Source organism: Medicago sativa, chromosome 8 (genome assembly GCF_051527215.1).
Source record: "Medicago sativa cultivar Bolivia chromosome 8, Bolivia_mono, whole genome shotgun sequence".
NCBI classification, from domain to species: Eukaryota; Viridiplantae; Streptophyta; class Magnoliopsida; order Fabales; family Fabaceae; genus Medicago; species Medicago sativa.
In genome coordinates, this window is record NC_140756.1 from 61,101,039 (window position 1) to 61,172,747 (window position 71,709).

The 71,709-nt window shown below is 35.6% G+C and overlaps 6 protein-coding genes, 1 long non-coding RNA gene and 2 pseudogenes across 11 annotated transcripts in view; 2 read left to right on the forward strand and 7 right to left on the reverse strand.

Annotated features, from left to right (window-relative positions):
• Window positions 1-1,599: 1,599 nt before the first annotated feature.
• Window positions 1,600-2,756, reverse strand: LOC146900177 (uncharacterized). The gene is made up of 2 exons (XM_085735507.1): window positions 2,627-2,756; window positions 1,600-2,207 (listed from the first exon to the last, which is right to left on the reverse strand). Exon 2 carries the CDS (start codon window positions 2,203-2,205, stop codon window positions 1,615-1,617), a length of 591 nt encoding a protein of 196 aa, XP_085591633.1. The 5' UTR covers window positions 2,206-2,207; window positions 2,627-2,756; the 3' UTR covers window positions 1,600-1,614.
• A 4,797-nt stretch (window positions 2,757-7,553) lies between these two features.
• Window positions 7,554-12,314, forward strand: LOC146900178 (1-deoxy-D-xylulose-5-phosphate synthase 2, chloroplastic-like). The gene is made up of 9 exons (XM_085738329.1): window positions 7,554-7,678; window positions 7,825-7,980; window positions 8,278-8,442; window positions 9,124-9,274; window positions 9,579-9,850; window positions 9,930-10,203; window positions 10,402-10,991; window positions 11,283-11,567; window positions 11,955-12,314. Exons 1-9 carry the CDS (start codon window positions 7,583-7,585, stop codon window positions 12,099-12,101), a joined length of 2,136 nt encoding a protein of 711 aa, XP_085594455.1. The 5' UTR covers window positions 7,554-7,582; the 3' UTR covers window positions 12,102-12,314.
• Window positions 12,315-14,967: 2,653 nt separating this feature from the next.
• LOC146900179 (uncharacterized) lies at window positions 14,968-17,567 on the reverse strand. Of its 2 annotated transcripts, none has more exons than XR_015022710.1 (2): window positions 15,370-17,567; window positions 14,968-15,259 (listed from the first exon to the last, which is right to left on the reverse strand). It is a non-coding gene; the product is annotated as an uncharacterized LOC146900179 (long non-coding RNA). The 2 variants fall into 2 exon arrangements; XR_015022709.1 differs by having other exon boundaries at window positions 15,358-17,567.
• Window positions 17,568-21,920: 4,353 nt separating this feature from the next.
• LOC146900180 (uncharacterized) lies at window positions 21,921-23,059 on the reverse strand. The gene is made up of 2 exons (XM_085736917.1): window positions 22,778-23,059; window positions 21,921-22,664 (listed from the first exon to the last, which is right to left on the reverse strand). The coding sequence occupies exons 1-2, from the start codon at window positions 23,057-23,059 to the stop codon at window positions 21,921-21,923; spliced, it is 1,026 nt and encodes a 341-aa protein (XP_085593043.1).
• Window positions 23,060-25,800: 2,741 nt separating this feature from the next.
• LOC146900181 (Transducin/WD40 repeat-like superfamily protein) lies at window positions 25,801-32,452 on the forward strand. 2 transcript variants are annotated; one of them, XM_085738330.1, is made up of 11 exons: window positions 25,801-25,898; window positions 25,991-26,082; window positions 26,200-26,300; window positions 28,211-28,311; window positions 28,402-28,468; window positions 28,564-28,663; window positions 28,770-28,883; window positions 28,991-29,128; window positions 29,240-29,324; window positions 29,578-29,627; window positions 32,122-32,452. In XM_085738330.1, exons 1-11 carry the CDS (start codon window positions 25,892-25,894, stop codon window positions 32,269-32,271), a joined length of 1,005 nt encoding a protein of 334 aa, XP_085594456.1. In that variant the 5' UTR covers window positions 25,801-25,891; the 3' UTR covers window positions 32,272-32,452. The 2 variants fall into 2 exon arrangements, with proteins under 2 accessions (XP_085594456.1, XP_085594457.1); XM_085738331.1 differs by having other exon boundaries at window positions 25,801-25,895.
• Window positions 32,453-32,922: 470 nt separating this feature from the next.
• Window positions 32,923-34,654, reverse strand: LOC146900182 (UDP-glycosyltransferase 91A1 pseudogene; annotated as a pseudogene). The gene has a single exon (XR_015023790.1). The product of XR_015023790.1 is annotated as a UDP-glycosyltransferase 91A1 pseudogene (transcript).
• Window positions 34,655-36,455: 1,801 nt separating this feature from the next.
• On the reverse strand, window positions 36,456-38,128 carry LOC146900183 (UDP-glycosyltransferase 91A1 pseudogene; annotated as a pseudogene). Its single transcript, XR_015022428.1, has one exon. The product of XR_015022428.1 is annotated as a UDP-glycosyltransferase 91A1 pseudogene (transcript).
• A 25,087-nt stretch (window positions 38,129-63,215) lies between these two features.
• LOC146900184 (UDP-glycosyltransferase 91A1-like) lies at window positions 63,216-64,779 on the reverse strand. Its single transcript, XM_085734629.1, has one exon. It carries the CDS (start codon window positions 64,686-64,688, stop codon window positions 63,279-63,281), a length of 1,410 nt encoding a protein of 469 aa, XP_085590755.1. The 5' UTR covers window positions 64,689-64,779; the 3' UTR covers window positions 63,216-63,278.
• A 6,451-nt stretch (window positions 64,780-71,230) lies between these two features.
• Window positions 71,231-71,709, reverse strand: part of LOC146900185 (uncharacterized) — a 1,545-nt gene continuing 1,066 nt past the window's right edge. The window contains exons 3-4 of the mRNA XM_085736919.1: window positions 71,571-71,709; window positions 71,231-71,423 (exon numbers count right to left, since the gene is read on the reverse strand). The exon at window positions 71,571-71,709 is cut by the window's right edge and continues 161 nt beyond it. Coding sequence (XP_085593045.1) covers window positions 71,231-71,423; window positions 71,571-71,709 — 332 coding nt within the window. The remainder of the gene's footprint in view (window positions 71,424-71,570) is intronic.

The window sequence follows — 71,709 nt, forward strand, 5'->3', positions numbered from 1 at the left end:
TACTAAATCTTAAACAAACAGGCTTCTATATGTCACTGATATAATTGCCTCAAAATCTAAAACGCCGTTAATTATCCCGCTTAACTTAATCATATTTAATTGTTGATGCACACTTATTACCAGGGGTGGTTCTAAGTCCCAGCGAGCCTCGGCAGTTGTCCGGGTTCCAGCCCAATTTTTTTGCAATTTCTTATGTAAAACTCTCAGTTTCTTATATAAACCCTTATAAATTGGGCAATTTCTTTAGATTTTTTTTATTATTTTCTTGCAATTTATTATGTAAACCCTTATAAATGTGTTGCAATTTTTTTTGTCCAGACTTTGTAATAATCCTGGCTCCGCCAGTGCTTATTACTCAATGCATTCAGACAGCACGGTCGGACATCAATGTCTAGATTAAAACTTAGTAAATTTTAATTTTCTTTCTCTGAATCGCCTAATCCGATTGACGACATATATCGTTTTGACTAAGTGCGGGTTTCAATTGAAATCCTGCAACCATATTAGTTTTGTTGGAACACTAGCAACAATAGTGGAAAGTTGGATAGAATAAACACTTTGGTAAGTGTTAGTGTTAGTATGACTTAAAAATGTCCCACATTGGAGAAACATACCATCTAGAAAGTGTTTAGATAAGTGGAAGGTGATCTCCAAGAGTGTGCCCTTAGGATACGCACTTGTTTTGAAGGATCAAAAACTATTTTTAGTACTTAATCACCATGATTTCTGTTAAAAAGTATTTTTCCTTCAACAAAGCCATTTTTTCTTCCGCATTAAAGTAGTATAATACCAAATTTAATGAACAATTATATAAAAACAAACATCATCTGCCTGTTGTTTTTAAACATCTTCTCTGAATATATATGAGACATTCTCTCTAAGCTTAAATACCAGAAGTCGAGAACAACCACATAGGTGGCTCTGGTTCTTATCTAGATGGTTGTCGTTATGCATATTCATAAAAACAATATTATTGATAAACGGGAAATTTTTTAAATAAATAGAAATAATTTTTCTCCAAATGTTTTCATAGCCCAAAAAAGAAGAAGATTTTTTTTTTAAAGATATTACTTTTTATATGAAAGAGGTTTCATGAATGACCAAACTAGGAGGATCTGTGATTTTTTCTATTAGAAAAATATCAATTATTTTTTCTTTTTATAAGTCAAAATAGGATTAAGTTAAACACTTACCATTCTAGCACAAGACGTGATAGGAATATAGCAAAGAAAAAGTCAAACACAAGAACGACAAAGGCAAACCGGATGAACGGACCAAAGAAAACACTAAGTATAGTAGGCATCCCAAGACAAAAGAAGGGATTTAGCTACCAGACGTGCAAATCAAAAGATAAATGACAAAACTTAGATTTGGGCAACCAAAAAGACTTTACTTCCACCTTATAAAAAACATGATGAATTGAACCCTCAAAATTACAGAAACACATAAGCGTTTCTATCCTTCCAATTACTGCATCACACAAACAGTGGCGGAGCCAGGAATTTCATAGAGCCTGGGCGAAAAATATATGCAAAAAAATTTAAAAGAGAGGTTAGTCTTTTTTTAAACAAAATTACAATTTGAATTAAGAGAGATGGAATATTACCTGCCAAGCTAGATAAAATTAGGAGGTATCTTATACAACTCTTCTGATTCCCTAGTTGCTCTAGCAATCTTACTTGTCACACTTTGTCTTTGATTCTTATAATCATCATAGTGCTTGATACATTTGTTGTGCATACTATTATGACCACCAACATGCTCTTTCAATCCTTGAGATGCATGCTTCCAATCTTTAAATCCGTCTTTGTTGAAGACTTCATAACCAAAGTGTTCAGCCCTCCCGGGTTGCTTAAAGAGAAAGCAATAAAAACAATAAGCTGCATCCTTCGACTCACTATATTCAATCCATGTATACTTGTTATACCATGATCTAGAAAATGATCTTGTATCCCTCCCAAATTGAGTACGAGGAAAACTTTCCAAATTTGGTTGCGTTGGACCCTTCAATATATATGCCCTCCTCACTTGGTCTTGAATATCCGGAGCATACTCCCAAATTTGTTTCCTAAGACCTGGATCACGCACAATCTCATTTGGATTAAACTCATTGGTCACATTAGGCGGTGGTTCTTCTACTTCGGCTTCCGGTTGCACAACATTTACATTCTCAATCCTTGTTCTATGTACCAAAAACTTCCTCATCTCTGAAATTTAATGATTCAAAGTGAATATTCATTTCACATAACAAGTTTAAAAAATAACAGTTATCACTTATCAGTTCCTTAACAACTAGCTTTTCCATTTGTAAAAAAAAAAAAAAAATCAAGGACAATTCCTTACCAACTATTAATCAATTTTTCAATTCACATAACAACTACTAATCTCAATTCACATAACAAATACTACTAATCGTTTACTGTAGTAGTCATTTCCCATTCAAACTTCATTCAAACTTCAAATAATCATTCTTCTAAGTTTCTAACTTCAAAATCAAATAATCATTCCCCTTTGTTTCCGTTTAAATTTGTCCTTCAAATGATCAATTTTTCAATTGCACAACCAATTTTACAATTTTTCTAAAACCCTAAAACAAGGAAAGAAAGGAAGGAGAAGAAGATATTACCTTTAGAGAATTAGAGTGAATGAGAAGAGTTGAGATTAGCAACCGACATAAAGAGATGAGAGAAGTGATATAGCCCGCGGGAGAGAGAGAGGACTGATGAGAGAGAGAGAGAGAGAGAGAGAGAGAGAGAGAGAAGAACTGAGTCCGCCGTAGTAGTAGTGAGTACCGAGACCAAGAGAGAGAGAGCGAGAGTAGAGTTTGTGACTTTGTGTTGGCACGCGTGTGAATGTGTGATGTATTTACCCAATTTTTTTTTTTGAAGTGTGTAAATGGGCCTATAGGTTGGGCCTAATGTGAGGAAATTACGGATCGAGCCCGGGCGACCGCCCGGGGTTGCCGGGCGGTGAATGTTCTTGAATTGTACCTCGAAATCTCATGTGAAAGTGTAAAATCTTCATAAGTTACCTTATGATTGTTGTGTGATGCGTAGATGTTGAAGGTTTGCATGATGTTCTACTTTTGTCTTCTGCACGATGCACAAGATGCTGCGAAAGCCCATGCCCGCGTCCAAATCTATAAAAGGAACAACTCAGATATAATGTTAAAAAGTGTGGAAAATGCGAATCTTGGAGAACTAACAGTGGGAGCACTTGGAAAATGGTTTGTGCCTTTTGGGGATGGATTCATGGGGTGGAAATACATGGGAAACACACAAGAGGTGAAAGTGAGGAAAACTAGGATTTATGGTTGTTGCGTGATGCACAAATGTTGAATGTTTGTTTGTAAGATATCCTACTTTTGCCTCATACACGATGCCCATGGAAGGGTGTGTGACGCGCAAGATGTTGCCAAAGCCCATACTCACGTCCAAATCTATAAAAGGAGCAACTTAGGTTTTCAGTTGAACAATGTGAAAAATGTGAATCTTGAAGAACCAAAAGACATGGCTCTTGGAAAAGGGGTAATTCCTTTTAGGGAGGGATTCGTGCGGTGGGAAAACATGGGAAACACACAAGAGGTGAGAGTGAGGAAACCTATGGTTTACCAAAAGAGGAGATCCTTAGGAAATCAAAGCCTAATATTCGGTTCCTTTTGGGATATATTCTAGGGTTTGGAAACAACTGTAAACACCTTGGATACAAAAATCATTAAGTCTCTTGGTCGAGGGAAGAGATTCGGGAAAATGGTAGAAATTAGGGTTTGCTCTAGGAAAGCTAGTTGAAAGCTAATTTCTTGTAACTATTTGTATCTCTATGTAAAGAAACTCTTTGATAATAAATTGGAGAGATCAATCTTCTCCATACGTACGTAAAATATGGATCGAATTGAATGAGAAAATTCTTGGTGTGTTGTTCTCGATTCTCTATTACTCTTTTATCTTGTTATTCTTCTGTTTGATAGTGGTTTTGCTTTAAATTGTTGTTGTTGTTATTGCTTGCAATTGTTTTGGTTATTGGTTGTCACTTACCATTGCTTCACACATCTAATCTTATTGGTGTGAGTTTTGAGTCCAAGTTCACAACGAAACCCCCTAATTAAATGGCTGATCAGAAGCAGAAAAAGCAAGAACGTCATAAATGTTGATCGAATTTAGAACGAGGATCCAAATTTTATCAAACCAATCACATTGAAAAAAATAAACGATCAACATATTTGTTAGACTTGCAACCTCTCAAAAAAAGATTAGAGCTATCATGCAAAATTCCACTACGCAACAAATTATCTTTAGTTAGAATTCAATTGTTCAAAAGTTGCCACTCAAACATAAATACTTACAATTGAGCTGTCTTATTCCACATTCCACATAATATATATTTGAGTTGTCAATTTTCACTATCCATAATTAATCATCAATTTTCACTATCCATAATTAATCACCACGGTAAATAAATAATTAACCACCACTATGATTTTTTAGAGAATAGAATGGGCTAACATAATTACATATAAATCAATTGAGAAGTAAAAGCTATTGTTAAATTAGCGTGATTATTCATCTTTTAATGAAGCTCATTGACATGATTATCTGTCTTTTAATGAAAATCTTGGTAAATGTATAGAGGATAATGAACATGTTTTTTTTTTTTTTTTAAAACAATAATATTCTTTTTATCCCCTTACAAATCTCTTCATGACACGCAACTTTATGATTAAATTTTTTTTGAAATAATTTAAATAAAAGATTCGTCGTTATGACATTTACAATAATTTTTCAGGCCGGTATACAAGACATGTGGTTATGGCATTTACATCTGTCTAAAAAGTATAATGTCAGTAACGCTTATAATTATCTGTCATCAATGGAAAACAACATTACTTATGATAATTTTGATATTATTTGGCATTAGGTGGTTTCTTTGAAAGTAAACCTCTTTGTTAGGCGATTGCTTCAGAATCGTATTCCAACGACAGATAATTTAATCAAGCGGGGTGTGCCTCAAAATAATGTTCAACTTTGCGTGGGAGGTTGTGGTAGCTACGAGAATGTGAACCATATGTTTTTTAGATGTGATTTTTTCGGTACGATTTGGTATTTGAATGTGCAATAGTTTGGGATTGACACAGTTTATTCAGAGCGCCCTCCAGATCATTTTCTCCAATTTGGTCATTTTCATGGATTATCAAAGAATTATAAAACAGATGTGTATCTTTTATGGATCTATTGTGTATGGATCACTTGGAAAGAAAGAACTAGTCGTCTCTTTTTCAACAAAAGGAGCAAAATCAATAACGTTTACTTGATAACATTAAACTTCAATCTTTTTTATGGATGAAATCAAAATATGCTACGTTCATTTTTGACTATCATCCTTGGGGCTTAATCAACTGATGTGTTTAAGAGCAATTGCTTAGTATGCTTTTCTTGTTTCTTTTTGCTTTCTTGATTTTGTTTATCATTGTAATTATTTATACTTTTTGTGCCGGAAGGAATTAGCGTCGTTGGTAAATACTCCTTCCGGTTCTATTTATAAGAAAAAGTTGACTTTTTAGCGTCCTCCGGAAGTAATATTATTTTAGCTTCTTAAAAGAAAATTGTCATGCAAATAATTTTTGTTTAAAATATTATGAAATTTGTGTAATTTAAAGAAATATTTTTGGATAAGATAGATTTTCACAACTCATGCAAGAAGCCAAGAAGATTGAGAAACACGTTCCCGTAAACACAAAAAAGATGGTACACAAAAATACTGTATATTGAGAAACACGTTTTTTTAATAGATAAAATGATGTTTCAATGATTAACCAACAACAATTTGTACTTTTCTTGGAAAGGGACTTCAATTTTTTTAACCAACAACTTCAATTTTGTTTTTTTTTTTTTTCCGAGGAACTTCAATTTTGTTGAAAATCTTTTTTCTCTTCGTAGCCATTTTACGTCTGCAATAAATTAATGGAAATGTTTCCTAACTAATTTTGTTACTGTTGAATAAAAAGGGAAACTTTTTTTTTCCCTAAAAAAATAAAAGGAAACTTTTTTGACCGACTATTGAATATAAAAATTTTCCAATACTAAAAATTTAAAGTAATATTGTACCAAAAAAAGTTTTAAGGTAATAATAATAAGAAAATAATAATATTAATAATGACGGTGCATGCAGGGGAAGACTAATTTTTTGAGTCAAAGAAAGAAGGAGAAGACCAGACCAAAGTAATTAATGCGCAATAATTAATTGACAAAAAAATTCAGCATTCTTTCAAAAAAAAAAAAAATTCTGTATCGGATTGTTTTCTCAATAAATCTTCGATTTACTTGTTAAACCATCGCTCTCTTAAAAAAAATAATTGTTTTTTTTTTTTAGGATTTCTTTAATACGAGTAATATTATTCAAGGCACGTCAAAATTAAACGCAGGCGTTTTTTACGGTCGAAATTCCAACTTTGGTTAACCACATTTTGGGAATATAGTCTATTTCACCGGACACGACTCCTGTTGATCATCGATTCTTCAATTTATTTCTAAACTATATAAATACGATAAGTAATTTTAAAGTATACTAAATCCGTCAATTTAGTCTTTTTTGATAAAACGTCAATTAGTCTCTATCATCTTTTTTCTTTAACGAATTAGTCTATATCATCTTAGTAAAAATTAGTATTATTTGTAAAAATAAGTTGTTGAATTAGCTAATAGATACAAAATGACATAAAAATATATTTTCAATTAATATATTTTTAATTAAGATTACAAGAATAAAATTAGCGCCTCTAAAAAAAGAGTAAAATTAACATGAAAAATGATAAGATATACGATTTTTTTTTGTTTATACGATATATAACACATAAATCTATAAAAAAAAAACTCCGTGAATAAAAATATAAGATATAAGCTATAAGCTACTTGAGCTATAAACTAGTAAAAAAAAACTATATGTTCGTGAATTTTTTTTTTTAAATATATCAAAGCTTATAAGCTACTACATAAAGTATAAGCTATAAACTTAAAAAAAAAAAAAATGTGTTGATTTTTCAATTCTTAGGTAAAAGAGACTTTGGTAATCTTAAGTTTGGTTGAAAGGTAAGTCTGGTTAAAAATTATTACTATTAACCACTTTAAACTCAAAATTCATTTGGGGTTGGTTTAGTGGTTGACTTGAGATCTTAGAGTTTGCTCCTCTCAAGATCTCAGGTTCGATTCCCCGGTCTTGCTCTGACTTTAAATGACCCCCCCACAAGTGAGCGGTGGGATTGGTCCCTTCGAACTAATTGATTTTTGGATTGGAAACCGAGTTTTTTTTTTTTAAAATAAAATCCTTTAAACTCAAAAATTGGTTTTGCCAAACAGAGTGCAAATGATTGATTTATTTGTTGTTTTCCTTAGGGCTTAGGCATCTTCACTCTATTATAAATATATGTATAGGAGAAGTTCTCTATTAAATTTTAAATACAAGAAACCAACACAAACAAAAGAGCTACCTCTCTGTCTCTTGTGTTGTCTCTTGATATCATTCATCACCCTTTATAACTTACAAACACCTTTCACAATTTCATTCATTCTCAGCTTCTCAAGAAAAAAACATGTCTCTCTCTAGTTGCATCCTTAAACCAAACCATTCTCTTCTTCAATGCCACCAATTCAAAGCTCCAAATCCAAACCATGGTTTCAGAAACCAGGTTGGTTTTATCATCACATGCACATGAAATATTAATATCATTAGCCAATGTTTTTTTTTGTTTTTGTATATGATGATTATTATTTTTGTATATATGATAATCAAGATTTTTATTGATGTTTATGTGTGATTTGTTTTTGTGATCAGTTCTGTGTGATGGCTTCATCAAACAGTGATGGAGAGAGGACTGTTATAAGGAAAGAACAAGATGAATGGAAGATCAATTTCTCTGCTGAAAAACCAGCAACACCATTGTTGGATACTGTTAATTATCCAGCTCATATGAAGAATCTGACCACACAGGTTTGAATCCTTTATTAAAAACTAGGATTTATATTTCATAGGTTATGGAATAAACATGGTACATTTTATTGACTGTGACTAGTATAAAAGTTGTTTTTTTTTGTCCATGATGTGCTTGATTTGACTGTTTGACTTATAACCTAAAGGGACGGAGTTTAAATCTCCTCGTAGATAGTTGTAAAATGATATTTACCGCGTTATTTTAATTAATAATAATTTTTCATACCCTTTTAAAAAAAGTTGTTTTTCTATGATTTTTGATGGTTTTGTGTGTATGATCATGTGTGTATTTTTTAGGATCTGGAACAATTGGCTGCAGAATTGAGGGCTGACATTGTGCACAGTGTGTCAGACACCGGTGGTCATCTTAGCTCAAGCTTGGGAGTGGTGGAGTTATCAGTTGCTCTCCATCATGTTTTCGACACTCCGGATGACAAGATCATATGGGATGTTGGCCATCAGGTTGAACTTTTTTTCTCTCTTATATCTGACCTTGTAATTTCAATAGAGATTTTTGTAGGGAAAATTGAATCTTCTTGTATGTAGAAAAAAAAATTGTTTTGTAACAAAATTTTAGTTTTTTGAATGTTATGTATTCACGTAGTCACTCGATCTGATCTTAATATGATGGTTTGTATTTGAAGTTTGTAAATTATGTCCAAAATATGAAGTTAGAATATGGAAAGTCCGATCGAGTTCTAGTCCGTAAACGTGTGAGTACACGAATTAATGCAAGGCAAACTTCCGATCAAGTTCTAGTCCGTTAACGTGTGAGTACACGAATTAATGCAAGGCAAACTATTTCCTAATATACGATCAGTTACGCATTGTTTTAAATTGTGGTCCCCAACCGCAACTTTTGGCGCGTCTGCTGTGTTTTTCCACATTTTTTCGCATTTTTCCATATTGGCTGTGTTTCGTAACCGCAACCTCAATTTAAAACCATTCCGTCACCTACTTGCTAGCACATGTGACAATAAACTGTATCAGCAAATCCTATCCATTAATTCTTTTGTACACAAGACTTCTCTTACACTAGACATAGCCTTACATTCAAAAAAGACAGCCTTAAAATCTGGACCATTATAATCAAATGTTTTTGTCATGAATAAGAGGGACTAATATTTAATATCCAAATTGCAGGCATATCCCCACAAGATTCTCACAGGTAGAAGGTCAAAGATGCATACCATTAGGAAGACATCAGGACTGGCAGGATTTCCCAAAAGGGATGAGAGTGTTTATGATGCTTTTGGGGTAGGCCACAGTTCCACAAGTATATCAGCTGGTCTTGGTAAGATTTTTCGATCTTAAAACCAATACATATATTGTAACACTAATGTTGATTGTTACGGATTTTTTTTTTTTTTAACGAAAAGCAATAAATACGCTGCTATTAAGTTGCAATTACTTTTTTATCCCGCCATCGATTTTATATTACCACTTGACCTGTGTATGGTAAGTTTAATTCAATTTCGTCAAATTTCGTGTCGAATGTGTTCGTAATGTATAGCATAACTCATTTTTTAATCAAATCAATGTGTAAATCCATGTATGAATAACTTTTCATTTGTTTCAAATAAAAAAAATATTAATAGGTATGGCAGTTGCAAGGGATCTGTTGGGAAAGAAGAACAGTGTGATTTCAGTGATTGGAGATGGGGCAATGACTGCCGGCCAAGCTTATGAGGCCTTGAACAATGCAGGATACATTGATTCTAACTTGATAGTTATTCTGAATGACAACAAGCAAGTTTCTTTGCCGACTGCAACACTTGACGGCCCTGCAACACCAGTTGGAGCTCTCAGTAGCACTTTAAGCAAAATTCAAGCAAGCAGAAAATTTCGCAAACTTAGAGAAGCCACGAAAGTAAGTCCCTTTAGACCCCCTATATTACTCGAAAACTTCAATACCGTTTTGGAATCTGACTCTAATTTATCTTCTACAGAACATCACAAAGCAAATGGGAGGACAAACACACCTAGTTGCATCAAAAGTTGATAAGTATGCAAGAGATTTCATTAGTGGTTCTGGTTCTTCACTCTTTGAGGAGCTTGGTATGTACTACATTGGTCCTATGGATGGTCATAACATTGAAGATTTAGTCAACATACTTGAGAAAGTGAAAGCAATGCCAGCTCCAGGTCCAGTTTTGATTCATATTGTTACAGAGAAAGGAAAGGGATACCCTCCAGCTGTAGCAGCAGCTGATAGAATGCATGGTGAGAATGTGCTATTTTTTTATTGCTTCAAATGTTAACATATACTTCCCCTGGACTTAAACATAAGCAAAAAAATCCATGGATCTAGTTCATATTTGGACCATATATATGCATGTACTTTTTTGCTTATAGTTTAGTCCGAAGTAGTAATTATAATGAACAATTCATAAGGGTGCTTATACTTTCACACATTTTCAGGTGTTGTCAAATTTGATCCAAAAACAGGCCACCAGTTCAAGCCAAAACCCTCTACACTTGCATACACACAGTACTTTGCTGACTCATTGATAAAGGAAGCTGAAACTGACAGTAAGATAGTAGCAATTCATGCAGCAATGGGTGGTGGAACTGGCCTAAATTACTTCCAGAAAAGGTTTCCAGACCGATGTTTCGATGTCGGCATAGCTGAACAACATGCTGTTACATTTGCAGCAGGGTTAGCTGCTGAAGGTCTCAAGCCATTTTGTGCTATTTATTCATCGTTCCTACAACGTGGATATGATCAGGTAGTCCATGATGTTGATCTTCAAAAACTACCTGTTCGATTTGCGATGGATAGAGCTGGTTTAGTTGGTGCAGATGGACCAACTCATTGTGGAGCTTTTGATATCACTTTCATGGCTTGCTTGCCCAACATGATTGTCATGGCTCCATCTGATGAAGCTGAACTGATGAACATGGTTGCAACTGCAGCAGCTATAGATGATAGACCAAGTTGCTTTAGATTTCCAAGAGGAAATGGAATTGGAGCTGATCTTCCTCTCAATAACAAAGGAACCCTGCTTGAGGTAATTAGCATACTATTACTATGTACTATGTAGCACTGATATCTCGATTGAAGTTGTGCTCGGTGTCCAACACCTGTCGGTCTTCGACATTGGCACATACAGTTACATTCAATCACTTCTATTTTTTTAAATTATTACAAGTGTCTACGTGTCTAAGTGTCAGTATCATATCTGTTATATGTGTCTGTTTTAGGGCTTCATAGTAAGCATATATAACTATTAAACATTTTTAAAAACAGAATGCTGAATAGTTAGTCAACTAAATTGAAATATTTATGTTTTGTTATACAGATTGGAAAAGGCAGAATTCTGCTTGAAGGAAGCAGAGTTGCGATTTTGGGATATGGCTCTATGGTTCAGCAATGCATGAAAGCAGCAGAAATGCTTAGAGCAGTAGGGGTTTATGTGACAGTTGCTGATGCTAGGTTTTGCAAACCTTTGGATACTGATCTCATTAGGCTACTGGCCAGAGAGCATGAAATACTGATCACAGTGGAGGAGGGTTCCATTGGAGGTTTTGGATCACATGTTTCACAATTCTTATGCTTAGCTGGTCTCCTTGATGGACCACTTAAGGTAAACACACCTTCCTCTATGAATTAGTCACTCCCCTTTCAATGATTTAACTATGAAGCCATGATAATCTAAAATGTTAGTGCTATCTGTGTCAAATATGTATCAGATACTGATACTCCTAGGATACTCTGAATATATCCTAGAAGTATATCTGATTGTTTTTTTCTTGTTTTTAAAAAATATATTGTCGGATACATTTGAGATTCTTTGTAAATACATCTTCGTTGAGGGTGTGATACATATAAGTTTATGTATTTGTGTCGGAACACTTGTATATGTAGTACGTATCGAGGCTACATATTTATTTCAATTTTTTTGTATGAATTTTGCTCTTGAATGTTCATTTGTGAAGTTCTAATCCCTCTTCTGAACTTTACCTACATGCAGTTGAGATCAATGATGCTTCCTGATAGGTACATTGACCATGGAGCACCCAATGATCAGATTGATGAAGCAGGTCTTTCATCAAAGCATATTCTTGCTACAGTCCTCTCTCTTTTGGATATGCCAAAAGAAGCTCTTTTGTTTAAATGAAATTACAAGCATTGAATTTAGAAGACTCAAGTTAGCATAATGGGTGAAAGGAAACTGTACATAACTATAGTAGCATTGTTGTTGTAGACTATAGTTATATGATATGGGTCCTATTTTCTTGGTGTTAGGAGCAAGAATCACATGTGACTCAAATAGATCGAATTTTTTCTTGCAAGTTGCAACATATACTTTAATAATGTTTCAAGACGGTCATACAAATAATGTTTTGTGACATGTGTCAGACACTCGAACACATTGGACACAGTTTCAACTTGAAGTATGGTTCTTACAAATGTTATCGTTATGCTTAAAGGTTTCTTTTTCATACTTACCATTTTATTTCAGATTAGAAAATCATCATTCATAAGATGAAAAATAATGTCATCCCAACACACACAGAGTGAACTCCTTTGATCGCATTGTATCAAAGGAGGCGGCCACATGTGTAGGGATGACAATGAGTAGGGTCTGGATAGGGTACTATATTACTTGTTCATATACCTGTGGTTTGAAAAAATACCAGTATCTGAACCCTATTACAATGACATGGCATGTAAAGTGCTAGTTGAATCTCTCAACTATGCTAATTTTTTTCAGCATCAATGCTAATTTTTTTCAGCATCAACTCATAACTTGTGTCATATACTTGTGTCATATACTTGTGTCATGATCTAATTCATAACAATGCTAATTTTTTTCAACTCATAACTTGTGTCATATACTTGTGTCATGATCTAATTCATAACAATGCTAATTTTTTTCAGCATCAACTCATAACTTTTATTTTTTTAACCTTCCGATTCTCATAAAAAATTGGCCATAATAATTCAGAATTATTATTTATTACGGGATGTAAATCATAATATAAGTAAATATCAAACCAGCTTCTTAAAAAAAAGAAAAAAAGTGTCAGACCACCATAGTTGATCACCCCAATCAAGATAATAGTATTTAAAGAAAACATTACGATCACTCTACAACCAATCAAGTCCTGACGACCTGAGCCACCATGTTAAATAAACGAGTCAAAGTATAAGTATATTTGTTGTTAAATAAAAGATGAAATAAGATTAGTATGAAGATAATTTTTATTTAAATTTAAGTCTAGATGAAATATCGTTTACCTAACGTCAATCCTCTAAACTCAAGTAGTAAGCTGCTATATTGTAAGAAAAGGTTCTAATGATTTGTTTAACTAACATCTTCTTGTAATTAGGCAGGGACTCTAACTCCATTTTTTATTAATACACACTTTGTCCTAAAATATAACAAGAATACTTCACTTGCCATTGGATTTATATTATTGTAATATAATAGTAAACTTTTGGAAGAAAAAGATGTGACTACAATGGGGTATATGCTCTATATATAGTGACAAAACATGATATGAAGTTGCTAATAAAGATGTCAAAAGTTGGAGGTATTGGATAGAATCATCTATAATTGGAAAGATTGGTCCAAGCAACTTTTAATTAACTTTGTTACAAAAAGACAAAAGGATGAAATAACATTTACTCATAGAATCTAAGGTTTATTGATGCTCTTTGTGGGAGACAAGCTTGAAGTTCCCGTCCTGCGTCGATGTCGTTTAGTGTCATTTCTTTCTTTGGTTAAATAGTCTATCTTTGTTAACTTAAAAAAATAAATCATTAAATTAATCTCTAATTTTGTAAGGTGCTTTTAAATAGATAATTGACTATATGAATATTTTAAAATGATTTTGTCTCTGACTAATTTTCCTAATATTTGGTGGATTTCAATGACAACAACATTTATATGAAAAAGAGATATTGTGATTTGTTTTACAAAAATATCCTTAATAAATGATATAAGAAAGACAAATTAAGGAATTTTTTTTAAGAAAAATTAAGGAATTGAAAGTAGGGAGAATAATAAATAATGAAGAGTATAATAGAAAAAATAACATTAATGTTTCATTGAAATTGTAAAACAACTTATAATTAGGGTCAACTTTTTTTGAAAACAACTTATAATTTGAACGGAGGGAGTAGTATTTCTTTAGTGCAATGTGAGATTCATTTGTAGTAAAATTTTATTCCAAATTAAATGATAATTTCAGTTTTTAATACAACCTTAATTACTTTTTATGATTGTACACTAATATTTTGTAAAAAAAAATGATTGTACACTAATACTTGCATTATTCTCAAGTCAATAAATTATACTATGTACTAGACGGCCGACCCGTGCGATGCACAGGTCTTTTAGTAGTTTGAATATATTGATCGGGTTTAAACATGGAATCTCACAATTATGTGTAAGTTTTAAGTGGTGTTTGCATTTTTCGTCTATATATCTAACAAAAATGTTTAAAAATTCAAAAAAGAATAAATTTGCAATGATTATCATAAGTACAAATGTCTTCCTCCTGGACTTGTACAATGCACTATATATTTTTTAGTGAAAATAAGACATTAAAAAATAATTGGATAGGAATATTAAGAAAATTGGAAAAAATATATATCTCAAACTTCAAATAAAAGCATGCCCGATTTTACCCATTAGAGAACTACAAATCTCTAACTTCGATTCATAATTCATTCTCCGTTGATTTTAGAGATACTATATTTCATGTCTATTTCTAAAAGCTTGTTGGATTGAAGGTAAAAATAGAAATGTGAATAAAGTGCGACCGTTGAGGACAACCTTGAATTTAAGCAAGCTATCTTTAATGTTGCAACAAACTAATTATGATTTTTTTTTTCCATAAAAAGGTGTAATAAGCCTCCTATGCAGAAACCCAAACATCCTCTACATGAATATCAAAATCCTTGACAGAGAAATTTATATCATGATTTTTTTTTGTTTGAACGAATAGGAACATGTTTTTAGCACAATAAGGAAATAATTATTCACATCAGTATGTTTTTCATAAATTTGCAACACATTGATTAAACAATCAAAACTATTAAATTTCAACACGGAACAATACATCATATCTCAAGCAATATTTGCCAAAACGAAGTTGGCTATAGGAAAAAGGGTATACAAAGTTTTGAAGTAAATAATTTTATCATACAATTAATCCTCTTTGTTCTCAGCAGTGTTGAAGTACCTAAGGTCATAGATATCTTAATCTTTGTCCGACGCAATTAGTCGGAGCCAGTCTCTTATGTAGTGTTTCATCAAGTACTTACCTGGCAAACATTTCAAATATCGTTTGGAAAAGTTAGCGTCACATGTAACAATGATCTTGGATATTTCTCAGTCACACAAAATCACGAAGAGCACCCACCTTACCACATACCTTAATCATCTCCTGAAGAAACTTCTCAACAGAAATAATGTTACCATCAAATTGTATGGAATTGGAAATATAGTTTGTGAGATCTTGTAACCATAAAAAGTTTTGGATTTGTCACTGGTTTCACCTTCCATGGATATGATTTATCAAACAAATGATCTTTTCGAATGAAACTTTACTAACCAGCTATACACAAAGTTTTTCTTTATTTTTGATTCACAAAGACAGATAAAAGAAACCATTAGCCATATGTATGGAGTGAATAAATTTTTAACTCTATCAGAATACAACACCAAATAATACATCTTTGTATAGTCAGATAATTTTTGTTTTTAAATTATTCAAATCAGTATACTACAACCTATAGGTTTACTCAACAACACTTGATTTTTTCTCATGATTGCTCCCTCATATTACGGCCTCTATACTTGCATGACAGCTCCAATTATTTGTTTCCCTTGGCTCATGCACAACAGTTCCTTCAAATTATTTATTTGTCATGACTTATTCATAATCGTTCCTTCAATTTATAGCCTCATACTTACCATAACAACTCCCTCATTCTTACCTTGCAAAGCATATGTACAGCTATAAAACCATGTGCTCTTGATTCCAAAAGAAAAATAATATACATAAGCCTTTGTTTTCTATACAACCTAAAGAATATTATAATTTCTCCACTATAAGAAATAAACTAACCAAATGCAGTAAATACAAATCTGAACATATAATAGCTTCAAAATTAAAAAAGATAAATTGTTACCTAAACATGATAAAATGAAATATTGAAGCATTTCATGAAGCACATTTATTGCATCAACCTCTAACGTAGCTTTCATAATTTAAATCCTAAAAAATACAAATCAAAATGAAGTACCAAATCTTCAAAATTATGCCCCCATTTTTCATCCTGCTAAACCAAATCTTAAGCCTGGTGGGTTCAAATAAATCTGAACAAAGACAATCAGTTTGAAGACAAAGTCATATATTTAATTAATGATATTGCTTGTTTATCTGAACTTTAGTTATTACCTCAAAGACCTTCACTTATCTGAACTTCCGCTGCTGCATAATTTGTAGCCTTTTGTTTAATCCAGAGATTAGGATATAGTGCGGAAAAAAGAACGTAAAAGAACTGGCTACAATCTTTTTTGTTGTTATGCCACATCTTGTTTGTAATTTTACGGTAGTATCAGGAAAACATGAACCTTATAGCATTTGTCCAAGGAGGAAGGGGTGTGTCTAATAACAAAATCTGCTATTAATCAAACTCAAATAAGGGGGATCAACAATAAAATAAATCTGCAAACAACAGGGGATAGACAATAGAGAAATCCACAATAATTTTCTTCATCAACGTGAACAACAACAAAATTGCAATGAATGAGAAGGCATTAATATCAAACTCAAACTCAAAATAAGTGATATTTGAGAAGTAATCCACATACACAATCTCTGAGACGCAAATCAACAACATTCATATTTTGTATCAACGAAAATGAACATGTAATCAGAGTCACAAATTAAATTCAGTGAAAGTAAGAAACAATTAGAAAATTGAAATTTGAGAATTAAACCAACTTAGATAAAGAACGACAAAGAAAGAACTAAACCCAAAATTAAATTAAAAAATATTGGAAACAAATTGTAAGTTGTTGCTGTAAATCAACTTCTCCGGCGGATAGCACCTTCTTGCATGCCGTCTCTCGTTATGTCGTCGTGTCTCTCTCGTTCAAAAAGGCCCCAAAATGAACTGCTAGAACTTTCCTTTTAGTTTTCATTTAATACATGAATGGTTGAATGTTTCTCTGGATGCCTCACCTTGGTCCTTGAGCAGTGTGTAACAAACAAATTTTTAGTTACTTGTGATTTGGTTATTACCGAGATAGCATTGTAATTGGATGGTTTATTTTTTATTTTTTTTCGATGAGTGTTTTTTGGTAGATAGGTATTGAAAAAAAAAAGGTATTGAGATTGCATTGGTAAACCGCAAGATAATTAATGACTCATCTTTACAAACCAATTTTTCATATATATGGTATTAGGCGTAATTAGCATGCAAAGGGTGTACCTAGGTGGTTGGAAAACATAACGAAATAAATTATGAGTGAGAAGGCTAATAGTTTTGCCATTCCAAGGTACCGTTCAAAAAATAGAGGAGGGAAATTTCCATTTGAATTAAGAAAATTTTTTGGAGCCAAATTTTAGGATTAGGGTTTAGCAATTAGGGTAAGCATGTTTGTTAGGATTAGATATAAAGGATAATGAAAATGTAAATACATTAATATTTGATAGATAGACGAAATGACAACCACCATTGAATACTCGCACACACATACAAGTTGAAAAGTTGGGATTCGAACCCAGTCAGATCGTCCAGCCTAACAATTTCGGTATTTTTTTGCCCGTTAAATTAGGACATGTGGACTCTTTCATTTATATATTATTGCAATGATGTATTTTACTTTTAGCTGGAAGAATCTAAACTAATATGAAGTTTTTTTTTTTTGTTGAAATGAAATTGTATTTTTAGTATTACAATATGTTAGTTTTCGATTTAAAAATATACCGAACGAAATTACTGGGTGAGTCACGACCAGGTCGCTTTCTTTAAGACGTTTCGCGGCACTACCCTAGTTTGTGCAAGGTAGACTAACAACCATGCCGTCTCCAGGATAAAACTGCCCAGATCACTGTTACGAGTACATACTGCACAGTATATAGTCGCTCGAGAATTACACCTCAAAGTATGGTTCAATCGTTTGATCGAAGCCACTCGATACGGTACGTAACCGCTCTATTCGAAACCGACGGGACAGAAAGGAGTAGAAGATGAAGAATGATTCGTTAACACAAATCGGAGGGAGAAGAGAGAAACCGCACAGGAAGCATCGACTGTGAGATTTGGTGTGTAGAATGAATGGGGCGAGCTCTCCTTTTATAGGGAGAGTTTGTAACAAAAAACGAGTGACTTGGGGATTAAGTCTGCTTAATCCTTAAGCAAACGCGTTTTGTTTCTTAATTGGATATATCCGGAAGTTTCTGGATATGCGTATGCGTTTTGGATCGGGTCGAATCATAACAAATTTATTTGTTACGCGTAGCGCTTACGGATAATGATTAAATTAATTAATTAATTAATTTAACATTTTCAAGTGACAAAAAATATATATATCATTTTTTTTAATCCACGACCCACGACCCAAGCCCGGCCGGTCGGACGGAAGGCGTCGTCGTCGACTCGCGCTTGATATATATATTTTGTAAGCGTTCATCCGTTCACAAAATTGGGTACCCCAAGGGCACACCCTTGGAGGCCACTTTGCCCATATATAAACACTTACTAGTTGGGGTGACCCTCCAATGTGGGACATTTTAAAGTCACACCCACACACTAGTTCTTTCATAGTGTTTTTCTTTCCAATTTTCTTCACTAGAATGACTAGTGTTCCAACAATCCCCCACTTGACTTCAAAATGGTTTCGAAAAAACGTTTCCATAAGATTTGCTAATATACAAAGGTGTCGCCAACAACTTGAACCTTTGCATAGTGGAAGGTATTCTGATTTAACAAGAGTTGCTTACAGCATTGAACTCTATCTCAGACATAGAATCCACACACAAACCTTTTCGTAGGTGTATTCTAAAAGCCCGTGCGTTTTAAGGCCCTGCACGTGTATCCCGGTTTTAACGAATGCTCTAGGAATTCTGCCTCAAAATTCCATAGGACTGGCCTAAGTTCCACATTCGTATAGGCGAGTCTATCAAAGGTACTCCTGTACTGTGTACCCCACTCAACATAGAGTATAGATCTCATTAAGAGTTACTATTACCTCATCCTTCTTTCGCTGCAGGATCATGCTTTCTATAGTCTTTCTCTCATAGCATGTTCTACCACTTCATGACTTGTTTTTACCCATTGAACCTAAATCTTGGGATCTCTAGTCATATAGGTCGGGTTACCATCATTCAGTGGGCTATAGACATTAGTCCCATCCTACTGGATGTTTCTCAGACTTTCTCTCTATAGTCCTTTCGTCAAAGGATCAGCTAAGTTTTCATTCGTACGTACAAAATCAACTCTAAGCGCTCCATTAGAGATACACTCTCTAATTGTGCTGTGTTTTCGCCTTATCTGTCGTCTCTTACCATTGTAATAACGATTCTTAATCTTTGCAATAGCCGCGATACTATCACAATGAATTAACACAGCAGGTAACGGTTTTTCCCATAGAGGAATCTCAGCTAGCAAGGATCTTAGCCAACTTGCTTCTTCACTAGCAGTAGCTAGTGCTATCATCTCAGATTCCATTGTGGACTGAGCCAGAACGGTCTGCTTCTTAGACTTCCAAGAAACAGCTCCTCCAGCTATGCTAAATATATAGCCGCTGGTCGCTTTGGAATCATTCGACAAGGTGTTCCAATCTGCATCACTGTACCCTTCAAGTACAGCAGGATATTTTTGATAATGCAGTCCTAATGTCATAGTCCCTTTTAGGTATCTCATGACTCTCTCAATAGCATGCCAATGCTCCTTGCTTGGCCTACTTGTAAATCTGCATAAGAGTCCCACGACATAGGCAATGTCGGGTCTAGTACAATCAGTGGCATATCTAAGACTGCCAATGATGCTCGCATATTCAGTTTGTCTAACACCATCTCCAGTGTTCTTAAAAGGTTTTACACTTGGATCATAGGGTGTGCATGCAGGTTTATAATCAATGTAGTTGTATTTCCTTAATATCTTCTCAACGTAATGAGACTGATCCAAGGAAATTCCTTTATCTGATCTAGTAATCTTGATGCCAAGAATTACGTCAGCTTCTCCTAGGTCCTTCATATCAAAGTTGTTATTCAACAGTGATTTCACAAAATTTATGGCAGGAATGTTTGACCCAAATATGAGTAGGTCGTCTACATATAGACATATGATAGTGCAAATGTTTTTATCATACTTGTAGTAGATACATTTGTCACTTTCATTCACTTTGAACTTAATCGTAATCATTAAGTTGTCAAACTTTTCATGCCATTGCTTAGGGGCTTGTTTTAGACCATACAGAGATTTGTCTAACTTACAGACTTTGCTTTCATGTCCATGGACTACAAAACCTTCAGGTTGTTCCATATAGATTTCTTCTTCCAACTCACCATTCAAAAAAGCAGTTTTCACATCCATTTGGTGTACAATCAAATTATAAGCAGCAGCCAAGGAAATTAGTACCCTTATGGATGTGATTCGAGTAACTGGTGATTAGGTATCGAAAAAATCTATATTTTTTCTTTGTCTGAAACCTTTGGCTACAAGGCGTACCTTGTATTTATCAACAGTTCCATCAGGTTTCAGTTTCTTTTTCAAGATCCATTTACAACCTATTGGTTTGCAGCCTGGAAGCAGTTCAGTCAAGTGCCATAAACAGTAGAGAATCCATTTCATCATTTATGGCTTCTTGCCATAAGTCAGCATCCAAGGAAGACAAAGCTTCTTTGAGATTTGATGGATCCTCTTCTAATGTATTGACCACATATTCAGGTCCATAATCTTTAGCAGTTCTTGCTCTCTTACTTCTTCGAAGTTCTGTTACATCAATTATGATGTTCTTATCACTATCCCTAATCACTGGATTATGATCAAGTGTAGAGTTCATATTTGCGCCCCCACTATTACCCCCACTATCTCTTGATAGAAAGGGAAATTTTGTTTCATAGAAATCGACGTCATTTGATTCTATGATCACTTTAGCCTTTAGGTCATAAAACCTATATGCTTTACTGTTCAAGGCATACCCAATGAATAAACATTCATAGGCTCTACTGGCTAGTTTGACTCTCTTGGGATTGGGAATTCTAACATAGGCTAAACAGCCCCATGTTCGGAAATAAGACAAGTTTGGTTGTCTTTTCTTCAAAATTTCATAAGGAGAAATTTTGTTCTTAGTTTTAGGTACTATGTTTAGCACATAGCTAACAGTCAGTAAAATTTCTCCCCACCAATGAGGCGCTGCACCAGAATTAAGCATGATAACAACTACTAATTCGGTAAAGGTTCGATTTTTTCCTTTCCGCTTTACCGTTCATCTCAGGAGAGTAAGGTGCAGTTGTTTCATGAATTATTTCGTGCTCTTTATAATACTCATTGGATGTGTGTGATAAATATTCGGTGCCTCTGTCACTACGATAACGCTTGATTCTTTTATTGAATTGATTTTCAATTTCTTTAACAAATATTTTAAACATATCAAGCGCTTCACTTTTGTTTTTTTTTTCATTAAATACACATAAGTGTAATCAGAGCAATCATCAATAAAAGTTATAAAGTATCTTTGCCCGTTTCTAGTTAAGTTACCATCAAGTTCGCATATATCAGAATGTACTAATTCAAATGGTTCGGTTTCTCTTATTACAGATTTATGCGATCCTTTGTTATTTTTGCTTGACTACAAAACTGACATTTTCCAAATTCATTCAAAGATAAAACTGACATTTTTTCAAATTCATTCAAAGATAACTTAGGAATTAAACCGATATTGCTCATATTAGAAATGATTCGTTTATTAACGTGACAGAGTCGTGCATGCCAAATAAGAACCAACCATCAGGTCCACCCACCATGTTGATCCACTAGATCCACCCACCATGTTGATTTCAGTTGTCATTGCAGAATACGGCTGCTCCTCATTTATTGTCAAGTGAGCCTGAGCTAGAGCCGCTCTAGTGGATGAGTTTCTACACTTTCGTGCCATATGACCTGGTTGTCCGCAATTGTAGCAATTAATCGGTTGAGCAGGGTCATTCTTTGATGGTTGAGCTCTTGGGACTTTTTGTGGGTTCCCATTCTTATTCCGATTGGAATTCTTATTTGCAGGGTGGTTCTGATTCTTAAATTGTTTGCCCGTAGGCTTTAGAACATCACCCACATATTTCTTTTTAGTGTTGTTGTTCGAGACAGGAAACACCTCTTCATTCAGTTCTTGTTTTCTTGCCTCTTCTTCAATACGAAGTTGAGTAATCAGACTTTCAAGAGAAAACTCCTTAGTCTTATGCCTAAGGGCATTCTTGAAGTCCTTCCAAACAGGGGGCAGTTTATCAATTATCACAGCAATCTGAAACTGCTCAGGTAATTGAATCCCTCCAACAAAAATCTCATGAGCTATATTCTGAAGCTCCTGAGATTGTTTTTCGACAAATTTCTCGTCGTTTATCTTATAGTTTAGGTACCGGCTCACATCAAATTTCTTTGAGCCAGCCTCTTCAATGTTATACTTATTCTGAAGAGCATCCCAACCATCCTTAGCTGTCTTATGAATAAAATGCAGATCATATAGATGATCCGCAAGACAGTTCAAATATAATTCTTGCACATGCAATCATCATCTTGCCAGAGGAGTATATCCTTTTCAGCCTGTTTCACCTTTTCAGCATGTTCGGCAGTAAGCCTTTCCAACTCAGCATTTGTCGCAGATACAGAAGCATCTGTTGCCACTGCTGTCTTACCGTTACTAGTCGTTTCCATAGGAACCGACATCGATGGTATCACAGGTACGTTGTTCTTCAAGACGTGGGCAACCTTTTTAGTAGTTAGAAAAAACATCATCTTTGTTTGCCAACGCTTGAAGTTACTACCGTGAAACTTAAACAGTTTGTTGAAATCGACAACTGTTCCAAATACAGTAATTTCGTTGTTGGTACTCATGGTTTCAGAAACGTCTTAAAATTGTTAGTTTTCGATTTAAAAATATACCGAACGAAATTACTGGGTGAGTCAAGACCAGGTCGCTTTCTTTAAGACGTTTCGCGGCACTACCCTAGTTTGTGCAAGGTAGACTAACAACCACGCCGTCTCCAGGATAAAACAGCCCAGATCACTGTTACGAGTACATACTGCACAGTATATAGTCGCTCGAGAATTACACCTCAAAGTATGGTTCAATCGTTTGATCGAAGCCACTCGATACGGTACGTAACCGCTCTATTCGAAACCGACGGGACAAAAAGGAGTAGAAGATGAAGAATGATTTGTTAACACAAATCGGAGGGAGAAGAGAGAAACCGCATAGGAAGCATCGACTGTGAGATTTGGTGTGTAGAATGAATAGGGCGAGCTCTCCTTTTATAGGGAGAGTTTGTAACAAAAAACAAGTGACTTGGGGATTAAGTCTGCTTAATCCTTAAACAAACGCGTTTTGTTTCTTAATTGGATATATCCGGAAGTTTCTGGATATGCGTTTTGGATCGGGTCGAATCGTAACAAATTTATTTGTTACGCGTAGCGCATACGGATAATGATTAAATTAATTAATTTAACATTTTCAAGTGACAAAAAATATATATATCATTTTTTTTTAACCCACGACCGGCCCGGCCCGACCCGGCCGGTCGGCGGCGCGCGTGATATATATATTTTGTAAGCGTTCACCCGTTCACAAAATTGGGTACCCCAAGGGCACACCCTTGGAGGCCACTTTGCCCATATATAAACACTTACTAGTTGGGGTGACCCTCCAATGTGGGACATTTTTAAGTCTCACCCACACACTAGTTCTTTCATAGTGTTTTTCTTTCCAATTTTCTTCACTAGAATGACTAGTGTTCCAACACAATATATGAATATTGCCCACCAATCTAAAATTTCTAGCTCCGCCACTGAGGCACGGGCAAGATATTTTGATTGAGCTACAACATTTAAAACAATTTCATCAAATATAAAAAGATTTAGGAACTAGGAATGACATAAAAAGATTTAGGAACTAGGAATGACATAGTGAATATTTTGTTAATCGGGTATCATTTGCATACAACAATAAAGACTAATGATTTGAACTTGGTAGAACCACAATTGATGAAAAATCTCTCCTTCAAGAGATTTAACATTGTAGTATTTATATGATTTAATTTGAATATGAACCTTTGGTTAAGCTGAAAGGTATCACTTACCATCTCATCCAAGTGATCTTATATAATTAGTCGACATTTTTATTAGTTATATTCAAGACCAAAAGAAATGATATTTTGACAATATAATAGGTGGTTTTTCTAAGATTATATTTTCTTTTTTCTTTGTTGTTTCATGGAATTAGTGCGACGCATGGTTTTGTTAGCCATTTTGGTGCGACATTATTTGTCGCATTCATATTGACATATTAGTTTTGATCCACTGTAAATTAAAAAAATAATTTGATGTCTACAAACGTAATAGATCTGAAGGCATGAATATTTCAGACATTTTTTTTTTGTGTTAACCCTCTGGTTTTCAAAGGAAGAGGCTCTGGTAATCTGGAGTTCAATCGTGAGGTAAGTATAGCTTCTCCAAGAATTGTTCCATCCAGGAATCGAAGGTAGGTTCTCCCGAACAATTTGTCTTTTGATGAAGTTCAATAACCATTTGAGTCAAATCACTTTGTTCTATTTCAGGCACTTTTATTTCATCATATTTATAGGTTTTGTCATATTTGTAGAAGTTTTTTTTCATTATATGCTATTAATCTAGATGCTTTGAACTTGCTCGCAAAATCATTCTTTTTTGTTTATGTCAAATTTTACCTATATTTGGTGGATTTCAATGACAAAAGAAACATTTATTTGTGGACATCAATTTATATATAAATTTCCTTTATAAATAATAGTATATAAACTAATTTAATTATAAAATTAATTATAAATAAATTTGATATAAATATGAAATTAACATTTCCCTTGTAAATATATGTAGATTAATATGGAAGTTGGTACAAGAGGTAATTAACCCTTCTTAAATCTTCCTTAAAAAAAAAAAAAAACCCTTCTTAAATCTAAGTCGTTGAATATTTAAATTATATATCAATGGTAGGATTGTAAATTCTCATTATGGGAAAATCATTCTCCCTTCCAAGCATAAACACACCACTTTTTGTTATACTGTTAGTCCCTAAATTTTTTTTCAATCACTATTTTTTGTACTTACTTTTTAGTCTAATCATGTCTAACCATCATATTTTTGAATGATTTTTTTCAAAAATGAGTAGAATATTATGACAATCTTTCTAAAAGATTTTTTTTTTTTAACAAAACATGACTTTTTAAACACCAACAACATAAATAATTCATATTTTATTAAAAAATTATTTTATTTTAGGAAGATTACCATAATATTCTAATCATTTTTTATTAAAATAAATTCATTAAAAAAATGAAGAAATACTAAACATGAGTTGACTAAAAAATAAGAATTAAAAATGATGATAAAAAATCTTTAGAGGAACTTGACCAAAAAAAAATCTTTTAAGGACTAAAATATCTATTTTTTTTTAAAAACACTAAAATAATTTTTTTTTTGAGAAAATTAAAATAAAAAGTTGATATATTTACTAGGATAAAAAAACATATTTAACTTTTTATTTTAACGAGAAGTAAATGAATAACTTTTTATCTTCAAAATAAAAACTCGACTGCTTCTTCAAGCTGTGGATTGAGGTTTCTTCACACTCACTCAAATTCCACAAAATCTCCATCAACATTTCATACACCAACGCGAAATTCATCTCCAACAATGGGTGGTACATCATAATTATCACTACTGATTTTACACGCTCGTTCCTTTTCTTTTCTACTTCGTTTTTCTCTCACATTTTCGTGTTTTTCTTCTCAGGAACACCAGCGGAAAAAGAAGAGAAAGTTTCTTTGGATCTCAGTGAAGAAATTCTTCTCAGTATGGAAGTTGGAATGTCCTTCAAAGATTACGTAACCAATTTCTATTATTTTCTTTTTTGATTTCTTTTTTTGTTGATTCATCAAATTCAACATTTTAGGGTTTTTCATTTTATAATTGGGTTTTTAATTTTTTTGTTTTGTGCACAGAATGGTAGAATTAGTTCAATGGATTTTCATAGGGCATCAAGTTATCTTGTTACTGCTAGCGATGACGAATCCATTCGATTATACGATGTTGCTGCTGGAACGTAAGCCCTAATTTTATTTATTTATTGTTTTAATTATGTGAACAATTCATGTAGAATCAGCTTATTAACTTCGTTGAAATTACTGCATTCAAAATTCTTATAATGAGTGAACCACCAAATTTTTCCCCGACTTTGTAGGATACTCTCAATTAGGTCCCTGAGATTATGAATATTTCAAAAAGGTCTCTGACTCTGTCAAATTTGACTTATATTAGTACTTCTGAGAGATGTTAGGTAATACATTGATAGTAAGTAGTTCAATATTGAGACCAGCTTAATAGCAAGTTGTTAAAATGGGGAATTAGTCACTTTAGTCCCTGAATCGGAAGGGATTCGTCACTTTAGTCCCTGAATGCAGATAAATTGCAAAATAGTCCCTGAATGTAGACTTTGTTAGTCAATTTAGTCCCTTAATGCAAACTTCGTTAGTCAATTTAGTCCCTGAATGTAGACTCCGTTAGTCACTTTAGTCCCTGAAATTGACCATGCGGGGACTGTTTTGCAATTTCTCTTCATTCAGGGACTAAAGTGACGAATCCTCTCCCATTCAGGGACTAAAGTGACTAATTCCCCTTGTTAAAATATAGGGAGCTAATTGGTAAGTGGTTAAATATAGGAACCAACTCGACAGTTTAATAATATAGTCAGAGACCTTTTTGAAATATTCATACTTTCAGGGGCTTATTTGAATGCGCCCTACAAAGTCAGGGACGAATTTGGTGGTGTACTCATCTTATAATTGTGTTTTCTTTTCTTTTATCGTTACTTTTATTTCAGCAAGGCTTATGATGCCTCTAAGTGCAATTTTATCGCTAGTTGCTTTTCGATAGCTTAAAGATAAGCAGCACTGCTTATTTCATTCTTATCTTTGTAGTAAGTCAGAAAAAATCAGTTGCTAATTAGTAAAAATTGGTTGCTTATTAATTAATAAGAAAATAACTTCGATGCCTTGATAGCAACCAAACAATCGTTTTCAGAAGAAGTGGAAAAAAGGGAAAAGATGAATTGATATCAAATGGTTTAATAGGAAATGAAACAGATGCAAAACTAGAAAAATAGAGGAAAGAAAACCCAAAACTATTTACAATGGAGGTGAGGCACGTTTTATGAAGGATGTTGGAGCAGGAGGCTCGCTCGCTTGCGAGATCAACAACGGTGATAGCAGAAGCCAAAAATGACAGAAGACGGAGGCTAGGCATTGTAGCCCACTTTCTCGTCCTTTTTTTCAATGGGTTCTGCTTTGGTTGATTTGCTGTCCTCCCTTTCCAATGGAGATGGTGGAAGAGACTGAGAACAAGGGAGATAGGACCAGGAGACGGGGATATTGGAAGAACAGGGAGGATCAGATGAGAGTGGATTGGAAGAAAAATTTGGAGTTGAGATAATGGGAGCTGGGAGAAACATTGTCTTCTCAAAGAGGAAAGGGAGAGAGAGAGTTGAGGAAAAATGTTTTTTTTTTTTTTTTTTTTGTTCAAGTCAAATTAAGGTGACAATAGATGAAGACTCTGTGACGTAGGAGTGAAACTTCAATAGTTTTGTTAAAACTGACCTAGCAAAAATGGGCCTCCCAAAATTGGGTAAAGCTGCAAAATTCTAATTTAGGGTTGCATATGCTCTAATATTATTTACAACATTATACCATGAGTAGATGCGATGGATTCTTGTACCAGATTGGGATTCTTAAAATTTATGAGATGACCTGGATACTATATTCGTAAATAGTCACAATGAAGAAATTTATTATGTCATTAGCAATGATGTTGAGTTTTTGAAATTACATATTTTTTCAGTATTATATATTAATGTCCTGTGTTGTGTCATCCATACGAGTCTAGGCATTTTTTTTCTCTACTAATTGATCTATATTTGTTCATCAACATGAAATTTTGAGATTTCCTAATTGTTACCAGATCTTTGAAGACAATTAACAGTAAGAAATATGGGGTTGATTTGGTTTGCTTCACATCTCATCCTACAACTGTCATTTACTCTTCTAAGAATGGTTGGGATGGTATGTGTTATATACCTATTTCCATCTTCATTGATCTCTGTAATCCGTAAATTTTTGTACATTCATTACTAATATGATCAATTAATCCAGAATCTTTGCGGCTTCTATCATTGCATGATAACAAGTACTTGAGATATTTCAAAGGTCATCATGACAGGTTTGTTATATACATTCCAATCTCAAATTGTATGTAGTGTTCACGTACGTTCCCATTTTGTCATATAACAAGATACATATTTGTTCTTTTTCTAGGGTTGTCTCACTTAGCTTGTGCCCTCGGAAAGATTGCTTTATATCTGGATCGTTAGATCGAACTGTCTTACTATGGGATCAAAGGGCTGAGAAGTGCCAGGTAGTAGAATTTGAACACTACTGCTTGCATATTTCTTAATCCTTTTGTATCTAATACATCATATAACTTTTTTAGGGGCTTCTTACTTTCTTTAAAAACTAAATAGGGACTGCTACATGTAAAAGGAAGGCCTGCTATATCATATGATGATCAAGGGCTTGTCTTTGCAATAGCCTTTGGAGGATACATAAGAATGTTTGATGCAAGGATGTATGAAAAGGTTTGCAAATTTCACATGAAAATAAATATTATTGTTTTGATTTGTAAATTTGTAATGTTAATTGTTATATAAAATAATAATCTATTATTGTGCAATTCACTCTACAGGGTCCCTTTGAGCTATTTTCTGTTGGGGGAGATGTTTCTGATGCGAATGTTGTGAAGTTTAGTAATGATGGGAGACTCATGCTTGTAACAACTACAGATGGACATATCCATGTTCTTGACTCATTCCGTGGTACACTTGTTCGTATCGTCCCTACTTTCCTCAGCTCAAATACTTCTTTCAGTTGTTTTATATTTGCTTTGAAAGGCTTTCTATGTATGTGATTGCTTTTCTTTATCATATGTACACAGTTATTCACATATAATGTCACGCCTGTCTCATGCAACTCCACATTAGAAGCTTCTTTCAGCCCTGATGGAATGTTTGTAATATCAAGTAAGAGTTTTTGGATTGCCCAACACTTTTTTAGTCATTATGGACTTATTAACTCATTGATGTCATCCACAATTTTTTGCGTAAACCTTGTATTCTGTACATGGAATGTGGAACTTTATGTCCCCTGTATTCCATACCTTAAACTATGTTTTGGAAGAAAGCTTTACAATCAATCAATGTATGTAATCCTGTTGGCTTCTGTTTGTTTCTTGCTAGGTTTGTTATGCTAAAATTTTAAGCCTAAATTTTGCAGGTTCTGGGGACGGTAGCATCTATGCATGGAGTGTTCGGAGTGGTATAGAGGTATGTTAAGCTATATTCTTTCTCTTTCCCGCATTTCACAACTGTTCTTTTTTATTCGTAACTTTTACTTAATTTGTACCTTTATGATAGTCTTAGATTTTATATCTATAAGCAATGTGGGACTAAATCCACCCCTTTAAACCCAACACAATGAAGGTGTTTAAGGCTGCAATGAAGGCAACTCAAATGCCGCAATTAGGCGGCCAGGGGTGGACGACAATAAAGGCGGAATTTCCAACAGATAGTAATTCTCCACTAAGAATAATATGCTTAAGTTGGGCCACTTTTACATGTTCAGCTTTCCATGCTTGTGCGAGGCATGCCTTCATTGCAGCCTACTAAGTTAGATGAGTTTTGGTCTGAAAAATGTTTTTAAGTGCGAGGTATCCCTCACCTTAAGAGGTTAAGTTAGACACAACCCAAATTCTATTAGTATGTTATTAATTAATTATTATAGCAGCTTTTGAAAATTTATTACTTGTAGTTATATCCCATAAAGGATATGTTCAATCTTGTGTGCCATCATGGTACACATTCTGGCATCACATTTGATGGGATGGAAGCCACTAGTGATCATTGTTTTTCTAAAAATAGTTTGCATTTTGTATATCTTTTTTTTTCTTTGTTGTTTGATTACCTGGAGAATAGCAGAAAAAATAATGTTATGAAGCATGTGAAGTTGTATGTGAAATTTTATTATTTTTTGTATGTTGAGAGGTTTGAAGATTGGTACCCCACATCATATTTTTATTGACAAATGTATAAGAACATGGGGAACCTCCTTTAAATGCTAGCTATCAAGAGGAAATAATCAAACCACTAAATATTCAACCAAACATCTCATACTACTTGATGTAGGAGTTAGACATCCCATAATATTCAAGTCCCTATCATAGCACTGCCCTTGAGAGATGACGTTCCAGCAGCTGTACTCTTCAACAGTGTACTCGACCTTTCTGGTCAGCCTCTTCTTAGGTATCCCTTTATGAGCCTGGACAACCAGGTTCTGATACCAATTGATAGGTATTTATACATTTGGAAAATCCTCCCTTGAAGGCTAAGGGAGAAGAATCAAACCATTTAAATACTCCACCGAGCATCCTGTACTACTTTTTTTTTTAACAGCTAATTTTTTTATTAAAACAAAACCGTAGCAGCACAAGAGCCTCTACGGTAGCAGGCTACACAAAACCCCCAAGATACAAGCACAACAACAAAGCCGCCGTCCTGTGTTGCACAACACAGCAGGAACAACACAGCACAAAACCAAAAAAAACAGAAAACTAAACACAGCCGAAACAAACAACAAAGCCTAGACAGCAGCAGCACTGCCAGAGACACACCAGCAACAACAAAACCACCAAACTAACCCACCCTAAGCTATGCTACCTCAATAAACAATCCCTAGGATTCCAACACCACTCGTAATACAAACACGAGGCAATTTTCAACCTACTAAGACTCCAATGCCACGAAAAGACTTTTATCTTGTCCACCAAGTCATCAACCTCCTTGATCGAAGTATTAAAAATACAATCATTCCTCTCCTTCGAAATCACCCAGATTGCGTCGTGCCAAATTAATCAAAAACCCCGTCTAAGCTTCCTAGACCTCGCCTCATTAGTCCAACATTGAAAGTGCACGAACAGATTCGGAGGAGTAACCAAATTGACTTGAAGCCAACTCAAAACACACAATTAACCGCTGCATCCGCATTCAACACTCGTCTGATCACAAGGTTAACACGAGCTGGAATACGGTCCAACAGCAGCATCGAAGAGAAGGCAACCACTTTAGCCGGAGCTGGGGTGTTCCATAGGTACCTATACACAACTTTTTCCAATTGTCACTTCGTCGTCTACTTGATTTGGGACTTGGACATCCATAACACCAATGCCCCTATAATTTCTGTTCACTCCCTAATAGAACAGAGAGCAGAGACTGGTCAACCCAGAAAGTAAAAGGGCTAAAACCAATGGATCAATCCTAAAAATGAAGAAAAACTATTGCATTAATGTGCTGCACGATGGAGAAAGATTTGTGTTTCTTCAAAAATTAAACAAAATAACTAACTTATTTTCCACACAGACAACAGTCCTCTCACCCAGGTCAAGCTTAACCACTACTGCCCAATTTTCTCACATACCCCCTTTTGACCCTCCACCTTTTCCACTATATGGATGTCTCCCCCAACTCCAATTGCCACCTTCCCTTTTTATTATTCCCCATCTACTCACTTTGTCTCCTTGCTCCCGTTCCATGAGAGACTTTCTTTATAATGGGCCTGTGACCCCACCTAATAGAAAATACTTTTCATATTGATTATGGATATATTGAATCATAACTTTCAAGCAAACTATTATGCCAGAAACTTGTGATTGAAAAACAAATTAGGCTGGGGAGGGTTGGCATCATTAACTTCTTTGGTTAACAGCATTTTAAAGTTTGAATAGTACTCGCCATTGCAATATTAATTCTTATCTATCCTTTGTAGGTTGCAAGTTGGAGAAGTGCAACTTCTGATATTGGACCTCCTGTTGTGAAGTGGGCTCCTGGGTGTCTTATGTTTGCAACCGGGTCGTCTGAGTTGTCATTTTGGGTTCCAGATTTGTCTAAAATAGGAGCTTTTGTCGGAAAAAAGTAGAAAACTTAACACAACGAAAACTATTGTTTACTGTTCAACCAACTGAAAGATTATATTTTGTTAATCCTACCGACAAACTTTGCCATGGTTTGTAAATACGCTTCTCCAGTAGGTATTTCAGAGAGCCTCCTGAACCGTACAAGTTGAGATATATGGAGTATTCATGTTATTTTTTTTGCTATTCATTCTTGTTATAGATGTTATTTGGTTATAATAGTATCTTAGTAATGGTCCTTGATTGCAAGGTGCATTTCCAAATGCACCAGTCTGCAGTTTGGTATGGTCATTAAAATTATGCGTCATGTTCACGGTTTTTCCAATTTTTATCAACCATTTGAGACTATTATTCATGTGTGCCTATGTTAATCACGAGCTTGTTCTGTTGTTTTGAAAAGCTCAAAGAAACTTATCACAAGATAGATAGCCTAATGAATGGCTGAAGTTCGGTTTTTTTAGGATCTGATGCTTAACATTATACCTGTTCCAGTTACCTACACTTTTGCAATTTGCATAGAGAAATGTTTCAAAGGGAAAAGTTCGTTAACCAGTTATGTTGTACAACAGTATCTAGTGTTTGCAGCTTCCATCTATCATTTACGTTTTTATTTTGTTGCAGTGATTCATTTTGTTAGAACCAGACACAATAAATCATCTCTATAAAATCACGTTTAAAAGGCTATTTTCATTCAAATACTCAATGACAACAAGCATTTAAATAACACACACATAACACAGTTGAACAATCACAATAAATCACAAAATCATAATAAAAAGCTCATAACAAAACATATTACATAATAATATAATTATGAAAATGGTAAAATCAAATCCAGCACTACGATCAACGTTTCAAACGACTTTTAAGGTGGTCTAACAAGTTGTCAATATATCTATCTTGTCTTTCAATATTGACAAACAAGTCCTTCACCTCTTTAATATTTTCCCTATAGATCCTCCCTTCTTCTTCGAGCAAAACTAGTCTAATTGAGCGAGCCACTGAGTCACTTGTGAATGACCCATCTTGCTCATCTCTAGCCACTGTGTATGCCATTTTCTTTTCTTCCAACACCTTTGCATTTATTCCTTGGTCTACAAGAAAAGTCATCAGCACAAGTGGCTTCTCATTCTGAATTGCCTCCACCACCGATGTCCAACCTGCGTGAGAAAAGAACACACCAATCGCCGTGTGGCCCAATATCTTCATCTGGGGAACCCAATCAGTACATACAACTCCGCGCCCCTTGGTGCGATCCTCAAACCCTTCCGGCAATTGTAACACCGCAGTGTCTTTACGCCCATGTTGAGCCCTAAGGACCCAAAAGAATGGAAGATTTGACTTCTCTAATCCTAAAGCTATCTCATTGACTTCTTCCTGACTCGGTGTTGCTTCGCTACCAAAAGCCACATATACCACTGAGCCATGAATTTGGCTGTCCAACCACTCCTTGATCCCTTGCCACGTGTCATTTTCATCGATGAAGTTAAACCCTGTGCTAGGGAGTTGACCTGCAGGTAGAACTGGTTTCTGGAGAAGGTTTTGGAGGAGTTCAAACCACTCAGGTTCAAATTCAGTACAACCGCGAATCAAAATCGTGTCGCAGTTCTGAACACAGGAACTAACACGATGCATTTCAGAAATACCCGAGTCATTTTTGGAGAAAACTTCCGCGTTCTTCTTAATCTCAAAGTATTGGTATGCCACTGTAGTCTTAAATGGAATCCACGGCGGTGGAGCCGTGTAATCCTCCAGCTTTGTTCGAGGGTCTTTCTCTTTACCCATAAGAACCGAAATTGGTCCCAAGAAGGCAAGATTTGGTGGAGTAGTAATGTTGAAAAAAACACATTTTATACCAAATTTTGTTGCCACCGGACCCAACCAAAAAGGAGCAAAATCATGCATAATCCAATCAGTATTAGAAGATTCAAGGAAATTGGTCAAAGGTTGTTCTAGCTTGTCAAATGCATCTTTAAGGTATTGAAAGACATCCCACGAAACATCTGTGGTTGCCTCTGCATTTTCTGGAAGTTTGTCAACTTTTGGCATTGGAAGACTCACAAATTTGATGAGAGGAGCAACGTTTGGTGGTAGTTTAGGGAGGCGTTGTATGTTTCTTGGGGTAGAAACGTAGCTAACTTGGTGACCTTTTTGTGCTATAAGTTTGGCCACTTCAAGGTATGGGATCATGTGACCAAAGGCTAGCCATGGAAACATTACTATGTGAAGTGGCTTTTCTTCATCTCTAACTACATCCATGGTGGAGTGAGATAGATAGCTACAATGGAAAATATACAGTTGACTTTTATATACTCAAATGACAAGCTTGTATGCATACTTATTTAACTATAAAAAAGCAGTTCACGCATCCCACGAGGAAAGAGTTGTAGTAATAAGAAATTACTCCCTCCGGTCCTTTTTACAAGAGACAAATGGTCAACTAAAGTTGATGTATTTGGTCTACATTTTGAACCAAATACATCAACTTTAGTTGACCCATTTATCTCTTGTAAAAAGGACCGGAGGGAGTAGTTAAATATTTTAACTATAAAATGGGTTTTGTAACTAGTGTTTTCGGACACTTTTCAAGCATTTTTAAAATAAGAAATTAGTTATAAAAAAGTTAAATATTTTAATTTTCAATCTCATTAATTAATCAATTTGTTATAAAAAGTTACTCCATCTGTTTCAAAATGAGTGTCGCTTTAGTCAATTGCACACGGATCAAGGAATTGAATAAAGTAGTCAAATGTCATAGGAATTTTACCAAATTATCCTAATCAACTATTGGTTAGTTTTTCATTAAAGAAAAAATAATACTTTGGAAGTAGTGTAACATAGTATTAATTGAAGGGTACAATTGAAAAGAAAAAGTTATTATTGCATTGAAAACCGAAAGTGACTTTCATTTTGAAACAATTTTTTTTTTTTTGCTAAAACGACACTCATTTTGAAATGGAGGGAGTATAATTTAAAGGTATTAAAGAGTATCCGGGACATTCATTAACATTTTCCAAATCATTAAATTTAGCCGTAAGCTATCACATATACCGTCTATTACTCCCTCCATCTCATATTAGGTGTCATCTTATTTAATTTTCTTTGTCACAAATTATATGTTCCTTTTATGATATCAATAAAACATTTATTATTTTTTCTATTCATTTATTTATTGTATGTAAATAATGAGAAATGCTAAAAAGTGTCATTAGGACATTGGTTAAGAGGATAAAAATAGGAATATTGTATTGGAAATGGTGAAAAGTGATGAATTTAACTTTTTAAAAGTCAAAATATTGTTGAATTCAATGCAAACATACAACTTTTGGTTTCATTATTAAATGCCCTTAGGGCACTTGTTAGCACAACCCTTAAATAATTTATAACTACTCCACTAATTCTAATTAATACTGTAAGAGTGTTTTGGTAAATGATGCACATTTTACCAGTAAAATCAACACTATTAATCATTTACTTAATAATCCTGTAAAACTCAAATGAGACTCTTAATTTAAGACAAAGAGAGTATTAAGAAGTTACTCCCCCGTCTCATTTAAATTGTCACTTTAGCATTTTTTTTTCTATGTTTCAAAATAACTGTCGCTTTAGAATATCAATTATATCAATTTATCATTTAATATTTTTTTCTCACTAATATACTTTTATTTATTGAATTTCATTTCACTTGACTACTCAAATAACTACAATTCGAAGGAGTGTTTTAGTAAGTAATATTAATTTTACTATTAAAATCAACCAAAATAATCATTTTCTTAATAACCGTTGTTATCCTTAAAAAGAATTATAATGAGACAGATCGAGTAATGATTAAATTAATGATTTTTTCATATACTTGAGACTAACTGAACATATTCTGGTTTTGAAACCTTGAACGGGGCCAAGATATGGGAGGGTTTATTCATACAAACAAAAAGAGAAACATACTCTCTTAATATATCCTACAAAATATAAGTTTACGAATAAACAAAGGATAACCTCTCAGAGTGATTCTGTTGAGTTGAAGAATGTGTGAATGTGTTTTAGTCATTTGAATTATTCTAAGGAAAACTAAGTCATTTGAATCATTCTAAGGAAAACTTATATCTTCACACTTCAAATAACTTTGTTGAATAACAAAGAATAACTTATTCACTAACAATCTGTCTTTAGTTCTAACAACAAGAATAAATTTAAAAGAAAGATAAAGAAATTTGATTAACCTTATTAATGAATGCAGTTACAAGGAACTGAAAGTAGAAATTACTTAAAAACTAAGAAAAATCGTTGTCTACTTCACTTTGAAATTTGGATTCCGACAAGAAGTAAGTGATTAAGCTCAACGAAAATGGTAGCATCAAAGTCGACATGACAATCAATGTTTCAAAAGACTTCTAAGGTGGTCCAACAAGCTATTAACATATCTATCTTGTCTTTCAGGATTGACAAACAAATCCTTCATGTTCTTAATATTGTCTCTATAGATCATTCCCTCTTCTTCAACCATAACTAGCCTAATTGAATGAGCCACCATATCACTTGTGAAAGACCCATCTCTCTCATCTCTAGGCACCGAGTACCCCATCTTTTTTTCCTCCAACACTCTTGCATTTATTCCTTGGTCTGCAAGACACGTCAACAACACAAGTGGCTTCTCCTTTTGAATTGCCTCTACCACCGATGTCCACCCTGCATGAGTCAAGAATCCACCAACTGCCACGTGGCCCAATATCTTCATTTGTGGGGCCCAATCAGTGCATACCACTCCATGCCCTTTGGTTCGCTCCTCAAACCCTTCTGGCAATTGCAACACAATCTTATCTGCAGGCCCACGTCGAACCCTAAGGACCCAAAAGAATGGAAGCTTTGACTTCTCTAACCCTAAAGCTATCTCATTCACCTCTTCTTGGCTTGGTTTTGCTTCACTACCAAAAGCCACATATACCACTGTGCCATTTGGTTTCTTGTCTAACCACTCCTTCATCCACCACCAAGTGTTGTTTACATCGCCACCCTCAAACTCCGTGCTAAGGAGCTGACCGGCAGGGAGAACTAATTTGTTGTGAATATTTTGGATCACTTGGAACCACTCTGGTTCAAATTCGGTACAACCACGAATCAAAATGAACTCACTATTTTGAATTGATGAACAATAGCGATACGCATCAGAAAAACCTGAGTCATTGTCGGAGAGAATATCCATGATCTTGATGATCTCAAAATAACGGTACGCCACAGTGGTCTGAAAGGGAACCCACGGCGGAGAAACAATAAAGTCCTCGGGCTTTGTTCGAACCGGGTCGTTACCCAAGAGAACTGAACCCGGTCCCATAAAGCCCATGAACGGTGGAGTGAAAATAGAGAAAAAAACACATTTTATACCTAATTGGGATGCCACAGAACCCAACCAAAAAGGAACAAAATCATGCAAAATCCAATCAGCATTAGAAGATTCAAGGAAATGAGTGAAAGGTTGTTCAAGTTTATCAAAGGCATTTTTAAGGTATGGTACGACATCATAAGGAATATCTGTGGTGGCCTCTGCATTTTCAGGAAGGTTATCAACTTTAGGCATTGGAAGGCTCACAAATTTGATGAGAGGTGCTACATTTGGTGGTAGTTTAGGGAGACGTTGTATGTTTCTTGTAGTAGAAACATAACTGACTTGGTGACCCTTTTGTGCTATAAGCTTGGCTAATTCAAGGTATGGAATCATGTGACCAAAGGCTAGCCATGGAAACATTACTATATGAAGTGCCTTTTCTTCATCTCTAATGGTATCCATGATGAAGCAAAGCTAACTGCTATGGAAGAAATGAAGTTAGTGTAGATATACTCAAAAAGGATAAGGTTATACACCTCCGGTCACTATTATAAGCAAAAAAACTACATTTTAGATTCATTCATTAAATGATGTATGTGATCTTTATTATGAACCATATAGATCATTTAATGAATGAATCTAAAATGTAGTTTTTTTGCTTATAATAGTGACCGGAGGGTGTACTATGTAGTAATTTTTTAGCTCAATTTATCATGTGAACCATTATTTTCAGCTGTTAGTAAATGACATTTATCCCTTAAAAAAAACATTTAACCACACCCCTACACGTGGGTCACGTGGCAAATAAAATACATAAAGTATGAGATGTAATAAGAGGTACATGATCGAATGGAGTTATTACTCAACAACCATGTTCTAGGGAAGTTTCAAATCGAAAGGTTTTAAATTTTTACCATAATGTCACCGGTCTTTAGGGAAGTTTCTATCATAATTATAAACAACATTTTATTTTTTTAGATTTATTGAATAAATGATCTATTTAGTTTACATTACAAATGAAATACATTAGTTTTCTAAGAAATCTAGAAAATGATTTGTTAACTTATAATTAACATCGAATGGAGTATTTATTAATCAACAACCCAACAACAAATAATATTTCCATCCCATCACATACATTCACCAGTAAGGCATAAGATGTTGTTTTATTTGTTAAAATGTAACTATCACCATAAGTCATTTGGTGGGGAATGGATTGGGACATTGGGTACCATCAAGAATGGATGTCTTTATCCTTGTTTATCAGAGATGATTGACAAAATTATAAAAGCACTAAAGTTCTCATTTAACAGTGGACCTATTTTAAAAATAGTAGAACACAGATGCTTTTATATTTTACTCCTTCCATCCTAAATTATAAGATATTTTGGTCATTTTATATAAATTTAAAAAACGTAATTCATGTTGTATGAGAAAGATAAATTATAAAAAAATTACAAAATTATCCTTCATTAATGACATAGAAAACATAAATTAAAGAATTAAAAGAAGTGAGAGTAATAAATATAGTTGAGAGTATTGTAGAAAAAGTAGCATTTAACGCTTCATTGATATTGTAAAGCGACTTATAATTTGAAACAATTTTTTCTCGATAGCGACTTACTCCATTCGGTCCTGTTTATAAGAACCATTTGACTTTTTTGATTCATTGCATAAATGATGTATTTGGTTTATATTCTAGACAAGATACATCAATTACTCACTGAATCTAAAAAGTTAATTTTTTCTTATAAATTGGACCAGATGGAGTATAATTTAGGATGGAGGGAGTACACGATTAGGACTCAATGATATTGTGAAAGAGACGAGTGAAAGAAAAATTATACACACACACACACACACACACCCTCCGTGCCAAAATGTAAGCAAAAATAAGTCAACATAAGTTGATGTATTTGGTACAAATTTTGAACCAATTTTTGCTTATATTTTAGGACGGAGAGAGTATATATATATATATATATATATATAGAGAGAGAGAGAGAGAGAGAGAGAGAGAGAGAGTGTGTGTGTGTGTGTCATGATGCCTTTCTCTCCATCAAGTTGCCTAACCCCCAATCTACTTTACTTCTACCGTCTTGAAATGATAGACCTAAAAAACAATTGTGTAAAAGTAGATTTTTCAATTTTCAATACAATATTAATTATTTTTGGGTTAATTATTTTTTGGTTCCTATAAATAATGTCAACTTTACGTTTTATTCCCTCTAAAAAATTTCTTCAACTTTTAGTCCCTAAAAAATTTCGCAACTTCACTTTTGGTCCTGTTATACCCTAATTTTGGACCTAAAAATACTTGCTCAAAGTGTTTTTCCATCTCTGATATGTGTCTATTACTATTGAGTGATTGCCAATTTGATAATGTTTACCCTGATATTTTACTATGCTTTAGTTGCATGACTTACTGTCTTTGCCTTAAAAATTTTTTAAATTGTGACTTTGTCTATGTTTTCTTTCATTTCAAGCCATCCAAAAGTGTTTTCTTGCATTCCAAGTTATTTGAAATTGTCTCTGATCAATTGCATGTTCTCTGCATTTTATTTCAATGTTATTTGCAAAAATTCATAAAAAGGGCATTTTAGTCATTTCCTGTGTTCAAACTCACTTTAGTCTCTGAAAATGGTCTCTGAGTCCTTTCAATTCGTTGTATAAGTTTTTGTTTCAATTCCATGTTAAAATTCATTTCAAAAATTGCATTTGAGTCATTTAGAGTCAGTTTAGTCCCCAGGGGCATTTTGGTCATTTCACATGAAATTTCGACAGATAGAGGTTACTTTGAAGTACCTCATTTGTGTAGTTGGTTCATTTTAGTCCTTTTTTGTGTTTTTTATCGGTTTCACTTTACGTTGTTTTCAATTTACATTTTTTACCCAATTTTATTTTTAATTGCATTTTAGTCCTTAAAGTCTTATTATTTGCATTTTAGTCTTTTTTTTATTATTTCAGTCCACTGAGTCTCTAAAATTTGCATTTTAGTCCTTTGACAGTTTTACATTTTAGTCCTCAAATGTTTGTAATTTTGTTTTTAAGTCCTTTTTCTATTATTGCATTTTGGTCCTTGTATTTTCAATAATTGCAGGAAGGTCCCTAGGTCCCAAAACAGCCCAAGACCGAGTTAGTTACAGTCCAGTACAGGTGTCACAAGTTCATTGGGTCACAGGTCCACATGGCAGCCTATATAAGGGCCATATCATCAATGCACAGTGCCAACAATTCCATTCACAACACGCCACATCACACAAACACAATTCCCAATTATCTCTCTTCTCCTCAGAATCAAAATCATAACCGTTTTTCCAGATTCATGAAGAACACCAAGAACATTCATCAAACCCTAATTTTTCCAGAATCACAAATTGAACCAAATTGAAGCGAATTTCGTGAAGTTCTCAGAGATTCAAAGCTGAATCTTCATCATCGAACCAAAATCACTGCAATTCCAGCACAAATTCGTCACCGAAGTAACAAATTCATACGATCACAGTGTTCGAAAAGAGAAGAAGAAGGATCGAAGTAAAATTTTGAACCGGCGAAGAAGAAAAAGAGATTTACCGATTTATTTTCGGTTTCCAGAAGTTTCAAACACTTACCAGAAGAATCTGAAGCGTTCTTGAGGATCTTTTCGTTCGAATCTCCGATTAAAACCAGGTAATCACCAAAAACTTCTTCGTTTTCATCGCAAAAGATCATCTAAGGTTTACAAACACAAATAAACGGTGAATCGAAGCAGATTAACAAGTTCTAACACGTGTTCTTTCGAAGAACTCTGAAAAGATTGAAAAGATTTGAAAACCGAACCCTAAAATGTAGATCTACGAAGATTCACCGTTTATTTTGTAAAACTAAGTTCATATTCATAATCAGTGTGAAAATAGAGTAAGTTAGGGTTTAGATCCATGTAGATCGAAGTTGTTTAGGTCTTGCCGGAATCTGGAATTCACGGCGGTGATGATGAAGATTCCGATGAATCTTCATCTTCTCCAGCCGTTTCATTCCAGAAACCGGCGGTGAAAGATGATCGGAGAAGAGAGAGTTGCAGAGCTTCTCTCACTAGGAGAGAAGTTAGAGAGAGAAAGAAGAGAGGAAAGTGAAGAAAACGTTGAGGAGAGGCTTATATAAGCCTCTAGGTTGCGTCATCACCGTTGGATCTAGGGTTAGGAGGAACTGGATCAATCCAACTCTCCTGATGCGTTTGGATAGTCCAGATCCATCCAGGATTTTGGACCTGGGCTTCCGTTGTCCTGGATTTCGTTTCTTGCTATATTTGTGATATTCCCACACTGCTTCTTGATATTTGCACCTCTGTTTTACCAAAAAACCTTTTAAAAATTTCAAAGAAAAATGTTCAATGATTTTCTTGATATTTTTGATGAATCTTGATGTGTTTACATGTTAAGTATTGATCAAAGATAGGAGGAAATATTTTGTTCCTTGTTAATACAATTCTTTTTTCATTTTTGTCAAAAATCTTGTTAAAAATTTCTAAGAATCTTGTGGACCTTCTTGCAATCATTTTTGATACTGGAAACTTGTTTTCTTATGATATTTTGGCATGTTAAAAATTGATAAAAATATATGTGGACTTTTCTTGTGATTTTGTGTTACTTTTTGTTAATTTTTTTGTGAAATTTTTGCATGTTCTTGATCCTAAAATTTTGCCATGATATATTGATGCTTGATATATGAATTTACAATATATATGTCCCTGGTTTGGTGCTAATCTCCACTGGTTATGAATTGATTTGTGAGTTGCTTGTTTTACAAGTTATGTGAATACTTTAGTATGTGAATAAATTGTAAAATAGGCTTATAATGAGTCATAATTTTTAGAGCTTGACATTGCTTTGTAATTTTCATGTTGTGGCTGAAATAAACCTTTTGAAAAACTTGTCATAACATGAGGATTATGGGACATGATCTTGCTTTGATATTATGATGCATATTAGGCATATTTTACTACCTTTTTGATTAAGTTTTTTGCTTCTTGCTTGTTAATATTGCAATTGTGTCTAGTATTTCTTTTGCTTATATTTTCTACCACTCTTTGCCTTATGCTACTAACCCTCTACTTCATGTTTCATACATCTCATAAGCATCCCGTCTCCATTTCACTTCTTGCCATTTAAATTCATGCAAAAATTAGAATGTAAAACCTAGGGTGGTGTATTTTACTTCATGCAATTTTAATTTCTTGCAAGACCATAGCATGTAAACTAGAGCCTATGTAAAGGACAATGGACTCTAATGATGTACACCGACACAAGCACCGACACATGCACACACATCACATGGATACTCTTGATGTATGTTTAGGGAATGTATGCTTTAGATGTATGCTTAGGAATCACGATACTTAGAAAAATTCTCTTTTCCAAAAATAACATGAACAACTTCACTCAAATAATTTTCCAAAGAAACCTTGGGATCAAAATCCCATTGAATTATCCCTTTATTTTCTTAAACAAAAACTTTAATGAACTTTAATCATACTTAGACTTCTTTTGCAAAATAACTAATTCCACCTCATATTTTCAAAATCTTATGCCCTTGAGGCCTCTCTCTCTTATTCTTCAAAATTCTATTTTCAAAATTAAAATCAACCAACAAAAACAAAAAAACTTTTTGGAAGAGAACTACATGGAATTTGATCCCTTAAAAGGGTATGTAGGCAAGAAGTCAAAACTTCTCCAATTCCAATAAAACAAAAATCCAAACACATTCTTCTCCCTCCAATTCTTAACCTAGGAAACCCTTAAGTGTAAATAACGCTTTCAAATAGCATTTAAAAATAAAACGCTCGCGTAGAAAGTAAAGACGGTTCCTATAGGATACTATAGTCGTTATGGGTGCCTAACACCTTCCCGTAACGAAAACAACTCTCGGACCTCGATTCTCAAGGGTTTTTCTTATTTTTCCCTTCCCAAGAAAAAATGAGATATCAAAGGTTAAAAAGGTTCAAACTTAATCAATGTTTGACACCCGAAAAACCAAGATAAAACAGCTGGCGACTTCACTGGGGAGATTCGAGAGTTACGCCTAGTCCTTATTTTCACGCTTGCGCTTTGTTTTTACTTGCTTCTTTTTTACTTGCTTTCTTATGTGAATAAATGTTTAAATTCTTGCAAACGTGTGGGGGTGAGAATATTATAGCCCTACACCCGGGCTGAGTGAACTTAGGATTTAGGGGGGATATAATCGACAATTCATTCCGAGGGTTGCCTCGTGTATTGGATTATGCGATCAATCCCACATAGTTGAGGCATTTTGGGGGTGATGTTGTCGGCGCGTGTTGTCGCGTTTAGTCACTTTGCTTCCAATTGTTCTATGACGCTATGGACCGTAGATAACCGAACCCATCCATGGCTATTTTCTAGGATGTAGTGCGGAGACTAAACCGAGTGTTTGTCTCGAGTTTTAGTCGTCATGCGATACTACACTCAAGTTAAACCTTCTTACAGATAATCATGGAGCGAGTGTTTGTCTCGTGGCACCGTGATATACGTAAGAGAGGTTGCGACTTGGGAACTTTTTAGAACCTGGTTACTATTTCCCAAAGATCTAGTTTCACCGGACACCGTGTCCACCCATGACTCCTTGGCTTTAAAACTTAACCCTCCATGTTTTCTCCGTACTTTAATGTGATCATGCATACATGCATACATACATACATGCATAAATCTTTTTCCATGCATTTGTTGAAGGGCTTAGACAAATTGAATTTGTAAACATTGTAGGAATGGGGAAGACTAAGTCCTACAAGTTCAAGGAAGTGGATTTGGATAGTTTGAGAGATTTGGCACTCAAGATCAAGGATCCGACCGGTTTCCGACGTCGTTACGGGGATTTACTTACTCTTCTCCGGACTAATGTGGATGAGAAGCTTGTACACACTCTAGTGCAGTTTTATGATCGGAACTATCGGTGCTTCACTTTTCCCGACTTTCAGTTGGTGCCCACACTCGAGGCTTATTCTTGCTTGATGGATCTATCTATTGCCAAGAGGACACCTTTCACGGGTCTTGAGCATCCCCCTACTCCTTTGGTTATTTCCCGTGATCTCTATCTCAAGACCTCCGATGTTTCCAAGAATCTTGTCACTAAGGCTCACATCCGAGGATTCACTTCGGAGTATCTACTTGAGAAAGCCAATCTCAAAACTACTTGTCAGGACACTCTTGAGGCTATTCTTGCACTACTCATCTATGGGCTTATCCTCTTTCCAAATCTTGATGACTTCGTGGATATGAATACTATTATGATCTTCCGTTCCAAGAATCCGGTTCCTACTTTGCTAGCTGATACATACCATGCTAATCACGATCGATCCAGCAAGGGTCGTGGATACATTCTTTGCTGTATACCTCTCCTATACAGGTGGTTTATTTCGCACCTTCCGAAGTCTTTCCATGATAATTCAGAGAATTGGACTATTTCACAGCGGATTATGGCTCTCACCCCTAGTGAAGTGGTTTGGCTCACCCCCGCTGCTAGAGTTAAAGAAATTATCTTCGGAGGTGGGAAGTTTCTTAATGTGCCTCTTCTTGGTACCCGGGGTGGAATCAACTATAACCCGGAGCTAGCCTTGCGACAATTTGGTTTCCCGATGAAAGAGAAGCCCATCTATCTTGTTACATCTCCTTACTTCTTCCATTACTCCAATGCTCCTACGGGAATAAGAGAAGATTTCATAGAGGCTTGGTCCGAGATTCGGAAGAAAGATGTGAAGCATATGGGTGTGAGATCTGGTATTGCTCATGAGGCCTATACTCAATGGGTAATAAACCAAGCTGAAAAGATTGGCATGCCTTACCCCGCCATGAGATATGTGTCTGCATCTACTCCGACCATGCCTTTGCCTCTACCTCTGCCTACTCAGGAGATGTATCAGGAGCATCTAGCTATGGAGAACCGAGAGAAGCACCAGTGGAAGACTAGATACCATGAGGCTGAGAATTTGATCATGACTTTGGATGGGAAAGATGAACAGAAGAATCATGAGGTTTTGACGTTGAAGAAGGAGTTGGAAAAGGCTAGAAAAGAAATTGAAGAAAAGGATAAGTTGCTTATGAGGGATTCTAAGAGGGCTAGGGGTGCCCGTGACTTCTATGCCCGATATTGCAGCTACGAGTCTGAGTCTGAGGATGACTCCTCCACTTCCTACGCTTGAGGATTACTGTTTCCTGTTGTTGTTTCCAGTTGTTATTGTTTGTTTTACATTTCAAAGTCTATCCCTTGGCTTACAATTTCAAAGGGAAATTATTTTGTAAGACCTTGTGATGTTTGATTGTTTCGTCTGGTTGTGATGTTTCAGTTGTTTAGTAATGTTTACAAATTTCTAATTTGTCTAAAACCCTTCGATAACACAAAAAAGAGTCTTCTTTTGCATATGCATTTACACATGTCATGCATCATATGCATTCATTGGTCACAAAAAACTTCCCTCATGCTCATTGCTTCCTGGTTTCCCCGCCGCAGTCTGAAAGGTGGCTCGTGCATGCAAAGTTCACCAACCAGCTAGAATTCATCAGACAAGATTGTACAAGAGAAGAAACATGGCTAACTTTGAAGAAGAGAATGCTCAGCTCCGTGCCGAATTGGCTGCTATGAAAGAAGACTTGGCCAAGGCTCATAACGCTATGTCTACTCTGATGGCTGCACAAGAACAACCGGTCACGTCTGTTTCGGTTACTACCGAAGTGATTCCATCCATCCCATTATCCATTGTGGCTTCTGATGCTCGGTTTGTTATGCCCAATGGCCGCCCTTATGGACTCTCAGCTTTCTATGCTCCTAATACTACAGCCGGTATTTCTGGTATTGCCCATCAAGGACATATTCCTGCAACAACTTTTGCTTCTACATCTACCTCTATGCCTCAAGTGACTACTGTTGTTACCGATCCTGTTGTACACACTGTGCAACAGGTAATCGATGTTGACACTCCACGTGGACAGGACCCTATAATGGAGGCCATGGGAGAACAGTTAAGAGAGCTAGCCGGAGAGCTCCGTGAGGTCAAAGCTAGCCGTGGAACGGTGTTTCTGCTAAGGCCCGTGATCTATGCCTGGTATCCCGATTTGAGGTTCCTAAGAAGTTCAAAGTGCCAGATTTTGACAAATACAACGGATCTTCTTGTCCACATAGCCATGTCATTCGGTACGTCCGAAAGATGGCCAACTACGTAGATAACGATGCACTAATGATCCATTGCTTCCAGGATAGCTTGACGGAAGATGCGGCAGATTGGTACACTGGTTTGAGTAAAGACAATATCCATACTTTTGAGGAACTCGCCGATGCTTTTGAAAATCATTATGAGTTTAACACCCGCTTGAAGCCGAATATGGATTCTCTTAAGTCTTTGTCTCAAAAGTCAGATGAAACCTTCCGTGAATATGCTCAGAGATGGAGAGGGGCAGCTGCCCGTGTTTCTCCTCGGCTCGATGAGGAAGAACTGACACAGACATTCCTGAACTTTGAAGAAAGAATATGTTGAAAGAATGATAGTCTCTGCACCAAATAATTTCTCCGACATGGTTACTATGGGAACTCGTCTAGAGGAGGCTGTCAGAGAAGGCATCATCATTCTTGAAAAAGGTGAGTCCTCAGCTAGTGCGCCAAAGAAGTATGGTAATGGCCGCCACAAGAAGAAAGAATCCGAAGTAGGGATGGTGTCCGGTAACCAGTCTACAGCTGTTGTCGCTCCTATTAATGCTGCTCAGTTACCCCTACCCTACCAATATATGCAGTACTCTCAACATCCCTTCTTCCCACCATTCTATCAGCAGTATCCTCTGCCATCGGGTCAACCACCAGTGCCCGTTAATGCCATTGCCCAGCAAGTACAACAGCAGCCTCCTGCTCAACAGCAACAGTCACAACAACAGGGTCCTCGGCCCAGGCCTTATTTTCCACCAATACCGATGCGGTATGCTGATCTGCTCCCAACTCCACTTGCTAAAGGACATTGTGTCACCAGACCAGGCAAGCCTCCGCCTACGCCAATGCCTCCCCGATTTTGATAGGATCTCACATGTGAATTCCATCAAGGCGCTCAAGGCCATGATGTGGAAGGTTGCTATGCTTTGAAGTATGTTGTGAAGGATCTGATAGACAGAGGACGATTGACTTTTGAAAATAGTGTTCCACACGTTCTTGACAACCCGCTTCCAGATCTTGCTACTGTTAACATGATTGAGGTTTTTGATAAAGTTGAAACATCTCGGGTTTTTTGAGAAGTCCCCGCTTTAGATGTCCGTAATGTTGCTACTCCTTTGGTGCCACTACATGTCAAGCTTTGCCAAGCTTCCTTGTTTAACCACAACCATGCTTCCTGTTCAGAGTGTCTTCAGAACCCTATGGGTTGTTGTACCGTACAGGGTGACATACAAAGTCTGATGGACAACAAGCACTTGGTTGCTAGTGACATTTGTATGATTGTGCCAGTGTTTCATGGTTCTCCTGCCAAAAGTGCACCTTAGACAAGGAAGGACAAACCCTTGGTGATCAGGCTACCTGGCCCGGTATCTTATGCCTCTACTAAGGCAATCCCTTACAAATATGATGCGACTATGATTGAGAATGGGATAGAAGTGCCTCTGGTATCCCCAACTGTGGTCGGTAACATTGCTGAAGAAACTACAACTCTGAAAAGTGGAAGGGTCCGTCCACCCTTGTTCTAGAAGAAGGTTGTTACACCTGCTGCCACAGTAACTCCACCGGTTGCTCCTCCTGTTGACAAGAATGCCAGCCCATCGGGCCAGTCTATTGAAGAGTCTAATCTGGACGAAATTTTGAGGCTTATTAAAAAGAGCGATTATAAGATTGTAGACCAGCTGCTGCAAACTCCGTCAAAAATATCCATCTTGTCTTTACTCCTGAGCTCAGAAGCTCACAGGAAAGTGTTGATGAAAGTACTGGAACAAGCCTATGTCGATCATGAAGTCTCCGTGGATCAGTTCGATGGAATAATGGGTAACATTATTGCTTGTAATAACTTGTGGTTTGGTGACGATGAACTTCCTGAAGCAGGGAAATACCACAACTTAGCTTTGCATATCTCGGTGCACTGCAAGTCCGACATGATATCCAACGTGTTGGTAGACACTGGATCATCCTTAAATGTAATGCCTGAGTCTACACTGAGACAGTTGAGTCATCATGGAATTTCTCTGAGGGGGAGCAGCTACTTGGTTAAGGCGTTTGACGGATCTCGTAAGGATGTTCTTGGAGAGGTAGATCTGCCAATTACCATTGGACCGGAGACATTCCAGGTCACTTTTCAAATCATGGACATCAACGCCTCTTACAGTTGCCTCCTCGGAAGACCGTGGATTCACGATGCCGGGGCAGTAACTTCCACTCTGCATCAGAAGCTCAAGTTTGTGAGGAATGGTAAGCTTGTCACTGTGCATGGTGAAGAAGCGTATCTGGTTAGCCAAGTGTCATCTTTCTCTTGTGTTGAAGCAGGGTCCGCTGAAGGGACGTCATTTCAAGGCTTGACTGTTGAAGGTGCAGAACCCTGAAGAGGTAGTGCTACTATGGCTTCATTGAAAAACGCCCAGAAAGCTGTTCAAGAAGGGCAAGCTGCTGGCTGGGGTAAAGTGATACAAATTTTGGAGAATAAGCGCAGAAATGGCCTCGGTTTCTCCCCGACCTCGGGCGTTTCAACAGGAACTTTCTATAGTGCTGGGTTTATTAACGCTATTGCTGAAGATGCTGCTGAAAGTAGTTATGTGCCTACGTTTGTTGTACCAGGAGGCATCGTGAGAAATTGGGAGGCCATTGATATTCCTTTAGTCATGCATTCTTCCATGTAATGTGTCTTGTTGCTCATGCTTTTCTTTGTTTTCAAAATAACAATCCTTTCGCTCTGCCCAAGGCGAAAGTGATGTCTTTGTAAGGGCATGTTTGTTTCGGCATTGCCGTTATCAATAAAAGTTGTCGTCTTTTCCGCGACTCTTTGTTTTTTACTTTTTAGTGCCTTTTTCTTGGAAATAATGGTATGCCAGAAAAAACCAAAACGTCTTTATTTTCTTATTAATTTCAAAAATCTGCATGAAAAACATTTTTCTAAAATCATCCCAATCATATTATGCAGATTGAACCATAATAAACCCGTTGAACACAGTGACCCTACGGTTCCTCCAAATTTTGAATTCCCAGTATACGAAGCTGAAGATGAGGAGGATGACGAAGAGATACCGTATGAGATCACTCGACTGCTTGAGCAAGAAAGAAGGGCCATTCAGCCTCACCAGGAAGAGATTGAGCTCGTCAATCTGGGCACTGAAGAGAACAAGCGGGAGATCAAAATTGGTGCTGCACTTGAGCTAGAAGTGGAAAAGAAGATTACTTAGCTTCTCCGTGATTATCCAGATGTCTTTGCATGGTCCAATGAAGATATGCCGGGTCTAGATCCCGAAATTGTGGAGCATCGGATACCGACAAGGCCTGAATGCCCTCCCGTCAAGCAGAAATTGAGAAGGTCTCGTCCAGACATGGCTCTTAAGATTAAGGCTGAGGTGCAAAAGCAAACTGACGCAGGTTTCCTCATGACAGCTGAATATCCTGAGTGGATCGCCAACATTGTACTAGTGCCAAAGAAAGATGGGAAAGTTCGGATGTGTGTTGATTACAGAGATTTGAATAAAGCCAGTCCGAAAGATAACTTCCCATTGCCACATATTGATGTGCTCGTTGACAGTACTGCTCAATCCAAAGTGTTCTCCTTTATGGACGGTTTCTCCGGCTATAACCAGATACGGATGTCACCTGAAGATAGAGAAAAAACTTCTTTCATTACTCCATGGGGAACATTCTGTTATAAAGTGATGCCGTTTGGTTTGATAAATGCTGGTGCAACGTATCAGAGAGGTATGACTACTCTGTTTCATGATATGATTCACAAAGAAATTGAAGTATATGTTGATGATATGATTGTGAAATCAAGTGATGAAGAGCAACATGTTGTGTATTTGAAAAAGATGTTTGAAAGATTAAGGAAGTACAAATTGCGGTTGAATCCCAACAAATGTACGTTCGGTGTAAGATCTGGAAAGTTGCTAGGCATCGTTGTTAGCCAAAGGGGCATTGAAGTTGATCCTAACAAAGTCCGAGTTGTCAGAGAGATGCCGGCCCCTCAAACTGAAAAGCAAGTCAGAGGTTTCCTCGGACGCCTGAATTACATTTCAAGATTTATATCTCACATGACTGCTACTTGTGGACCAATTTTCAAATTGCTCAGAAAGAATCAACCTATTGTATGGAATGATGAATGCCAGGAAGCTTTTGATAGCATTAAAGAATACTTGTTGGAACCACCTATCCTTGTCCCGCTAGTGGAAGGAAGACCTTTGATTATGTATCTGTCAGTGTTAGATGAATCCATGGGTTGTGTCCTCGGTCAACAAGACGAGACTGGAAAGAAAGAGCATGCTATCTACTATCTGAGCAAGAAATTCACCGACTGTGAGACTCGGTATACAATGCTTGAAAAGACTTGTTGTGCTTTAGCTTGGGCTGCCAAACGCCTGCGTCATTATATGGTGAATCATACAACTTGGTTGATATCCCGAATGGATCCAATCAAGTACATCTTTGAAAAGCCTGCTGTTACTGGAAAGATTGCGTGTTGGCAAATGTTGTTGTCTGAATATGACATTGTGTATAAAGCTCAGAAAGCAATCAAAGGAAGCATCCTTGCTGAGCATCTTGCTTGTCAACCTCTTGATGATTACCAACCAATTAAGTTTGAGTTCCCTGATGAAGATATTATGTATCTGAAAGCAAAAGACTGTGAAGAACCACTGATCAATGAAGGGCCGGATCCCAATAGCAAATGGGGGTTGGTATTTGATGGCGCTGTCAATGCTTATGGTAAAGGGATTGGGGCCATTATTGTAACTCCACAGGGGCACCACATTCCTTTCACTGCTCGAATAACTTTTGAATGCACGAACAATATGGCTGAATATGAAGCATGCATCTTGGGTATTGAAGAAGCCATTGATATGAGAATTAAGCATCTTGACATCTACGGTGATTCCGTACTTGTCATTAATCAGATAAAAGGTGAATGAGAGACTCATCATGAGAAGCTGATCCCTTACCGTGACTATGCAAGACGTCTGTTGACATACTTTACAAAGGTTGAGTTGCACCATATCCCTCGGGATGAAAACCAGATGGCCGATGCTCTTGCTACTTTGTCTTCCATGTTTCGTGTGAACCACTGGAATGACGTGCCCATAATCAAAGTGCAGTGTCTTGATAGACCCGCTCATGTGTTTACTATTGAAAAAGCACCTAGTCAGACTGATGAAGAGGTGAATGACGGAAAACCTTGGTATTATAATATCAAACAGTTCTTGCAGAATCATGAATATCCACCGGGTGCTTCCAATAGGGATAAAAAGACCCTGAGGAGATGGGCTAGTAGATTCCTTCTGGACGGAGAAATCCTATACAAGAGGAATTATGATATGGTCTTGTTGAGATGTGTTGATGAACAAGAAGCTGAGAAATTAATGCATGATGTACACGACGGTACTTTCGGGACCCATGCCACGGGTCACACTATGTCAAGAAAGCTGTTAAGAGCCGGCTATTACTGGATGACTATGGAACGTGACTGCTACAAACATGCCAAGAGGTGCCACAAATGTCAAATTTATGCTGACAAGATACATGTGCCTCCACATGCCCTCAATGTTATCTCTTCCCCATGACCTTTCTCTATGTGGGGCATCGACATGATCGGAAGAATTGAACCAAAAGCTTCCAATGGTCATCGTTTCATTTTAGTGGCAATTGACTACTTCACCAAATGGGTTGAAGTCGCTTCTTATGCTAATGTGACCAAGCTAGTGGTAGTGAAATTTATCAAGAATAACATCATCTGTCGATATGGTGTTCCCAATAAGATTATCACTGACAATGGTTCCAATCTGAACAATAACATGATGCAAGCTTTATGTGAAGAATTCAATATTGAACATCACAACTCTTCTCCTTATAGACCTCAGATGAATGGTGCAGTTGAGGCCGCTAACAAGAACATCTAGAAGATTGTTCAGAAGATGGTTACTACTTAAAAAGACTGGCACGAGATGCTACCTTTTTCCTTGCATGGTTACCGTACTACAGTGTGCAATTCAACCGGGGCAACACCTTTTTCTCTGGTATATGGTATGGACTCAGTTCTCCCCTGGAAGTGGAGATTCCATCTCTTCGAGTGATCATGGAAGCAAAATTAACTGAGGCTGAATGGTGTCAAAGTCGGTATGATCAGTTGAATTTGATTGAAGAGAAACGTATGGATGCTATGGCTCATGGACAGTTGTATCAAGTGCGAATGAAGAATGCTTTTGACAAGAAGGTCCGACCTCGAGAATTCAAGGAAGGCGAACTTGTATTGAAAAGAAGGATAAGCCAGCAACCCGACCCAAGGGGCAAATGGACACCTAACTATGAAGGTCCTTATGTTGTCAAGAAGGCTTTCTCTGGTGGTGCTTTGATCCTTACACACATGGATGGTATTGAACTTTCGAATCCTGTAAATGTCGATATAGTCAAGAAATACTTTGTCTAAAAATATGAAAAGAACAGCGTGGTAGGTCGAAAACCCGAAAGGGCGGCCTAGGCAAAAATGCGCTTCCCGGTGGATCGAAAACCCGAAAGGGAGGTCCAGGCAAAAGTTAGGGACAAAAAAATGAATATGAAAAAGCTCGCTGAGATTGTACGCAACTCAGGCAAAAATGAGCGTCTCGATGAGCCGAAAACCCGAAAGGGCGGTTCATGCAAAAATGAGATTGATAATGAAAAACAAGTAACTATATCTGGAAAATCACCATCACCCCTTGGGGCATCTGCAGCTGTCAATGATCGGCTTCATCAGAAGTTTCTGTACTTGTGAATTCAAAATTTCTATGAAATGTAGCGGTCATCGTGTTCAATGTACCACCAACCAATAAAACTACCATTTTCCAAGCTTTGTAAATCCGTGGAGTTATGTCTTTGGCTGACTTTCACTCTTCTACATCAATTTGAGCCCTGTACTTTTGTTTGAAACTCTATTTTCTTCCTATTTTCAATGCTATGTACAAAATATTTTCTTTCTATTTGATAATGTCAATGTCTGAAACAAACATCTTTGGAAATTGAAAAATCCTTTTTCTGTCTATTTTGAAAGCAAACCTGAGCAATAGGGTACATTCCAGTGAAACATGCATGAATAAATGGGTGTCAATGTCTATTTCAATACATGTTGCAAGCAGGTTGTTCCCCAGGATGATCTGTGGTCAATGGCAAGAATGAAAAACAGAATGAAGGTGAAAAATGAAAAATGAAAATGAAAAGCTCGCTAAGTCGAAAACCCGAAAGGGCGGCTTAGGCAAAAATGAGCACCCCGCTGATTGACAACCTATGAAGGCAATTCAGGCAAAAATGGGGCAGTGAAAAAAATTTATTCCCGGTGAATCGAAAACCCAAAAGGGTGGTTCAGGCAAAAATGGGATTGAAAAATGAAAGAATGAAAATGATATGAAAAGCATTGACCACAGATGCGAACATCCAATGTTTACCCATCACTGACACGCCTAGCAATGGCGACCTGTATCAAAGAATCTTCCAAGGTTCCCTCTTCTGCAGGCTTTGTGTATGTGATATGATATATTGCCCTCAGCCATGGTTTCGATACGTCTCTCAACGACGGTCTCTCCAAAGAGGATTCATGTGTGTATATGTTATAGCACGAGCCACCACGTGCCCAATCTTCCAATGTTTTGTCTGTCTCTGTGAAACTTCTCTGCCAAATTATAAACCAATCATGCATTTCCAAGCATTCATACATGCATAATCATGCATTCTATGTGCTCATGCATTTGTAAAATTGTTATACCATGCATACATGTTGCATTTTCTATCTCAACCTTCAATTCAATTCAATACATATGTCTCTTTCAATCTCAATTTTCAATTCAATGTCTCTATTAATGTCTCTGTTATTGTCTCTGTTAAAATCTCTGTTTATGTCTGTGAAAACTCTTGTGAAATTTCTGTAAGCCAACGTTACTTGGCCATGTTTCTATCTGCAAACTAGATGCCTGTGTTAAAATCCCTGTGAAAGTTCCTTCTAGGCCAACGATAATGGTCATGTCAATCTTCAAATCAAGTCAATGTCAATTTTCTCTCAGTTTGTATCTTGCTAAATCAAGCTCCCTATGTACCTTGCTATATGTTTTGTTATTGGTCATGTGGCTAGTTCGATCCAAAGAACAGCTTGTACCTGCTTATATGCCTGTGCTTCCGGTCAAACGAAAAATTCGATCCAAAGAACAGTTTGTACCCGGCTTATGTTGTGATATTGATCAAGCAGCAAGTTCGATCCAAAGAACAGCTTGTATCTGCCTTTTGTCTATGTCTCCGGTCAAACAGCAAGTTCGATCCAAAGAACAGTTTGCACCTGCCTATCTGTTTGTGTTTTTGATCAAGTGGCAAGTTCGATCCAAAGAACAGCTTGTATCTGCCTATATGTCTATGTTTCCGGTCAAGTAACAAGTTCGATCCAAAGAACAGCTTGTATCTGCCTATATGTCTATGTTTCCGGTCAAGTAACAAGTTCGATCCAAAGAACAGCTTGTATCTGCCTATATGTCTATGTTTCCGGTCAAGTAACAAGTTCGATCCAAAGAAAAGCTTGTACCTGTCTTGTACTTCTATCCCCGGTCAAGTAGCAAGTTCGATCCGAAGAGCAGCTTGTACTCACCTTTTGTTTGTATTACTTGGTCAAGTGGCTAGTTCGCTCCAAAGAACAGCTTGTACCTACCTGTTGTCCCCTGGTTTGTCTACCCTGTCAATGTCCACCTAGATCCCCAGTGATGCGACATGCTCTGTAGACTCCAGTTGTTTGTCTTGCATTCATAATCGAAATATTGCATGGCATTCATGTTTTTGCAAATGTGAGAGCGTATTTTTATGTCCAAAAACAGTGCAAATGTTAATATTTAAGTATCTTCGTCCCGTCGAATCAAAGACTTCGTCTCTTGACTCTCCGGACAAAGAAACTTAAATAGGGGCAGCTGTTATACCCTAATTTTGGACATAAAAATACTTGCTCAAAGTGTTTTTCCATCTCTGATATGTGTCTATTACTATTGAGTGATTGCCAATTTGATAATGTTTACCCTGATATTTTACTATGCTTTAGTTGCATGACTTACTGTCTTTGCCTTGAAAAATTTTCAAATTGTGACTTTGTCTATGTTTTCTTGCATTTCAAGCCATCCAAAAGTGTTTTCTTGCATTCCAAGTTATTTGAAATTGTCTCTGATCAATTGCATGTTCTCTGCATCTTATTTCAATGTTATTTGCAAAAATTCATAAAAAGGGCATTTTAGTCATTTCCTGTGTTTAAACTCACTTTAGTCTCTGAAAATGGTCTCTGAGTCCTTTCAATTCGTTGTATAAGTTTTTGTTTCAATTCCATGTTAAAATTCATTTCAAAAATTGCATTTGAGTCATTTAGAGTCAGTTTAGTCCCTAGGGGCATTTTGGTCATTTCACATGAAATTTCGACAGAGAGAGGTTACTTTGAAGTACCTCATTTGTGTAGTTGGTTCATTTTAGTCCTTTTTGTGTATTTTATCGGTTTCACTTTACGTTGTTTTCAATTTACATTTTTTTACCCAATTTTATTTTTAATTGCATTTTAGTCCTTAAAGTCTTATTATTTGCATTTTAGTCTTTTTTTTATTATTTCAGTCCACTGAGTCTCTAAAATTTGCATTTTAGTCCTTTGACAGTTTTACATTTTAGTCCTCAAATGTTTGTATTTTTGTTTTTAAGTCCTTTTTCTATTATTGCATTTTGGTCCTTGTATTTTCAATAATTGCAGGAAGGTCCCTATGTCCCAAAACAGTCCAAGACCGAGTTAGTTACAGTCTAGTACAGGTGTCACAAGTTCATTGGGTCACAGGTCCACATGGCAGCCTATATAAGGGCCATATCATCAATGCACAGTGCCAACAATTCCATTCACAACACGCCACATCACACAAACACAATTCCCAATTCTCTCTCTTCTCCTCAGAATCAAAATCATAACCGTTTTTCCAGATTCATCAAGAACACCAAGAACATTCATCAAACCCTAATTTTTCCAGAATCACAAATTGAACCAAATTGAAGCGAATTTCGTGAAGTTCTCAGAGATTCAAAGCTGAATCTTCGTCATCGAACCAAAATCACTGCAATTCCAGCACAAATTCGTCACCGAAGTAACAATATCATACGATCACAGTGTTCGAAAAGAGAAGAAGAAGGATCGAAGTAAAATTTTGAACCGGCGAAGAAGAAAAAGAGATTTACCGATTTATTTTCGGTTTCCAGAAGTTTCAAACACTTACCAGAAGAATATGAAGCGTTCTTGAGGATCTTTTCGTTCGAATCTCCGATTAAAACCAGGTAATCACCAAAAACTTCTTCATTTTCATCGCAAAAGCTCATCGAAGGTTTACAAACACAAATAAACGGTGAATCAAAGCAGATTAACAAGTTCTAAGACTTGTTCTTTCGAAGAACTCTGAAAAGATTGAAAAGATTTGAAAACCGAACCCTAAAATGTAGATCTACGAAGATTCACCGTTTATTTTGTAAAACTAAGTTCATATTCATAATCAGTGTGAAAAATAGAGTAGGTTAGGGTTTAGATCCATGTAGATCAAAGTTGTTTAGGTCTTGCCGGAATCTGGAATTCACGGCGGTGACGATGAAGATTCCGATGAATCTTCATCTTCTTCAGCCGTTTCATTCCAGAAACCGGCGGTGAAAGATGATCGGAGAAGAGAGAGTTGCAGAGCTTCTCTCAGTAGGAGAGAAGTTAGAGAGAGAAAGAAGAGAGGAAAGTGAAGAAAACGTTGAGGAGAGGCTTATATAAGCCTCTAGGTTGCGTCATCACCGTTGGATCTAGGGTTAGGAGGAACTGGATCAATCCAACTCTCCTGATGCGTTTGGATAGTCCAAATCCATCCAGGATTTTGGGCCTGGGCTTCCGTTGTCCTGGATTTCGTTTCTTGCTATATTTGTGATATTCCCACACTGCTTCTTGATATTTGCACCTCTGTTTTACCAAAAAACCTTTTAAAAATTTCTAAGAAAAATGTTCAATGATTTTCTTGATATTTTTGATGAATCTTGATGTGTTTACATGTTAAGTATTGATCAAAGATAGGAGGAAATATTTTGTTCCTTGTTAATACAATTCTTTTTTCATTTTTGTCAAAAATCTTGTTAAAAATTTCTAAGAATCTTGTGGACCTTCTTGCAATCATTTTTGATACTGGAAACTTGTTTTCTTATGATATTTTGGCATGTCAAAAATTGATAAAAATATATGTGGAGTTTTCTTGTGATTTTGTGTTACTTTTTGTTAATTTTTTTGTGAAATTTTTGCATGTTCTTGATCCTAAAATTTTGCCATGATATATTGATGCTTGATATATGAATTAACAATATATATGTCCCTGGTTTGGTGCTAATCTCCACTGGTTATGAATTGATTTGTGAGTTGCTTGTTTTACAAGTTATGTGAATACTTTAGTATGTGAATAAATTGTAAAATAGGCTTATAATGAGTCATAATTTTTAGAGCTTGACATTGCTTTGTAATTTTCATGTTGTGGCTGAAATAAACCTTTTGAAAAACTTGTCATAACATGAGGATTATGGGACATGATCTTGCTTTGATATTATGATGCATATTAGGCATATTTTACTACCTTTTTGATTAAGTTTTTTTGCTTCTTGCTTGTTAATATTGCAATTGTGTCTAGTATTTCTTTTGCTTATATTTTCTACCACTCTTTGCCTTATGCTACTAACCCTCTACTTCATGTTTCATACATCTCATAAGCATCCCGTCTCCATTTCACTTCTTTCCATTTAAATTCATGCAAAAATTAGAATGTAAAACCTAGGGTGGTGTATTTTACTTCATGCAATTTTAATTTCTTGCAAGACCATAGCATGTAAACTAGGGCCTATGTAAAGGACAATGGACTCTAATGATGTACACCGACACAAGCACCGACACATGCACACACATCACATGGATACTCTAGATGTATGTTTAGGGAATGTATGCTTTAGATGTATGCTTAGGAATCACGATACTTAGAAAAATTCTCTTTTCCAAAAATAACATGAACAACTTCACTCAAATAATTTTCCAAAGAAACCTTGGGATCAAAATCCCATTGAATTTTCCCTTTATTTTCTTAAACAAAAACTTTAATGAACTTTAATCATACTTAGACTTCTTTTGCAAAATAACTAATTCCACCTCATATTTTCAAAATCTTATGCCCTTGAGGCCTCTCTCTCTTATTCTTCAAAATTCTATTTTCAAAATTAAAATCAACCAACAAAAACAAAAAAACTTTTTGGAAGAGAACTACATGGAATTTGATCCCTTAAAAGGGTATGTAGGCAAGAAGTCAAAACTTCTCCAATTCCAATAAAACAAAAATCCAAACACATTCTTCTCCCTCCAATTCTTAACCTAGCAAACCCTTAAGTGTAAATAACGCTTTCAAATAGCATTTAAAAATAAAGCGCGCGCGTAGAAAGTAAAGACGGTTCCTATAGGATACTATAGTCGTTATGGGTGCCTAACACCTTCCCGTAACAAAAACAACTCCCGGACCTCGATTCTCAAGGGTTTTTCTTATTTTTCCCTTCCCAAGAAAAAATGAGATATCAAAGGTTAAAAAGGTTCAAACTTAATCAATGTTTGACACCCGAAAAACCAAGATAAAACAGGTCCTTCCTGTAAAGTAAACTCATATGTATAATTCATATTTTTTTAATACAATTTTACAGGAAAATTTATAATATTATAAGAATCTCTAAAAAAAAAAGAATTTTTTAACAATACATGAATTTAATATGAATTTTTATATTTTTTACGGTTAAAAATTCATAATTTTTTTTTTTGAAAACTCGGTATCCGATCCAATAATCGACTAATCTGAGGGGACCAATCCCACCGCCCACTTGTGGGGGCCCCGTTTAAAGCCAGAGCAAGCTCTGTATGGACTTAGCCCACCGAAATTGGCACCAGAGGGAATCGAACCTGAGACCTCTGGAGGAGCAAACTCCCAGATCCCAAGCCAACCACTAGGCCAACCACAAATTAAAAATTCATAATTAATTTGTGTTTTGTTAAAAAATTCTTATTTTTTTTTTTTAGGAAATTCTTATACAATATTTTACATATTTCTGCATAATTTCATTAAAAAAATACAAAAATTAACTTAAAAATAAGGACCAAAAGTAGTGATTGAAAATTTTATAGGACTAAAAATTGAAAGAAAATTTTAGAGGGACTAAAACGAAAAGTTGGTATATTTATAAGGACCAAAAGCATATTTAATCCATTATTTTTTGGTTTAAGTATGATTTTAGTCCCTACAATTTTTTTGTTTTGCTTTAGTCCTTGTAATTTGTTTGTGTCTAGTCCTTACAAATTTTTAAAGAGTTGTTTTTAGCCTTTAACATTGGCTTATTGAACACGTGACATGTTTATATTGGGCCACATATTACATCAAGGACTAAAAACAATAAATCTTGAGTTTATTCAGGTTGAACTCAAACAAAAACCTTAAAGGGACTAAAACCAAAAAACATAATAATTGTATGGACTAAAATCATATATAAACCTTTTTTTTTTCTTCTCATTTGTACTCTCTAATTAATACTACTTGTATCCCTTCTAATTTAACATTTTTCGTATTGTATTTATAATAATGGTTAATGCACAATACTTGATAAGATTACTTTGATAAAAATTATCATTATTATCTCATTTTCATTTATACACTTTTTATGTGATGATTTATACACTCTTCTAAAAATGTGTGAAATGGTAAAATATGTCACTCATTTTGAGATGAAAGAAATACCAAATAAGAGTGTGAATGTTTGTAAAAAAAACTGTTAGAGTAAGTGTTGCCACCACTCAATTAATGAATATTTATATATTTAAGCACTGACTTTTTTATACACAATTCATATTTTCATTACATGATTAACATAGTTTAAATATGTAGTGGTTAATTATGTCATTTAATGGTCAATAACTATAACAAAATGTTGTAATCCATTAATGTTCCTGTTCAGGAAAATCACAAAATCCTTCTTATGTTTTAATGAAAACAATATTCATCGAATTAAAGAGATGAGAAGGATTCTGATATGTGTTGTTTTCTAACATGTTTTCTTCAAGTTTTCTTTAGAACATCATATTACAAATGCACAAATATCCAAAGAAACATGAATCTCAACAACACCAAGTGCTCGAAGAACTTCAAAATGAGATCAAAAGCATCTCATGTGCACTTTAAATTTGAAGAACAAAATTGACCAAGAAAATATGAGATCAAAAGCTGATCCATGTTAATCTGAGGAAAAAAAAGTCTTTAATAAAAATTGAACTTCAAAGTAGACATCAGAAGCACTTTAGAATGCAAATCAGAAGATAAGAATTGTAGTTAAAAAGCACTTCATAATGACTATAGTAGAAAGTTCAGTTTATGTGCTTCAACATTGATTCTCATCTAAGAAGTCAAAGATCAAGCTTGTTGAAGAAAATAATGAAAATCAATTGTACTTGAGGTAGCAGATCAGATAGATCGGAATTACAAGTCAAGTGATAAAAAGGATCAAGCTTAAGGCTAATCATCAAGTTTAACAACCATGAACTAAAGCTAAAAACAAGCCATTATCATCATCAAGGCAACAAAGAATCAATCACCAAGATTTGGTGTCCTTACATCTTCATGCTAGAATCCAAGATGCAAATTAATATTCTCCAATTAATTAAAGCTCTTGTTATTCTTTGTTTTGGTTTTGATGATGTCTTTTGTTGTGTGTTTTTCTAAATTAGCTCATAGAAAATGGCTTAGTTATGTTAAAGTACCCTAGTTAATCTCAGTCCTAAAATCATCGACAATACTACTCTTGAATTTAAGTGTTTCTTGTTATTCAGGTTTCCTCAAAATGCCTTGTTTTCTAAAACCTTGATTCGATTCAAAGTATTGCTATACAACCTATGAATTGATTCATTGCTTGTCTTTGGAGATTCGTTTCTCATGTGTTTTGATTCGATTCAAATGAACATCTTGAAATCTTGAATCAATTCATTATGTGCCTCTGATATTTGTTTCGTTGCTATTGAATCATACCAGTGTTCTTTGAATTGCATCAATCTTCACCTGGAAATCATCATTCGATTCAAATCCTTGCATGTTCAATTTTGAATCGTTCATTCTTCATCTAAAATTAATTGAATCGATTGAAAGTTCTTGACCTTTGTGTCAAAAATTCATAATATCCAGATTTTCTTTTTACATTGTTTGAATCGATTCACACTTAAGTTGATTTGATCCAAGATTGGTTTTGTGTTATTTTGAGGCAAACTTCTCTCAGCTATATATATATATATATATATATATATATATATATATATATATATATATATATATATATATATATATATATATATATATATCCCATCCCACTACTTTTTTCATTCATAGAATCAATTTACAAACATACTCTAAAGTCTCCGACCTCTCTTTTTCTACAACCTTCTTCAGATATAAATATTTTTTCTAAGAACTTTTGTAGGATTTGAGACATGGCTTGTTAGGGTGTTGTAGGAATTGTAAGTTTAGTTATTTCAAGGATCTTGGTGGTGGATCAAGGATCTAAAGCAAAAGGAGGTACTTTTCACCTCCAAAGGTAATTGATGGAGTTGTTTCTCAAACATTAAATGTTCAAGGGGAGGCATAGCAAAGACGATTTGTCGGAGTAGAAGATCAAAGGATTGCATGCAAGCTTGAGATTCGAAGACCTTGTGGCTGTCCAATTTCTTGAAGATTGGATCTAGTGTGATTTCTTAGCATAGAAGATTAGGAATCAAATGAATCTTTGTAATCATACTCTTGTAAACATTTTCATTATAGTGAAAGCCTATGGAAGAGACCTATTCTTCTACGAAGAGAGGACATACCCTAGCGAGGACAAAAAAGGGGGAACCTCTATAAATCTTGGTGTTCTTCTTTCCCTTATCCTTTTACTTTCAATTATTTATCTTGATACATGAAATTATTGAATGATTTAGTTACCATATGATAATGATTGATTACTTTGTATAAACCTATAATTGCTTCTTGATTGAGATCTATAAACATTCAATTCCATCACAATTCATCTTGGCAATTAACTTGTCAATAATTCATTCATATATCAAGGTGTTCAAGTAGTGTGCTTTTGTTTATGAATATGTTTGACTTGATATAGTTTTAGTTTTGTAATTGTTTAGCGTATTGAAGTTTGATTAATCGTAATACAATTAATAGTTGGATTTCTTAATCATATTGAATTGGTATTATTGCGTTTTTTATCTCTTATCATTCGAAACATGTGCATAAATTCAATAGCCGAAAAAGTTACCTCCCCTAGGTTCCTTTTGTTACCGTCATATCGGCCAACAATTGAACTAACTACTAACTATCATTATTCTTATCAAATCATTTACACGAAAACTTAGATCATGACAATAAGTGATCAAACTCTATGAAAATGGTAGCATCATTGTCGAAATCACAATCAGTGTTTCAAAAGACTTGTAAGGTGGCTCAACAAGTTATTAACATATTTATCTTGTCTTTCAATATTGACAAACACGTCCTTCATGTTCTTAATATTTTCTCTATAGATCATTCCCTCTTCTTCAACCACAACCAGCCTAATTGAGTGAGCAACCGAATCACTTGTGAAAGACCCATCTCTCTCATCTCTAGGCACTGAGTACCCCATCTTCTTTTCCTCCAACACTCTTGCATTTATTCCTTGGTCTGCAAGATACGTCAACAACACAAGTGGCTTCTCATTCTGAACGGCCTCTACCACCGATGTCCACCCTGCATGAGTCAAGAATCCGCCAACTGCCTCGTGACCCAATATCTTCATTTGTGGGGCCCAATCAGTGCATACCACTCCATACCCTTTGGTTCGCTCCTCAAATCCTTCTGGCAATTGCAACACAATCTTATCTGTAGGTCCACGTCGAACCCTAAGGACCCAAAAGAATGGAAGCTTTGACTTCTCCAACCCTAAAGCTATCTCATTCACTTCTTCTTGACTTGGTTTTGCTTCACTACCAAAAGCTACATATACCACTGTGCCATGTGGTTGCTTGTCCAACCACTCTTTCATCCACGACCATGAGTCATTTTCATGGTCATTGTCAAACTCCGTGTTGGGGAGCTGACCGGCAGGGAGAATTGTTTTCTGGTGAATGTTTTGGATCACTTGAAACCACTCAGGTTCAAATTCGGTACAACCGCGAATCAAAATGAAGTCACTGTTCCGAATAGACAAACCATAGCGATGCGCATCAGAAATCCCCGAGACTTTGTCGGAGAGAATGTCCACAGTCTTCATAATCTCAAAATAACGGTATGCCACCGTGGTCTGAAACGGAGCCCACGACGGAGCAACAGTGAAGTCCTCAGGCTTTGTTCGACCAGGTTCGTCACCCAAGATAACTGAAATAGGTCCCATAAAACCCATTAAAGGTGCACTGAAAATGGAGAAAAATGCACATTTTATACCCAATTGGGATGCCACAGGAGCCACCCAAAAGTGAGCAAAATCATGAAAAATCCAATCAGGATTAGAAGTTTCAAGGAAATGGGTGAAAGGTTTTTCAAGTTTGTCAAAGGCATTTTTAAGGTATGGTACGACATCATAAGGAATATCTGTGGTGGCCTCTGCATTTTCAGGAAGGTTATCAACTTTAGGCATTGGAAGGCTCACAAATTTGATGAGAGGTGCTACATTTGGTGGTAGTTTAGGGAGGCGTTGTATGTTTCTTGTAGTAGAAACATAACTGACTTGGTGACCCTTTTGTGCTATAAGCTTGGCTAATTCAAGGTATGGAATCATGTGACCAAAGGCTAGCCATGGAAACATTACTATATGAAGTGCCTTTTCTTCATCTCTATTGGTATCCATGATGAAGCAAGCTAGCTGCTATGGAAGAAATGAAGTTACACTATAAATATACTCAAAAAGGATAAGGTTATACCATATAGTTAGTTATTTGAGGTATTCTTACATGAGCACAAACATAAATATATAGTGTTTGGTCACACACACATCACAACTCTTTTCCTCAAACTACTAAATCACTTTATTATCAATTTATTTTTTATTATTAGAAAAAATATTTTAATGTGTGTGTGCCCAAACACTATTTATTTATGTTTGTGTCCGTAGTAGAATTTCCCTAGTTATTTTTGTAACTCAATTTTTCATTTTTGTAACTCAATTTATCATGTGAACCAATTATTTGCCATAATGTCACTTGTCCCCAGAAAGCCTTTTATCCGAAATGCTGTCGTCACTAACTGCTCATTTGTTACTCACCAACCCAACAACAAGTAGCATCAAAAGCAGATGAAATCTTCCCATCCCATCCACCAAAAAGGCAAAAGATATTATTGTTTGATAGCTGAATCCATTCCATTCACCAAGAAGGCAAAAGAATAGCTGAATTTGGTAAGTATGTTGGGTCACTTAGGGGAGCTCGGAGGACCGTCCACATCGAGGCCCGAACAACCGCACAAGCAAGAGAGACACCACACTCTTACCCAAAACCTTAAGGCAATGGGTATATGGGTCCTCTTACTTATAAAATATTCAACCTTTACTTTTCTATCCGATATGGGACATATAACTCACACTTGCACACAACACCGGACCGACACTGCTTGTACTGCTGTTGCTGCTTTCTGTGCAACGGACCGGCTGCCTCGGTCGTACCCTTTGTCGAATGGGGCTCTGATACCATTGTTGGGTCACTGAGGGGAGCTCGGGGGACCGTCCACATTGAGGCCCGAGCAACGGCACAAGCAAGAGAGACACCACACTCTTACCCAAAACCTTAAGGCGATGGGTTTATGGGTCCTCTTACTTATAAGGTGTTCAACCTTTACTTTTCTATCCGGTGTGGGATATATAACTCACACTTGCACACAACAAAGTACACCAAACCGTTTGAAGTAGTATTCTTTTGTTTTTCTAACGAATGTTGTCAACGCACTCTTAAGGTATTTGAAAAAAAATATATATCATTTTTTTAAAATGTTAAATATTTAACTTTTAATTCACTTAATACCATATTTTCATATAAATTTACCATTTAAGATGATTAAAAAAGTATTTCGAAGACACTCGTTAGTGATTTTTTATTTTTTTTTACAATATAGATACAATTTAGAAAGTTATCAAAGTCACCAAAGTTCTCATTTAATGGTAGACCTTATTCTCAAAAGAGTAGAGCCCATGATATATTTACTAAGGTTTTGTTTGAGAGTTTGGTGGGGAAGAGAATGATAAATTAATGTTTATGATTAATATATTTTTAATTTGAAGAATATTATAACTACTCCTTAAAAAGAAGAATATTATAACTACATAGATTAAACTTGAAGAATTCATGTAAACCCTCTAAAATCCCCCAAAATCCTCATCTATTACAATTTTTGAGTTTCCCCGAATGAGGAGGATTTTGTATTATGAAGAGAAAAAAAAATCCCCAAAGCCTTCCCCCTGTCAATGTCATCTAGTTCTTCCACTTGCTTCCTTTTATTCCAAACCTCTCCCCTCCATTCCTCTCCAAACTCGCAAACAAAGCCTAACGGTTATCCCTTTTTCATAAAAAAAAAAAAAAAGTCCATCTTGTTTACATTGATTGGGATCAACTCAATCCCAATTAAAGTAAAATATATGGTTTCTAAGGCTTTTTGAGAAAGAGATGAGTGAAAGAAAAATTATAGAAAAGAGAGATTAAGAATTCTGCTCTTTACCCAAACGGTTTTGCTCATTTCCAAAGTAAATGTCCAAAATACCCCTACGCATGTTAACTCACTTAACTCACGCTGCGTGTAAATTCGTTTTAATTTTTACGTGATCTAACTCACGTTAATTTTAAACAATGACTCCAAGGCACCATTTTGCTGATACAACAACCATGACTCCAACCAACATCTTCCAAGCTGCTAATGACTACCTTTTGGATACTCCAGCTTCAATTTTCGTGAAGTATATTAAGCTCTCAATTAATAATAAATTAATGACACCTATAGTTTATTGCCTATCATTCCTTTCCCTCATTTATTTCATCAATGAAACTTTTGACCCCATGGCCCTGCCCACCTAAAGTGCCACATTCATCTTTGCGTATATGACTTTAAGTCTAAGCTCTTCCTCCCTCCCCTCTCTGATAAGTCCATTTATTTCCTTCAGTTTAGCATGTACTCCCTCCCTGCTTCACTATTACTATAGCTAGTTTTTGCATGTTCAGTATCACTGCAATATTAATCAGTACTAATAGCTCCTATATATAACTATTGGTTCTCGTTTCTCTCAAAACAAAAAAAAAACTATTGGTTCTCTGACAACACTTAAAACTGGACATACTGCTATTAATTAAGATGTTGGTTGGAGTCATGGTTGTTGCATCTTCAAAAGGGTACCTTGGAGTCATTGTTTAAAATTAACGTAAGTTAACTCACGTAAAAATTAAAATTAATTTACATTAATGTGAGTTAACTCACACTGTGAGAGTTAACTTGCGTAGGAGTATTTTGGATATTTACTTTGGGAATGGGCAAAACTGTTTGTGTAAAGAGCAGAATTCAGAGATTAATATAGGAGATAGATAGAAAATCACCCACCATGCCTTTCTCTCCATTACGTCACCCAATTTATTTTACTTTTTTCTTAAAATGGCTGATCTAATTGCAACAAAAAAAAAACTATAATAAATGTGTAAAAATAATTTATTTTCAATACAAGATTAATGATTTTTTTCGTATATATATGATTTTAATCCCCACACTTCTAACATTTTTTTAGTTTAGTCCAAGTAAGTTTTTATGGTTGGGTTAAGTCCTTGCAAAAAAAAATAAAAATTGATGTGTATTTAGTTCTTAAAGTCAGCTTATTGGACCACATGTCATGTTTATATTGGGCCAGATATTATTTTATTTCATACAGTTCGATAGGTATTTAAAGATGACTATTATTTTTCCCACCCTATTGCATTCTCACGCGTCCTACAAAAATGACATAAATACCCCTGGTTCGGATTATATAGTCCGAACCAGATTGTTAACATTATTCAGGATATAAAGTCTGAAAACTTACGACCTGTGATTTTTTGTGTTTTCTTTGATGTCAAAGGTCTATGTTGACCATTATATAATCTGCGCATAAGCTGCAAAGCAATTGCAGGGATATATGAACGGTTAACAATGACCATGACACCACAAACACTCCTAAAAAACTAAAAAATGTTGAAGAAAAAGTAAGAAAAGAGGTGAAGTGAAGAATGAAGAAAATTGTTGAAGATGCAAGTTTATTTATAACCTTAAACTAATCCTAGATCATAAGTACAGTCAAATAAAATGTGTTCCACCGTCCAACCGTCCAAAAATGCATTAAACACTCCACTAACTGGTCAAACCTTTGGTGAAACACCATTGTCCAAAAAAACTGAGGTTTTTCGGATTATATAATTCGAAACTAACTAAAAATATTCGGATTATATAATCCGAACAACACTAGAATGTGTTCTTGGAGGGTTTTCATGGAATATGACATAGAAAATAATTAAAAAAATGCATATGAAAAAAACAAGTAAGCAACTTAAAACAACATAAACAACATAATATTCTAGGATGGTGTTCGAAGAGGTGCTTTTGAACTCAATCCAGTTGACCTGCCATTTGACATATTTCTATCAGGAGCCCAACTAGATCGAGTTCATAAAAACCTTTTCGGAATGAGATCTGCAACATAACGATGAAAGACAAGGTGTTTCAAGAGGATTGTTTTGAGTTAGATCCTGATGCCTTGCCAACTGAGATATTTATATCGCCAAGGCACCAAGATCTAACTCATAGCAACCTCTTGATATTCAAATAAAGATTTAGAAACTTTTTGTATCTATCTATCTATCTATATATTTTTGACAGCATGATGAAGATCTTCATCACGCTGTCAAATAGAGAGCAATCTATTTGCAACAGCATGAAGAAGATCCTCAGCATAAAGACAAAAATTTCCATGGTTTTTTTTGGTGTGTTTGTGTGTTTTACTGGAAATGGTATTGAAAACCGGAAACACCTTATTTATAGAGGTATCTGGACGTTGTGGACAATAGAAACTGTTGGTACAATGTGGACCATACACAAGAATCCAATGCTGAAGGAATTTAGATTACATAATCCGAACTTCACTTACACCCTAGTTAAATTCGGACTATATAATTTGAATTGTACTTACCAACGAAGCGTCCAACTCGATCGACGCTCTAGTACTGTATTGACCAAATATCTGGAACATGGTTCTAACGTCATCGTCGTTCATGAGCTTCATCCGGCTGAACCGCACAGTCCCGGTTGTGTCGGCCGATGAACGTAACGTCGATACTCAACACCATCCACCCTCTGTAACACCCCGTTTTCCCAACATAAAAATTTCATAATAAAAATTAGAGTTTATCAACTTAAAACGGAATGTCACATTCTCTTCATAAAATCATAAGCTGAATAATAAATATTAATTCTTCAAAATCCAACAACATAATACTTAAAACTTCGCAGTGGAATTATTTCAACAACTTAAATAATCTTTGGCACAAGGGCCTCAACATAAAGTCTCATAAAATCTTAGTTCATGTAAATCTTCTTAAAATAATACGTAAGGAATAGAAAGCAATAACAATTTCCCATCCCGTTACGTATCAGATCACCTAAGACACACTTGTGAGGAGTCCACTCATGACCGTAACTAATCTTGGTTACTTGCAAGTTACCCATACGAAGAGCAACATTTTCAAGCAGAAGGGGTGAGATTCACAAACAACAATATTAAGCATATAATTCATCAATTATATTTAACAGCATAAACATCATTAATATATCATAATAACAATCTTGTAAAATTACAGCATCATCATAAACAACTTCAAACTCAATCATCAATATCAACTTCATAATCAACTTCATAAATTAATCTTAATAACTTGACGACTTTGACTCAACTATGCAACTTTAACTTGACAATGCAACTCTTAACATCTTAAATCATCTTAAAACCTCTTGATATGCAAATGCATGTGGTACCATTCAGGGCATCAAGCCCTCAACATATATGAGCGTAAATAGGCTCTTCAGGGCATCAAGCCCCCAACAAATGTGAGCAAAAGCTGCCGGGCATCAAGCCCCCATCTTTAATGAGTATGCAATGGACTCAACTTCCTACAACTTAGACAAAATCATGAACACCTCTTATAATTCCATTATTATGGACAACTTATTAAATCTTTACAGCTTAGACCGACTTATACAACTTCGTGACATTAAATGGTCAACAGCAGTAAATGACAACAAATGCAGCATATAACAGTGCTTGAATATCATATCATTAATAAGGATAATTCACATCAACTTAATCATCAATAATAACCACATAAAGCATATTTATCAATATCACATCCTTAAACCACACATCTTAAAATAGCACATCAATACACATCGACAAATAATTCATCAATACACAGTTCATTAGCAGCACAAAACTCAATAATAATTTCAATGTATAATTTCATATTTTAGAATCATAGACTTAATATTACTGAAAGATTGTCTCACCCTTACCTCAAAAGCTTTCCCAGCAAATCTCTCAAGACCCACTTCCCAATTTTGATGTTATAGACGTACAATTCTTTCTCTTTCTGAGTCACGCGAAAATAAGAATATAATGCTAGAGATTATGTTTGTGGCCTTTGGAATTATAACGTTTGGATTGTACCAGCAGGAAAAGTATTGTGTTGTTCAAGGCAAACTAGTACAGATAGATAGGTGGCGGTTACTCTTGAACAAACCAAGAAAAATTAAAGGAATGGAAACTAAGTTTATTTAATGGACCACTCATATAATTATATGTAAAATTGGACGTGAGGTAAGTTCCTTATATTAAGCAAAGCATACCAAAAAGCATCCCTAAAAAAATCACTAAAGCCAAGAAATAAGCATATAATGATGAACATGTTTTCTCTTGTGGTCCCACTTAAATATACAATATAGTTAGATATTTTCCCTTCTTCTCACGGGTTTTCTTCTTTCTTTTCTTTCTGTCCTCTTCTAACTTTTCTTTTATTCTATTATAATATAGTCCACTCACAATAGAGCTACTCACTTAACGGTAAAATAATAATAATAACGGTCACTTACCGGCTCACAAATAATTAGAAATATTACTACTCACTCAACTTAGTAAAATGTCTAATTATTACCCTTCTAACACCGAATTCTAATAATCCCAACCAAAAATACACACAGAGACAATTAATCACATATGAGCACATATAACACATAACAATTATCCAAATAAATTATACAAAAAGACACTAAACTCGATAAAATAAATAATTAATAAAATAGGGTGTTACAACTCTCCCCCACTTTCGTCCTCGAAAATGTACCTTATTCAAATAACTCTGGATACGACTCCAACATCTTACTCTCCAACTCCCACGTCAAATTTTCACCAGCCGCTCCTTCCCAGACGACTTTCACAAGAGGTATCTCCTTGCCTCTCAGCTTCTTCAATTCACGACCTTCAATCCTCACTGGTAAGGTATCAATGGTAAGGTTGTCTTTCACCTGTACATCATCTCTTTGAATCACATGAGATGGATCCGAAACATACTTCCGAAGTTGTGACACATGAAACACATCATGCAAATTCGAAAGATGCGGTGGTAAACCTATTCGATACGCCACTGTTCCAATTCTTTCCGATATCTGATACCGACCAATAAACCTCGGAGTCAATTTCTTTGACTTTAATGCACACCCAACACCAGTCACATGAGTGACTCTCAAAAATACATGATCTCCTTCCTGAAATTCTAGGTCTTTCCTGCGCTTATCATGATAACTCTTTTGTCGGCTCTGTGACG

Bases quoted from the DNA above. Each gene is read 5' to 3' on its own strand.
- LOC146900177 (XM_085735507.1), bottom strand. From the start codon at position 2,205: ATGAGGAAGTTTTTGGTACATAGAACAAGGATTGAGAATGTAAATGTT.
- LOC146900178 (XM_085738329.1), top strand. From the start codon at position 7,583: ATGTCTCTCTCTAGTTGCATCCTTAAACCAAACCATTCTCTTCTTCAA. The intron at 7,679-7,824 runs GTTGGTTTTATC...TTTTGTGATCAG, and splicing joins ACCATGGTTTCAGAAACCAG to TTCTGTGTGATGGCTTCATC. The intron at 11,568-11,954 runs GTAAACACACCT...ACCTACATGCAG, and splicing joins TCCTTGATGGACCACTTAAG to TTGAGATCAATGATGCTTCC.
- LOC146900180 (XM_085736917.1), bottom strand. From the start codon at position 23,059: ATGAGTACCAACAACGAAATTACTGTATTTGGAACAGTTGTCGATTTC. The intron at 22,665-22,777 runs GTGAAACAGGCT...TTTATTCATAAG, and splicing joins CTGCCGAACATGCTGAAAAG to ACAGCTAAGGATGGTTGGGA.
- LOC146900181 (XM_085738330.1), top strand. The intron at 28,884-28,990 runs GTTTGCAAATTT...TTCACTCTACAG, and splicing joins ATGCAAGGATGTATGAAAAG to GGTCCCTTTGAGCTATTTTC. The intron at 29,628-32,121 runs GTATGTTAAGCT...TATCCTTTGTAG, and splicing joins GTGTTCGGAGTGGTATAGAG to GTTGCAAGTTGGAGAAGTGC.
- LOC146900184 (XM_085734629.1), bottom strand. From the start codon at position 64,688: ATGGATACCAATAGAGATGAAGAAAAGGCACTTCATATAGTAATGTTT.